This window comes from Euleptes europaea, chromosome 5 (assembly GCF_029931775.1).
Source record: "Euleptes europaea isolate rEulEur1 chromosome 5, rEulEur1.hap1, whole genome shotgun sequence".
NCBI lineage: Eukaryota > Metazoa > Chordata > Lepidosauria > Squamata > Sphaerodactylidae > Euleptes > Euleptes europaea.
This window is the reverse complement of record NC_079316.1, coordinates 65,592,873-65,664,961: the sequence shown is the minus strand read 5'-3', so window position 1 is coordinate 65,664,961 and position 72,089 is coordinate 65,592,873. Positions and strand designations below refer to the sequence as shown.

Sequence of the window (72,089 nt, the reverse complement as noted above, 5' to 3'; positions counted from 1 at the left end):
ATTGAGGTGTGTATCAGCAGCAGCAAAGGCAGACATTGATGTTTTTAGGGTTGCCAACCTCCAGGTGAGACATGGAGTTCTCCTGGAATGATGGCAGTTTTCCTGGAGGAATGGCATCTTCAAATGATGGATTCTACACCATTACATCCCCAATCAGCTCCTTCAACTCTAAACTCTGCCTTATTGTAAGGACCCAGCCCCCTCCTGTAGCCAAGATCCTCCTTTTATTTTGGACTTGGTTGTTTTAATAGGCACCCCCTTTTAGAGCCTAAGTGCCAGGGGATCTGAAAATTGAGGCGTCTCAGAAAGGCACCTGGGTTCAGAGTCCCAGGGACGAGGATGGGTGTTGCTAGAATTAAAGCAGAGTGCAATTAAAGCTAAGTGCCATTTCCCCAGCTTTGTGGCATATCTTTTTCAAGAACAAAAGACTTTTCAACTCTGAGGACATTACTCAACGTCCACACATTCCAGACTCAATCAAAGAAGATAGATCACAATGGGTAGAAGAAGAAGAAGAGCTGGTTTTTATATGCTGATTTTCTCTACCTTTTAAGGAGAATCAAACAGGCTTACAATCTCCTTCCCTTCCTCTCCCCATAACAGACACCATGTGAGGTAGGTGGGGCTGAGAGAGCTCTAAGAGAACTGTGACTAGTCCAAGGTCACCCAGCTGGCTTCATGTGTAGGACTGTGGAAACCAATCCAGATTAGTTCTCCAGATTAGAGTCCACCGCTCTTAACCACTACACCATGCCATGTTAGTCTTTCTGTAGCAGTAGAAAAGCACATGAGTCCAGCAGCACCTTGTTACACACACAAGTAAATGAAACTGAAACACTACAGCTATAGCATAGCTGCAAAGCGCTTCTGCAGCTACCTGCAGTTGAGGGTGGTGAGATAAAGACCCGAGGCTCAGCTCACAAGACTAACAAAATTTTGTGCAGGGTATGAGCTTTTGTGAGCCACAGCTCACTTCTTTGGATACTCACAAAAGCTGCCAGTTATTTTGTTATTCTTTAAGGTGCTACTGGACTCTTGCTCTTTTCAATCAAAGAAGGCACTTACGTCATTAAGTCATTAACCCTAATTGTGAGCCAGATCTGCATGGGCACAAAGACCTGGAGAGGCAAAAATTACTGATGAGATTATAGTGGGGGGCAACTTAATGACTTAAGTGCCTTCTTTGATTGAAATCTCCCACTATTACAACTGACCTCCAGGTGACAGAGATCAGTTCCCCTGGAGAAAATGGCCACGTTGGCAATTGGACTCTATGGCATTGAAGTCCCTCCCCTCCCTAAACCTCACCCTCCACAGGCTCCGCTCCAAAAATATCCAGGGATTTCCCAACCCGGTGCTGGCAACCCTACCATCAACAGAGCCCAGCGACCTCTTGGGAGACAACACAGGGTCCTTACCTGGCACCACAACTTCAGGCACAGGAAGAAGAACCAACATTGGAGCATCCCGGGGATGACAGAAGTCTCCACAGTCAAGGCAGAAGCCAGGGTGGGGCCAGAGAGACCTGTACAAGGGCAAGTGAGCCCAACAGAAGTCCAGGCCTATGTAGAGGGCCAGGGGAAAGAAGGGCTGGGGACTGAGGGCTGCCAGCTTACCCCAGCCAAACCCCTGGCATAGCCAATGGGGCAGGAGGGAGGGCAACTGGAGGGAGGAGCTATCCAGCAGCCCAGTAGGATGAACAGGGCTGGAGAAAATCACTGCCCTCCCTCAGGGAGAGGCCAGGAATATCCAGGAATAAAAGGACAAGGAGGAGAAGAGGGTACAGTTCTGGTATGGGGGAGAGTAAGAGAGAAATAGCACTGTTGATCCGGGGAAAAGAGAAGGAACAAGGTGGAGCAACCCCCTTCCTGTCCTCTTTCTGAGGCCTGGGGAGACCTGCCCATTAGGGTTGCCAACCTCCAGGTAGTAGCTGGAGATCTTCTGCTATTACAACTGATCTCCAGCCGATAGAGATCAGTTTCCCTGGAGAAAATGGCCGCTTTGGCAATTTGACTCTATGGTATTGAAGTCCCTCCCCTCCTCAAACCCCGCCCTCCTCAGGCTCCACCACAAAAACCTCCCGCTGGTGGCAAAGGGGGACCTGGCAACCCTAATGCCCATGTTGTTCAGCAAGACAGCCAAGGGCCAGACTAGGAAGCTGGAGAGGGGGGAGCCTCACAGCTGTCAAACATGGTACATTCACCCATAAAACCTGTTCACTGCAAGGTTCATGTCAGCCCTAGTGAAAAGTCAAATATGCCATTTCCATGGCTCAGTGTTTAATGGGTAGGGTTGTCAGGTCCCTCTTTGCCACTGGTGGGAGGTTTTTGGGGTGGAGCCTGAGGAGGGCAGGGTTTGGGGAGGGGAGGGACTTCAATGCCATACAGTCCAATTGCCAAAGTGGCCATTTTCTCCAGGTGAACTGATCTCCATCGGCCGGAGATCAGTTGTAATAGCAGGAGATCTGCTATTACCTGGAGGTTGACAACCCTATTAATGGGACGATACAATGTGGCTAAAACTCGCAGAGGCATTAGGCCTGTGCCTGCTGCCTCTTTGCCCTATGACAGAATTTTTACTTTGTTTGGTTTCCTGGGTTATAGAAAAGAGAGCTGGAGCCTTTAGATTGTTCCAAAATGTAAAGCAGGATCAGCAACTAAAGATGTTGAAGTGGCAGCATTTTCCCTGAGAAGCAGCCAATTTAGAAGTGGGATGTGTGGATTAGTGTCACCAGGAGCTGCTGAAAGAGCCATGGAGGCAGCTTGTGATGGACCTCTTTCCTTTTAGCCCAGCTTGGGAAAAACAAATTGTGCAGTGGAATTGCTTAGAGGACTCCCTTTGAAATATTTTCCATCTGACTCAACTATGTAGCTGCTCTAAATCTTTTTCATTTGTTCAAGCCACGGAACATTATTACTTGCAAAATACGATTTCTTTAAAAAACTGCAAGTTTTGATTATTGTTATTATTAAATAGCACTTATAAACAAACCATTTTGCAACCCTTATATCATTCATCCTTGTAACGGCCATGAACCAGCTTCTTAATGTTTCAGTTTGGCAGATGGGAACATGAGGTTGCAATATGGTCTGTTACCTAAAGTGAAAGTGAACAAAAAAGAGGGGGGGATTTTCAACCCCAAACACACCAGGTAACCAAAGAGGTTGAAAAAAAATAAGAGAAACCGTGTATACACATACACTGTACTCATATATGTAACTCAAGGTATTCATATATGTAACCAAATTTGATGGATTTTTACACAGTCTTTGCTATTTATAATTTGATTAAGTATTCTAGGATTTAATATAATTTTAGCTTTTGGGGGGAACCTGACCTTGATATTTCCATATGCAAAGTTTTTCTTCTTCTTTTCAAACTCTTTGGTTACCTGTTACCTAAAGCCCCTGGGTGAAAGCATAGCTTGAGTAGTTCATATATGTAGGGGCATTATAAGTACTAACTGTTCCTATTTACCAAGGACAGTCCCTATTTTCTGGTACCTGTCCCTATTAAATACTAATTTTACCTTTTGGGCATGCCTTTTTACATTTTTCTTAGTGTAAGAGGATAAAGTTGTCATGTTTCAAGGTTCAGTCTCCCTCCCTAGGGGCTTTGGAACTGAAATCTCTGATGGGAAAAAAAGGTGGGGAGGGATATATTTTCCTAGCCCATGGGCATTCACACATATACACAGGAACATTGAAGCATCATGCAGTACACAGCCTGCTATTTAGCAAAGTATCACTGCTGCAGTTTGTCTTGAAGTGTTGTTCATGTGGTCGGCAATTTTGTTTCTTCAGTACACTTTTAAGCGAAAAAAACAAAAACACCTTGGCTTTTAAATCAGTGGAGGGCAGGCTATTGCAGAAGACAGTTGTATTGCCTTCAGCAATGTGTAATAATGATGGATTGGGGCAAGGCTTCAGGCTATAATCATTGTTAAGAACTAGGGGTGTTAACAAGTACATCCTTACGTTCATCTACAAAATGTTGGAATATAAATAATATTATGGAACAGAATGCATTTTATTTCTTTTTGCATTATAATTAAACCAAACTTAACAAATCAATACCATTCTGGGTTCCAAGTCACTCTCTTAAAAATGAGCTTTGGCAAATGGCATTCCATGTGAACAGGAGCAGTTCACAGCAATGGCCTTTGAACATTGATGGCCAGGCTTGTGATGACCTGAGAAGTCTCATGCATAATGAACTGATCTGACACATGTTAGAAAGTATTTATACAGCATCATAAGAAATGTGCAGTACTTTCTCTTTCACTGTGTAATTATTAATGCATAGCTTCTTTTTAAGGATCAAGGAATTACATTCCTTCCTTTTCCTTAGATGATACAGACCAAGGTTTAATTATACACACTGATTCATGATAATCACTGTCTCTCCTAGAATGCGCTTATTCTAAATAACAAAAGAAAGAATCCATATGTATTCTTTATGAAAAGAAAGAAAGCGTTTTCTCTATTGTAGCACCAATAGTTTTGAATGTTAAAAAACACAGTGACGTTTACATTGTATTTGTTCCAGTCCGCAATGAGATCAGATATGTTTTTTCTGCACTTGTCATAAGGAATTGCAGAGAGTAACATTTTAAATCTCAGCAACTGAATTAGGAAGGCACATTCCACTTGATTCTCAAAAAAATAAATGTTTCTTCTATTATTTAGGCCACATCTGTTTATCAGAGTTGCCAGTGGAAACGCAGTACCTTTATTTTAAATATACTTTGGAGTATCCCAAATTGTATATTTCAGGTTTGCCTCTGCCCTACAGAGCCAATGTTTCCAGCTGTTTCTCCAGCTTTTTTCTAGTTGTCCATAGGAGGAGTCATGTGATACCTGGAATGCATATAAAACTATGCTAGTATTTTGGGTCCAGATGTGCCTTTTTTTATGTCATTAGCAAACAGCCCTGGGCTGGGAGTGCGAATAGTTATCAGCTATTAAATATTACATATCTCCCTCCTTCAATTGTACCATTTAAAATTGTGCTGTGAACTGCAATTAATCATTATGATTATCTATGTATACCACAGAAGTGACTACATGCGATTATTGCTCCATGTCAGACTACAGGTAGCTGCTTGAATGTTCTACACATTAAAAACAAATAAAAATAAAAAATAAAAATGAAGAGGTCCTGCTTACAGTAAACTCGGAAACCAAGGCCCTGAGATGTCAGATTTACACAAGCAGGGAAATTTGGGTGTATAAAGATTTCCAGACATTTTCAGGTAGCTGTTTTGTTAACCATGTTATAAAAAAAGTGGGGGAGGTAGTGCATACAAGGACCAGTTTATAATATGACAACTCTCATAATTTTTTCACCTAAAATTATTTATTCATCTCAGTATAGGTGAAGTATACAATAAGGCAGTAGTTCAATGAAGTGATAACACCTCTACATGAGGTGATTGGTGCTCAGCTGACCATTTGCCTGTTCAGTCATTGTGATGCAGACATTCAGCCCAAGCAAAGGCATCTCTTTGGAGCTGCTCCACCCAGGATGCCTCCCCCATCAACCTCAGAGGAGGATCCTACTCATCTACAGAACTGCCAAACAAGAATGCAGAAGCCTCTTCTTGGAGAGAACCTCTCTTTTAAGGTTGCCAGGTCCCTCTTCGCCACCGGCGGGAGGTTTATGAGGTGGAGCCTGAGGAGGGCGGGGTTTGGGGAGGGGAGGGACTTCAATGCCATAGAGTCCAATTGTCAAAGTGGCCATTTTCTCCAGGTGAACTGATCTCTATCGGCTGGAGATCAGTTGTAATAGCAGGTCTCCAGCTAGTACCTGGAAGTTGGCAACCCTGCTCTCTTTGCATACGTTAGTACACTAACCCTTAAACTGAGGATCCTACTACTGAACATAAAAGCCCCAATGGTAATCAAAATATAAACATTGCAATAAATGTAGTTTTTAATTTCTGACACTTGGTATCCAACCTTCTTCAAATACTTTTAGGTAAGTAGCTCTGGATGAGAAAACCTGTTAATTGTCCCCATCTGTCCTTATCCCCTGTGTTGCTAATATCCCAAGGGGAGCATGTTGTGTGCAGAATGGCTGCTGGCTGCTTGTATTCTATAACAGAATAGGTTGGTGTTCCACCTGAGGTTTCCCCATTACATATGCTCACCCTGTTGGGATAATCTGTATACGATGAAGGGAGTTTTAAACAATACAATTATATTCATTTGTCTTGATATATTCTGCATTTTATTTGGGAAGTGAGAATCCAGTTTAATTGTTATATACTTTTAAAAATAAACTAAGCTTTTAAACAGTCACCTAACCCATTTTGTTCTAATGTTCAGCAAACTCCAATAAAATCTTCTTTTATAGCATCTTTTGGATATGTCATTTGCCATTTATATTTGATGGCCTTAAGGGGGAAAAGTTATAAAAAAGGTATTAATGCAAGTAGATAATAAAGCTGCATTCTATAAATCTATAGCAGCTTAGAGTAATCATTAAAGCATGCAAAACTCTTTCATCTATTCAAAAATATGCAGTGCACAGAAAGCCTGCTAAGGTGCATGACAAGTCAGAGTTAAATATATATTAATAAATGAATTAGCTTCATAAATAATAGCCATAATGACATTTTAGGAGACAATAAGTCTGAGGATTGTCAGGAAATGGTTGATGTATGAGCTTCACGTCTCAGTGATTCTTCAAAATGAATAGGCTTTGTGGAGATAGTTCAGACCCACGACCAGCCTATTTCCTTGAATAATTTACTTGTTGTCAATTTGTACAGCCACATTACACATGCAAATTGTGTTGCCTATGCAAACACCACTTTGAGATGATAAAAACAAATTTACGAAGGCTATAGAGGAAGGATTTATTTCACTTTCTCGCCCAGGTCAAGCAATACATGTATCTGACGATTGTGTGTACCCAATTTTGTTGTAATTATATCAGCAAATTATTCTTTATAATCTTATTATTTTTAGCAGTCTCCTTGTGCTTGGGATAATTAGCTTTCTTCACTCAGTGTAAAAACAATTCCACTTGCCAGTGAGGCAGGGCACAGCTCCATTATCTGTTTTGGGTTTAAATTTATTCCCTATATTCTTGGACACTTTGTGTAAATTAAAAATTTCATAGTCCCTAATACTGTACACGCTGTTCATTCAGTGATGAATTAAGGTCCCTAAACCTCTACGTTTGCTATTAGATATCTCACCCACTTTATATGTTAATCTGTGCTAATGAATTCCACAACCCCTAGCCACAGCGAGATGACTAAAATTATTACCACTTACAGAGATATGCCTTTTTCATTTAAAGTTCAATTCAAATTGCTCCCATAAACAGTCTGCCACACAAAGATACTTCCTATAAAGGAGAGTTACTTACCTGTAAGTAGAGTTCTCTGAAGGTAGTATTATCTTTGGATACACATTCCAAAATCATGTGACCTCTGGCTTCAGGAAAAGTGTGGTTTGAGTATGATAGGTTTACATGCCAACCTGTGAAAATCCCAAGGAGGGTGAGTTAGACTCCACCCCCAACCCTGGAGTCTCCACCCCTTGGCCTTACTACTTAATCTGTGACGAAAGGGCACATTTTTACTATTTGCATTCATTTAGATAATTATGAAATATTGCCATATATAAACCAGTTACAGATTTAAGAAAATTTTAATAACTGTTTTATTGCACTGTTTGCGCTTTCTGATATAGGCCTGCTTTATGCAGTATGTTTCCAAATCAATTGAATCTGTCTACTTGCTCAGACTTAGCAAAGTGTAAGGTGTTCTTCTCACAGACAAAATACTATAAATCTTGTTAAGATGAAAGGACTGAAGTTGCCTGATCAGTGCAAAACCTTTTCTAGCAGTCCATTTATTAGCTCTTTGTAACAGAGTTGGGCTACTTGGCCTAATGCTAATTCGCTTCTAGTAGATTGGAGCTATTTCACAAAGTGTTCCAATTTGTTCCAGCAAGTTGAATTTTCGGACAACCTCAACTCCCAATACACATTATTTAAGAGACTTCAGTGAAGGTAATATGGATTGGAAAGTGGTGTTTTTTCATGTGAAGCAGGAATACGCACACGTCTAACCACAGCTTTTGAATCATGCTGTAATCTAGGTAGAATGCACAGACTCCTACTAGAAGACTTTGAAAATACATATTTGTACTGCACCGCAGTGAAAAAAGTAACTTTTACAAAAGTAGACTACCTTCACTGTGGTGCAGTGAAAAGAGGTAGGCAGGCAAACATTTATAGATACAATCTTGGAAACTAGAACTGAGAAGAAGCTCAAACAGTAGCAAACTCCTACAAAACATAGGGCTGGTTCATTTAAATTAATCCATTCAGTTGTACTCTTGGGCAACAAATGCATGAAGAAAGGTTAGTGTAAAACTGCTTGAATGTGAAGAGCCAGCAGCCATTTCTTTGATCAAGGCTACACTTTTCCTAGTAGCTGTGATCATGGAGAATCACAGCTACTAGAAATAGTTTTATGTGTGGTGAATACAGTAGCACAGTTAAATGTTAGAATAAATATTCAGCACAGCTTCAGCATTAATCCCAGTGACCCGGAAGGGACATCCAAAATATGTAGATAATCTTCTGTTTGGATAAATCACGGTAAATTTACATCAACTACAATTTACATGGACAGGAAGGACCATTGACTCCATTTTCAGAGGACTAGTGGATTTCTCTTCATTTCAGAATATTCCTACCAAATCCCAAATAGTAAGACTCCATACCTGTAGTCCCATCATGATGTATTTTACCATAACGTAGCCAGTGCCAGGAAGGCCTAAAGTGAACTTTCTGGTATCTTTGGAATTTTACATATTGGTGAGGATCCAAAGAAAAATTCAACTAGCTCATTGTGCCCAGAGTAGGTTTGTGTGGTCCTCCAAGCCAGATGACCAACTAGTGCTGAAGCCAAAGAAACTTTCACAAACTGGCTCACCATTCAAAGAAAAGAACGGAAACATACCAGGTGTGCACAGGCCCTTGAACATGTCTAAAGTAGTTATTGGCATGCTGGACACTGGATGTTTTACCGCATGGAAGGATAAAGGACCAATCCAGAGATAAATTATCCTTTGTGCTGAAGGTTTAAACAGATACACTGGCTCTTATTAGTATTGGGAGCCAGGGCAGCCTTTAGTTTGCTGAGCCCTAGCCCTCAGATAGGGCTGTTGATTCGGTTCCATCAGACATAAAAAACAGCCGAATTTTCCCCGATTTGGCGGTTTCCAGTTCGGATAGAGCCGAAGTCAAAAAAGGCGGGAAAATGACGAGCCAAACTCAGCGAGTTCAGGCGGATGCCGAATAAATTCGTACAAATTCGGCGCCCCCGAATCAGCCTTCTCCCACGGCCAATGGTGGCCCACGCTGGGTCTTCTTCTGGCCAATCAGAGCAGGGATTCTCCCTTTTGAATTGGCTAGGAGAAGAGTATAAAAACTTCCGTCCCGCCTTGAGTCTGTATTCATTTCCTTCCATTTTGGTGGTGCTGCTTCTGAGAGATCCTGAGCTGAGCTGCTGCTGCTTACTGGAATAGGATTGGATTTACTTCTCCTCCCTACTCCTGTTGGAAGACATCCACACAGTTTGATTTTTGGGGTTTTTCTCTATACCTTTTCTCCTGTGTGTGTCAGCTGATCCGTGACAAGGGATGAGGCCCAGGGGTGGGGGATCCCCTGCTCCAGCAGCGGCTTGGCAACCCTGGTGGGAAAATTGGTTATATTTAGGGTTGCCAACCTCCAGGTAATAGCGGGAGATCTCCCGCTATTACAACTGATCTCCAGCCGATAGAGATCAGTTCACCTGGAGAAAATGGTTGCTTGGGCAATCGGACTCTATGGCACTGACGTCCCTCCCCTCCATAAACCCCACCCTCCTCAGGTTCCGCCGCAAAAATCTCCCGCTGGTGGAGAGGAGGGACCTGGCAACCCTAGTTATATTGGTGGTTATGTTCATGATTGGAACTCCATTAAACTTAAGCTGGCTTTATATTAAGATGTGCTTGAGGCAATATTTGTTTCCTAGATGGCACTCAGATACTTCTATGTTAATGATTTCAGTATAGCATATGAAAGGAAAATTGGGAACAATCCTGTAGAACTAGAGTTGCTAACCGCCAGGTGAGGCTTGGAGTTCTCAGAGAATTACAACTGATCTCCAGACTGCATAGATCTATTCCCTTGGAGAAAATGGCAGCTTTGGAGGTAGGGGCTCTCCCTCTGGCACCATTCAGCCAGTTGTCGGGGGAACTTACCAGCAGCAAACTGAGGCTTGGGCCTCTGCTGCTGGTGACACATCAATGTCACTTCCAGCACTCACCAGAAGTGATGTCATTGTGTCCCCGACAACATGGGGATGTTCTTGTATTTGGGCAAAAACTCTATGGTAAAAATGGATTCTACTGTAGAGTTTTTGCATAAATACTAGAGCGCCCCACATTGCCATCAATACAATGACATCATTTCCAGTGAGCACCAATGATGTCAACTTGTCACCAGTGACAGAGGCCTAGGGCCTCAGTTTGCTGGCAGTAAGTTCCCCCATCCCCATCGGTTGGCAGGGGATACCTGACAACTCTATTTGGAGGGTGGACTCTATGGCATTACACTTGGCTGAGCTCCTTCCCATCCCCAGACTCCCCAGATTAACTCAAGAATGCAGAGAACATCTCACAACACATACTTGATGCCAATAACTGCTGTTTAGTCAGATGTTATCTGCTCTTTTTGCAAGGGCTGCACCACAGTTTCTGAAACAGTACTGGCATATAAGCTCATGGATCTCATAACCAGTCCTGGTACCTGTAGTTCTACTGTTTCTGTTGTTGTTGTTATACATTATTTGCCTTTCAGTACCCCTCAATAACTTAAACGCAATAAGATTCGCATTATGCTTCAATCACAAACATTAAAGAAAGCACAGTGCCCCAACAAACATAAAAGTCTTCTTAGCCATCTTTAAATGTTGAGTCAAAGGTAATTGTTTCAAAGGATTAATAAAAAATTAAAACTGAATAGTTACAGATGTAGTGAAAGGACAGTAAAATTTTAAAGGTCATTTGATTATCTTTGTATCTTTTTCTAAAATTATTAGTAGTCCTTTTCAACAGTTTTTTTTTATTAAAACACAATTGTGCTAGTAGATTTCCCATTATGTTCACAAAAATGAATACATGGTAGATACTATACTAACACAAAGACTTTAATCTGCTAATACAATAAGTTCTTGCAGTATGTTTAAACAGGAACTCAGCTTTGATTATTACAACTTATTTCCAAAACACTATCTAAAATGAAGAAACTTAATATTTTTCTTTAATGTTGTGAGTGGAAGTCACTTTAGATTCATCCCTTGCCACCTACTGTCAAGAGCATTTCGTGATGAGTGATTATTTGGTTAATTTATCTTAAATATACTTTTTAACATCAGGGTTATGGCTACAATCCTGAATTGGGGGGGAGGCAAATCGGCTTAGGAGCCAGCATGACAGTCTGCTGGCATAGGTGCCACTTTATCACAGAATAAGGTGGCACCTATGCCAGTGGGGGAGGGCAAACATGCGGGCATTTGGGAGCCGTGGAACTGTGCCAGCCCCCGCCGCCAGCACAGCCACACTTGGCAGAAAATTCCCAGAAGGAAAAGGTGTGGGGAGGAGATTCCCAGGGAATTCCAAGTGTGGGGGGAAGCTGACGTTAGTCAGCTTCCAAACCCCTTTCGTCTCAGGAACACCCCCTCAAGCATTGGCATGGCTACACCACCTTTTTTGGTGGCATAGCCTCGCTATTTTCAATAGGGGCATTTTCCCATTTAACTGTTAAAATAGACTTCTATTTTATTTTCGGTGGCCAGGAAACCTCTGTGGAGGCAGTGTGGCTGCACCGCTCCTGGCCACTGCCTAACTGCCCCCCTTCAGGAATGGGCTGCCCATTGACTTCTTTTGGCAAATAACTGCATTTGTAAATACCAAAGAACATTTCTTTCTGTATAGCTGTGAAGTTCCAAAGCACAATTCCAGTTAAACCTTTTGCAAGAGTTGTGATTCCACAAATTTAGAATGTTACCTGAAGGAGGCCTTACTGTTAGAAAAGCAGGTTGGTGTGATAGCCAAGAGTACTTTCTACCAGCTGCATCTGGATTGCCAAGCTCTCTCATTTCCTAGATTTAAGCCGACCTGGCCAACTGATCAATGCTTTTGTAACCTTATGGTTAGATTACTGTAACAAGTTGTATGTTGGGCTACCCTTGAAGCCAACCCAGAAACTGCTGCTGGTTCAGAATGTAACAGCCTGATTGTTGTTAGAGGATGTTCATTGGGAATACATCTTTCCAATTTTAAAAGAGCTTCATTAGCTGCCAGTTTATTTCTGAGTTCAATTGAAGGTTCTAGATATGACCTTTAAAGCCCTTCATGACCTAGTATTCTGGATGGCTCTGGTCAGGCCTGATTCAGATATAGGCATGCACATAAGAAATCCTGGACATCTAGTTAGCTTTCCTGTATCAGATTATTCACTTCCTTGCAAAAGGATACGCCTCAACAATGTCTCTGGTTCGTTATGGATATAGTACAAGTGATATTATTCAAGAATCTTTGCTTCCATTTTAATCCTTCATTAGAGCTTAACTATTTTGCATATTTAACACTGATTAACTCAACAGAAAATTACGCCATCCATTACTACTACACAGGTAATTAAAGGAGAGCAATTACATTAGTCCATAAAATATCTTAACTAAAGACAATCAGGTCACAAGCAAAGAGCCCCTTCTAAGAAGAAGCTCCCAATCAATTCAGCTTCCAATACTAGCAAGTTTTTAAAATCATCTCCTAGCAATAGCTAGCTGTTCCACTTGATAAGGGCACACATTCTTGGCTACCTATTTATCTTATATCTTCAAACACCATACAATGTTATCTACACTTGAATATCTTCTTGAAGTATATAAAACTGTTAGTTCATTCTTTCTACTTTTTATCCTAAGGTCTATTAGAAATAGTGATTACAAGTTTCTCATAGAGATGAATGTCTGTTGGCCCTCAACCAACACACCCCATCTTTGAACTATATATTCGCTTCTGTGAAGTTGGACATTTTGCCATTCTCAGACACTTCTGCACCTGGGACTTGACACATAATATCCACTGATATGGGTTAGTCAGTTTCTAATTCTTGCCTCTCTCTAAGGCAGTTCTATTCTGGGTTTCTAAGCTCCCTTTTTGGCATGTTTAGCTGAGAGGGAAGACCAGCTCTGTTTTTGGTGCACAAAAACATCCTTCTTGCAGTGGAGGTCCAACATTTTTGGGACCCTGAAGCTTGAACTGTTGAGGGGGGTGGGCTTTGCAACCAGCAACAATAGGGCAACATCCAACAAGGTCCAATTGCCAAAGCGGCCATTTTTTTCCAGGGGAACTGATCTCTATCGGCTGGAGATCAGTTGTAATAACAAGTTCACAAGGTTGGAAGAGACCCCAAGGGCCATCCAGTCCAACCCCCTGCCATGCAGGATCCCACAATCAAAGCACTCCCAACGGATGGCCATCCAGCATCTGCTTAAAGACCTCCAAAGACAGGGACTCCCCCCCCCACGAGGCAGCACATAATAGCAGGAGATCTCCAGCTAGTACCTGGAGGTTGGCAACCATAGGGAGGGGAGAGTCTTCAGTGGTGTATAATGCCATAGAGTCCACCTTCCAAAGTGGCCATTTTCTCCAGGTGAACTGATCTCGGTCTCCTGGACATCAGTTGTAATAGCGGGAGATCTTCAGCCACCACCTAGAGGCTGGCAACCCTGAGTGTACATCAGCTGTGGTATCAGATTGTCTGGTATCCTTTATGGAACAGATTCCTCGAGGAGGTAAAGGGAGCGCTATCCTTCCAGCTCCAGATCAGGCCCAGTATTGCTGATGCTGAAATTTAGAAACTCTAAGACTTACTACTATGGGATCTGTCTTAGATCCTCTTTGACATCCCATTTACACAATGTCAAGAACATTAGCTAAACACCCTATGATCTTTTTATGCCAATAAAGGAATGATGATGATGATGACCCTATGATCTTTCAGCAGTGCCATGATTTTGGATAGTAATACATTTTATCCAGGCCATTATTATTTCCAATGTGGTTTACAGGATTGTTACAGAGTTACTCCCACTCATTTGGGGGTGGGGATTACTTAAAATGGTCACATGAAAACCAAAAGTCTCTTTGACTGTTTTAAAGCAACACATTAACCACTAAACCATGAAGTATGAAGAACAAGCATTCTCTTCAGTGATCATTCTGTACAGGTACCAGTCTTCTGACTGAGAAGTCAGAAGTTTATTTATTCCAGGTCTTGGTGAAAACCTTGTATCCCATCCAATGATCACTCAGTGTTGTCTTTTAAGAACTTTATTTAATATCACTGTAGTTATCCTTGAACAAATTAAATAAATATACAGGAAACACTAGACTATCTAAGCGAGGTTATAAATAAAAAGCATATATGTCATCTCTTCTCCTACCTAGTCTACATTTAAAAAATGAAATGCATTTTCTAAAATTCTTACCAAACTTTTTCAGTAGTGGAACAGTCATGATTCAGCAGCATTCTGCTTAAAGGAGAGATGGGTGTCATAATCATTGTGGCTGAGATAGACGTATAAAGGAGAAGAAGCTGTGCATTATAAATTATCTGAATTACTTGACTAATTAGAGACATGTAGAAGTTATGGTATTTACCTCCCAGGTAATTCACTTGTTAACCAATAACAAGCATTTTTATGGACAGCTGGAGACTCATCAGACAAACTTGACAGAACTGGAACAAGTCCTGGGAGTCTGATGGAAGCTATTGAAGCACCAATGTGATACAGCTACCTGCATGTGAACCAAATGCTGTTCAGGGATGAATTAAGCGAGGAAGAGGAGGAGGAGTTGGTTGTTATATGCCAATTTTCTCTACCTTTTAAGGAGAATCAAACCATCTTACAATCTCCTTCCCTTCCTCTCCCCGCAACAAACGCCTTTTGGGATCATTCCTGCTTGGGATTGTTCCCAGTGTGCAGGGTGGTGGGGCCTCCTTCGCCCTTTTTCTGAGTGTTGCTGCCTCTATTCTGTGTTGAGGGGTCCTGTGCCTTTAAGGTGGTGGGGTGTGTGCTGTGGATGTAGCCTGGCAGTGCGTGGCCCAGTCCCTCACTACCTTTCTGCTGGCATGTCCCTGGGGCCAGGTCTCCATGGCTGCCGCCCAGTGGTTCCTTGTTTCCCTCCTGTCCATCATGGCACCTCTGATGTGCCCGTGACATCTTTAGGCCACAACACTCTGTTGCTGAGGATGTTGGCACAGTTGTGGCACCTGCAGCCCCACTGCCAGGGAGCCTAGTCCCCTCTGCAGGGTTCTATTTAGGGAATGGACCAGTGCTGCTGCTATTGCACTGGCAGCTGAGTATTCTTTATTTTGATTGTCCTATATTGTTTGTGTAAAACATGCCATCATAGCACGTTCTGCCATGACACAGGTGGATGGGCTGGAATTGATACTGACACAGACATATGACTTCCTTTCATAGTTCAGTAGATTAAATTTTCAAACAACAGTATTTACTGCCTATGGGTTAGTTACTGATGTTTGTTGTTGTTTTGTGTGCTGGAGAATTTCAGAGACATAACTCTTTCATTCATTGTTTGGCAGGATTCCAGGATGGAAATTTAAGTGACAAAGGAAGTTAGCTCTGTCAACTTGAAGAAATAGATCAGATGTTGAACATGTGAGAGATGTGTACTAGACTATTGTTGCTAGAGAAAAAATACAATTGATGAACTGAAAAATAAAACATGTCCCCTTTCTTTTACAGAGATAAGTGCCTTAAGGAAATGCCCATCTGAGATTGTATCGCCTATATCAATGCACTCAGCACACAATAAATTATTGCTAGTTAAGGGCAGAATAGGGTTGTGCAAAAAAACCAAAAATCAGTAAATTTCGGGTTCAGGTTTATTGGGCCCATGGAAAAAGCCGAATACCCATACCGGTAAAGGGGTATTTCGACTTTATTTCCGGGTTTACCAAAAACAATCGGGTCTATTATAGTCTATTGGGATTTTTTCGAAACTCCTGTGGGGGGCATTTTTGGAGGTAGAGTCACCAAATTTGCAACATAGCTGCAAGGGGCTCTCCTTAGATGGACAACAAAGTTTGGTGAATGTCGAGACAAGGGCTCCAATTTTATGGGCCCGCAAAGGGGTCACCCCCATCCTCCAGGCATTTGCGAGCCAAGCTGTCCATCAGTTTTCAGGTTCAGAAGTTCTGCGTTGCCGAGGACTGGCAGAAAAAGCCGATTGGTAGGCTGGCACCTCAAAGGCTGGGGGCTCCCTTCGTATCTGGGGTGCATAGCATGATATCCATGCAAATTAGATTCCAAACTGAGGAAAACGGCTCAAATATAAGAAAAATAAGGCACGGAAAACATTTCTTTTGGTGGCAAATGACTGTTCTTTCCCTTTTCGGTTCTACATATTCATGCAAGCAAGCTTTTTAAAGCATGAACCTTATCAAGAGTAAATTGAGAAGTCGTCTTATTGATGAGAACCTGGAATCGTGCCTAAAATTAAAAACAACAACATACAAACCTGACTTACCCAAACTTTCCAAGGAGATGCAAGGCCATTGTTCACATTAAGTGTTTGTCAGTCATTGTCATGATTTAATGTTATGGATACGTTACTTACAATTTAATTTTTATCAATAAATAAGATCATTATTAAGTATGATGTCAAGTTTTATTCAGTGTACCTATAGTTTAATTAAGACTTAAAACTTTAATTAAAGTTTATTAAGTTAATAAACAGTGTATCTACCTATATATTTTAAGTTTAAAAAATTTGGCTCTCAAAAGAAATCTCAATCATTGTACTGTTGATATTTGGCTCTCTTGACTAATGAGTTACCGACTCCTGGCCAAAACCTTTAAAAGCTGAATATGTATTCAGCTTTTTCGGGGATCGCCAAATCAGCTTCCAGATTCCCAGATTTTGGTATTCAGTTTACCCAAAACCCAAATATTGCCAAAATGGCTAATTTCGGGTTTATTTTCGGTTTGGGTATATTAATATGCACAACCCTAGGGCAGAATATTTTGCAAGACACAAGAGACGGTCTGTTACTACAGGGATTACCACACAAACTATATAATCCTGCATTGAGGGTAGGGGGCATTATGTTTTTCCACCAGGTTGCCAAGTTTCACTAAGACAGAGAATGAGACCAAAGTCTAAAGTTACCTATCCACACCGCTGCTCAGAGTGTGTGAAGAATGTCTTTAACACAACAGCATCCTACCCATTTAAATCCCTGTATCACAATGTCTTTCTTTAAAATGGTGCCTCCACTCCATAATTTTAGTAACAAAATGAAGACCTGTAAGGAACTGCAGAGTGGGGTGGTAAGGGATTTGGAATCCTATCCCCAATCACTTCATCCAGGATTCTGTAGATTACCAGGAAGTTGACAAGTTGATCACCCTGTTTGTTTGTTTTTTGCCTTTGTAAGTGCTGCCAGCATTCCATGTCTCCTGGATGTACTTAGTCCCCATCAGGCCATTTGGTTGGGTTTATTTCTTTTTCCTCTTTATTAATGTAATCACATTTTTCTGCATACCTGAAGAGTCCATTTAGTATGTAGAAATGTCACTGGGATATATCTGTTTTTGCTGCTTTCATAAACTGGCACAATCTGCCCAGTTTACTATTATCACAAAATCATACAAGGTTGGAAGAGACCACAAGGGCTATCCAGTCCAACCCCCTGCCATGCAGGATCCCACAAACAAAGCACTCCCGACAGATGGCTATCCAACCTCTGCTTAAAGACCTCCAAATTATCACAATTAGATATTGTGATAATTGTAAATATGTGATACCTGGGGGTGATTGGCATTGCACATTAGGGGAAGGGAAGGGAGAAAGAAGGGAAGGATTATATGGATGCAGAATTATTTATAACGTATGATAAGCCTCTGATATTTACCAAATGAGAGCTGGTGTGGCATAGTGGATAGTGTCAGACTAGGATCCTGACAGGCCCAGGTTCAAATCCCCACTTCTACCATGGAAGTGCGCAGTTCATCTTGGGATAGTCACATTGTCTAAGCCTAACCTACCTCACAGGGTTGTTGCTGTAAGAAAATGGAGGAGTTGAATGATGTTCAAAGTCACTTTGAGTCCCCTATTGGGGACAAAAGCAAAAGATAAACAAGTGGGAACCGGAATGACTTGCGGGAGGCATCTCATCCCCCCCACACCATTTCCTCTTTTCCTTTCCTGAAATCCCTCATAGCCTCTCCCTCTTTCCTGCTTCCTTCTCCCTTTCCCAACAGTCAACCTATATTTATTTGCCCCTTTGTCTTCAGGTTTCTCTCTCCCCTCCAGCAACCTCTATCAAGGAAAACTATGGCCGGTTGTGTGGTGCTGGCCACGGAGCCAGGCCCTCTTGCACAGTAGGACTTGTGGGGTAACACCTCAAGTTCCCCTCTATCTAGGGTTGCCAGATCAGAGTTGGGAAGTACCTGGAGATTTTGGGGTGGAGCCTAAGGAGGGCTGGGTATGGGGAGGGGACAGACTTCAATGGGGTATAATGCCATAGAGTCCGCCTTACAAAGCTGCCAGTTTCTCCAGGTAAACTGACCTCTGTCACCTGAAGATCAGTTGTAATTGCCAGAGATCTCCTGCTACCACCTGGAGGCTGGCAACCCTACCTCTACCCCCCTCCCACATTGTTTCCTCTTTCCCTCCCCCTAGCAATCCCCAAATCCTCTCCCCTTCTCCTGCCTCATTCTCAGCCATTCACCAACATTCCTTTTATCTGACTCCCATCTTCAGCTATATTTATTCATTTTTACCCCACCTTTCTCCACAATGGGGACCAAAGCGGCTTACATTATTCTCCTCTCTACTCATCACAACAACCCTGTGGGGTAGGTCAGGCTGAAAGTATGCGACTGGCCCCAAATCACCCATTGAGATTCCACAGCAAGATGGGGATTCGAACCTGGGTGTCACAGATCCTACACTGAAGCTCTAACTGCTATACCACACAGGCTTTTATAGGCGGGCTGCTGTTGAACAGTAGCAAGCAGCCAGGCCTAGTTGACTCATGCAAGTCTAGGGTTGCCAGGTCCTTCTTCACCACCGGCAGGAGGTTTTAGGGGTGGAGCCTGAGGAGGGTGGGGTTTGGGGAGGGGAGGGACTTCAATGCCATAGAGTCCAATTGCCAAAGCGGCCATTTTCTCCAGGTGAACTGATCTCTATTGGCTGGAAATCAGTCATAATAGCAGGAGATCTCCAGCTAGTACCTAGAGGTTGGCAACCCTATGCAAGTCAGATGGCATCAAGACACCCAGTGGTCCTTAACGATACCCATTTGTAGTACAAAACTATGAAATGGCATTACAATAGGAACCCTTTGGGATAAAAATAACTGCATTATTGTTCCCATCCTTTTATAGGAATGCAATTGTGGGGAGGGTTTTTTGCTTGTTTGTTTTTACGAAAAGGTGGTCGGGATGTTAGTGGGTCCAGATAAGAAGACAGACAGTGGAGAGGCTAAAAGCCAGCATTTTTGCATATACCTTTAATTCGTATTTATAAATAAGATTTACACAGAGTCAATCTTTTCAAAAGCGACTGCTCTTGAGAAGCACCTGGGACCGTACTTTGATAACAGAGCTGGGCTTCCAGCAGGAAAAAAAACAAAAACAAAACAGTGGTTTTTAAAAGGCTGCATCGCTGCCAGAAATTCAACAGCTGCAGCCACCCGGCCGCTTTATCTTCATGGAAAGTTTTGCATTGCACTTGCCACTCTTTAGATGCACTTTTTCCCCATCCATATTCTCAGAACTCAACAGTAAGCCGCCATGCAGAGTTTTTTGAGAATTCGGATGGGGAAAATGTGCATCTAGAGAGTGACAAATCCAATGCAAAACCTTCCATGAATAAATGGCCGAAGGCCATTTATTCATGGAAGGTTTTGCATTGGATTTGTCACTCTCTAGATGCACATTTTCCCCATCCGAATTCTCAAAAAACTCTGCATGGCGGCTTATTGTTGTCACGAGGTATTTCAAAGCCGAAGAGCCGCTTTTTGCACTTTGCTCTTGGTCCAAGGCGTTCTTATTTCCCAGCCCTGCAGTGTCAGGCAGCATCTAACCTCCCTTGCCTGGCTTGGATGCTCCCATTCAGTTGCCGCGCGCGCCTCTTCCCCCAACGGAGGGTTCTATCCTCTGCGATGGGGACCCGGAAGTTCTGCTCGAGCACCACGAAGACCGGAGCCCTCGGGAGGCGAGCCGCCCGCTCCGGTGGCGCAGCGACCCGCCCGGCCCCGCCTGGCCCCGCCTCCCGCCTCCGCTGATTGGGCGAAGGGCGGAGCGGGGGGCGGGCCTACGGAGAAGCTCCAAGATGGCGGCGATGTAAACAGGGCTGCTGGTGAGCGGGAAAGGGCCGCGTCGCGGCGGGGCCGCGGTCGTCTTTGGGCTTGCGGGGGATCGCTGGGTTCACCCCCGGGAATGGAAGGGGGCCGATGAGGCCGAGCGACAGGGGAAAGGCGGGGAGGAAAACGTCTCTGCCGTTTGTGAATGTGGGAGTCTATCTAGGCGTCCCCCCCTCCCTTCCTGCGCGTTTGCTTCTCTGTGCATTTGTATACTGCCTTCCCTCGGTCCTCCCTTCCCCGTTTTATCCTTACAACACCCGTGCTAGGTAGGCTAGGGGAAAGGGGAAAATGACTAGGCGAACGAAGGAGAGTGACTCCAGTCTAAGCCCATTCATTTCAATGGGCTTGTGTGTGTGTGTGTGTGTTAAGTGCTGTCCAGTCGCTTCCGACTCATGGCGACCCTATGAATGAAAGTCCTCCAAAATGTCCTGTCTTTGACAGCCTTGCTCAGGTCTTGCAAATTGAGGGCTGTGGCTTCCTTATTGAGTCAATCTATCTCTTGTTGGGTCTTCCTCTTTTCCTGCTGCCCTCAACTTTTCCTAGCATGATTGTCTTTTCCAGTGACTCCTGTCTTCTCATGACATGACCAAAATACAATAGCCTCAGTTTAGTCATTTGAGCTTCTAGGGTCAGTTCAGGCTTGATTTGCTCTATAACCCACTGATTTGTTTTTTTGGCAGTCCACGGTATCCGTAACACTCTCCTCCAACACCACATTTCAAAGGAATCTATTTTGGTTCTCGTAGGTTATCCGGGCTGTGTAACCGTGGTCTTGGTATTTTCTTTCCTGACGTTTCGCCAGCAGCTGTGGCAGGCATCTTCAGAGGAGTAACACTGAAGGACAGTGTCTCCTCTGAAGATGCCGGCCACAGCTGCTGGCGAAACGTCAAGAAAGAAAATACCAAGACCACGGTTACACAGCCTGGATAACCTACGAGAACCAATGAACTCTGACCGTGAAAGCCTTCGACAAAATACGGAATCTATTTTCTTCCTATCCGCTTTCTTCACTGTCCAGCTTTCACAGAAGGAGAGTTACCCCAGTCTAATCCCATTCATTTCAATGGGCTTAGCCTGAAGGAACTCTCTAAGAATGCGCTGTAAGAGATCATGCATTTGAAGGTGGGTATTCGGGGCTCTGCTCCCAATCAAGAAACAAGAGCCTTTCCTTCACTTTTCGGTCCCCAGATCCTGTTCTGGGTTATGAATTAGGCTGTAGCAAATTGTACCAGAACAAAACGGGACCAACAGATGCTTCTGGGGGTGGGTAGGTGGGGCGTGTCGCCACGCCAGATCCAGTTGTATGATGGCCAGCAGTTCTGAGTGTGGGAAGCTCAATTTGGTAGAGAACATTTTACATGGAGATAGTAAAATCTTTACTGCCATTTATGGTCTGCCACTGTAGGACAGTGGTTCTCAAGCTTCCTGATGCTGCGACCCTTTAATACAGTTCCTCATGTTGTGGTGACCCCCAACCATAAAATTATTTTCGTTGCTACTTTGTACCTGTTGCTATTTTCGTTGCTATTTTGCTACTGTTATGAATCGTAATGTAAATATCTGATATGCAGGATGTATTTTCATCACATAGGGAGACATTTTAGATGTTACGTTAGGTTTGCGCAAGGCAGCTAATTGTGCTCATGAACATTCAGCAATTCAGGGGAACCATATTCTCCGCCTGGGATCATTGGAGAAGCCAATACAGTAAATAAAAACAAAATACACCAGAAGGAAATAAACTCCCAACCTCAATTCATTCACAATCAAAATCTCCCTGCCCTTGGAAGGAGTGAGCCGTGAAGAAGGTGAGCTGTGACTCATGAAAGGCCATGTACCCTGCCAGAAATGTTGTTAGTCTTTAAGGTGCTAGATTCTTGCTCTTTACTACTGCTGCAGACAGACTAAGACCCATCCCGATCTATCTCCTTGGAAGTTTTGCAAACACACAAAGCTGCCTTCTACTGAATCAGATCCTCAGTATTGTCTACTCAGACTGGAAGCGGCTCTCCAGGGTCTTAGGTCAAGGCCTTTCACATCACCGAATTTCTGATCCTTTAACTCAGCTGTTTCCTAACTGTTCTCCATGGAGCACTTGGTGCTCCGCGAAACATCTCCTAGTGCTCCATGATGATACTGGAAAGAAAAATGCTACTGTCATTGCTAAGTGAAAATTAATGACTAATTTCTCTCCTGAAAAGTGCTCCATTATTCAAAAGGTTTGGGAACCACTGCTTTAACTGAAGATGCCGGGGATTGAACCTGGGACCTTCTGCATGCCAAGCAGATGCTCTGTCACTGAGCCATGTTTTGCTCTTCCTTCCTGAAGTACCGAGACTTTGAACAGAATGTCCTGAGGGGTTGCAACGTCCCCTTTTGTGAATGCTGCCATCGCCCCCCCACCCCCAAAGGCAGTTTTCAATGCAGAAACCGTGGCAGGGAAGAGAAGGCAGAAACCAAGCACAAAAGCTGAGCACAACCTAAGCCTCTCTCACGGAGCCCGCAACGGCTCCCCCTCAGACAAGAGACCCTGGGGAGGGGGAGGAAACGGCGGAGGGCTCCAATTTGCCCGTCTGAGCCGCCTCAGGGGGCGAAACTCATCCCCGGCGTCCCCAGCGCAGAGCAGCCTCCCGTCCCCACGCTGCTTGAGGAAGAAGCCACCGCGGCTCCCGCCAACTGCGCGGGAGGGGACGAGGGAGGGAAGGGGGGGAAAGGAACGTTGGCCTCATGTGACGCAGCGTGGCCAATGGCGAGGTGGGTTTCGGGCCTGGTGGGGCGGGAGGGGGAAAGAGTGAGAGAGCGAGTTGCTGAGGTGGCTTCCTCCCTTTCCTCGTCTGGGGAGCCTGAAAAGGGGGGTGGGAGGGGGAAGAGCCCTGCGCGGGGTCTGAGGGAGTTTTCCGATGGTCTTAGGCGACCCCTGTGAAAGGGTCGTTCGACCCCCAAAGGGGTCACGACCCACAGGTTAAGAACCGCTGGTTTAGAACCTTGTTCTCAAGTTCTTTTACAGGAAGATTTGTTCCTTGTTAAAGATGTGCAAACATTCACATAATTGGTGTTAGGGTTGCCAGCTTCCAGGAGGGGCCTAAAGTTTCCCCAGAATTACACTTGATTTTCAGGCAGCAGAGATAATTTCTTCTGGAGGAAATGACAGCTTCAGTGGGGGGTACTCTAGGCCATCACATCCTTATTGAACTTGCTGCCCTCAACTTTGTCGTCCCAGCATGGTGTAGTGGTTTGGAGCAGTGGACTCTAATTTGGAGAACCAGGTTGGATTCCCCACCCCTCCACATGAGCAGCTGATGCTAATCCGGTGAACTGTATTGGTTTCCCAACTCCTACACATGAAACCAACTTGCTGACCTTGGGCTAGTCACAATTCTGTTAGAGCTGTCTCAGCCCCACCTACCTCACAGGGTGTCTGTTGTGGGGAAAGGAAGGTGATTGTAAGCTGGTTTGATTCTTCCTTTAGTAGGGAAAGTTGGCATATAAAAACCAACTCTTCTTCTTCTTCTCCCCAGGCACCACTCCCAAATCTGCAGGAATTTCTCAAGTCATAGTTTGCAACTGTAGATGAGATGCTTATTTGCTCTGAGCATGTGTACAGGAATTGCAGAAAGACTAGCGCTGGGCCAATGAGGAGCATTGTTGGAACTCTAAGCAGGTTGGCTTGGATGCTCTGAACTGGATAACAAGTTGCCTTATTGGTTCACCTTAAAGGAAATATTTGGAATTGTAGGGTTTAAAAGCATTTAGAACAGAATTTGAGACTGATCTTCCTGTAGAGTACAGCTATAATGCTTAGTTGACTAATCTGTTTTATTAAACCACCTATTCCATTACGAACCTACCTGACCACTGTGCTCATCTTCCAAGACCCTGGTTTGGATGCCGCTGCCTTCTGAGATTAGATAGATGGCAACCTGGGAGAGGGAACACGTCATGGGACCTGTCATGGACCATAACTTTGGAACTCTCTCCACAGGGAGACTCGTCCCCCTTTCTTGCTGTCATTTGCCAGTGGGTGATGACTTATTTGTTTTGTCTGGCGCTGCCTCAGTAACCCCTCCTTGCTGCCCTGTGTTTTAATTGTTTTTATGCTTATGTATGTGTATTTTAGCTTTGTTTTTTTTAGTGTTATCATGATATGTTCTTGCTTGGATTTAGGGTTGTCAATGATGTTGTTTTGTTTGGTTTTAATGTATTTTTAAAAGGTGACTTATATTATGTATGTTTTTAATCTTTTAGCCTCCTTGGTGGCCTGAAGAGGGCAAAAAAGCAGGGTATAAATGATGTAAATAAATTGAGACTACTTTCCCAACCTGTCAATTGGAACATATTTTTCTTTTTAAAAAGTTTAACACAGATACTTCCACCCTTCCTCCATGTCATCTTAGAAAGGTCATGTGAGAGAGAAAGGGTGATGTCTCTTGTGATCAAAAAATGCTTTTTCTTTCAGCACTGCTGTTTATGTGAAGATAAGATTTGTACTAAATTCTTACAATTAAACAGTTACTCTAGTGATGGTCCTGCTGTGCACCCGCTGGACTTTGTCATGGATAGTTCAGCCAAGCGTCAGTGTAACTACCTACCTATCATCCACCAAAGAACATTAGCCATTTTAGGCACATCAGCAGCCTGAAAAAGAAAAGGAGCCTTTTACATTTTTACTTGTGCAGTTTTCCCTGCCTGAAGTCCATGAATGACCAAACCTGAAATGATTCATTCCAAATCAGTGGGATCAGGGTTTGGGAAACCTTTGTCAATGGTAAGAGACTTGAAGCAGTCCCCTATTTTTGTTAGGCTTTAAATTTCACTAGGAACCTTTCCATGCATGTTCTGATGACTTCTTTGTATCTCTGTGGTACCATTTTTATTTTATGCTCTGACTCTTTTCACAAATATGCAGTGTTTATGCATTTTTGGAGAACTGCTTAGTGATCACGTTTGTGGAAGACTGAATTAGTTGATTTCCTGACTTGAGGAGACTCATTGCAATTGTATGGAAATCCTTTCTAAAAAATTCAGCAGTTCTATCTCTGTAAAGGAAAAAGTCACCTTTGGGTACACCTGGCGTCACGGTTATGTGGTTCAGTGCTGTGCCCAGTGGGCATATCTGTTATATTTCCGGACTTATTGCGTCAATACACAACACTGCCCTGTATGTTGTCTTCTAGCTTTCTTACATGGTCAGGTCAACTGTAGCCAACTGTGGCTTCTCAATGGATGTATACAAAGTGAAAAAGTTTGCCTTAAAGTTGTTGATGAACTGCATGCAGGACACTTAAAGAGATATCGAAAAAAAATCTTTCAAAATTATTTTCTTTTAAAATATCCAATATGTTTTTAGCTATCTTAGCTATAGTTCCCTTATTTTGTACACCTTGTTGATGGCCTTCTATTCTTCTCTTTTTAAGCACAATTCCATTCTGGACCATAGCTATCAGTTACAAGCTACGCAGGTACAAAAGTACTTGAAGTTATTATAATCAGTTGAGAAATGTTTCTGAAATAGGTCAGTTGTGCGAACTGCTCGTTTGATAAATGCTAAGATGTTGGGCATTAATTCTAGCCAGCCTGTGTAAGCCACTTAGAACTTCAAATGGAAGAGTAATTATTTTTGTAATGCTGTATTTTTCTAATTCTCTTTGTACATCCGAAGGATTTGTTTTCCCATTCAGTTTCCAAACTTAGAAAATCTGAATGATGAATGGATTGTTAAGAAGTAAGATGCATGAGAAGTTATTACTCTAGTTGTATTACTGCTGCAGAATCAACAATCTTTCAAGGCATGTGGAGGCGGGGTGGGTGGGTTAAAATGTTCTCCATAATAATGAGTGTTTTGGATATCATTTTATACCTAGATATGTGGAGTGGTCTGTTGCCTCCCGGTGTGAATGAAAGTGATGTTGACACAAGTTCTGATGATGAAGAAACGTTGGAAGGTCCTGTGCCCATCTTAAAAAAGGAGAGAGAACAAAAAGATTTCGGAGGAGCTCAAACTTCTGACTTCAAGACTGGGAAACCTAAAAGTATTCCTGAAAGCAAACCTGCTTCAGCAGTGGCAGATGATATACAGGAATCCCAAACATGTCCTTCTGGAGTTTCTTCAGATATGTGGAATGTAGGTTCAATTACGACTCCATGCATGACTGAAATGAAAGAGTAGCATAGTCACCCCTTTTGCTAAAATAAGAAGTCATGTTCTTTCGAATGGATTGCTATTTTAAGTTGTGAACTGAAAAGAAATTTCTGATTTTTACTGGAACATAATTTTAACTGAATAGTGTTTTAAGGTAATAGTAAAGGAGAGACTTGTGATGAATTCTCTTACACAACTTCTCATGTCAGGTGTAAGCACACAGTCTTATCCATCAGGATCCGTTTTCAGATGTGGTGATTTAACATAGGGTAAACCAGAACTGGAGAACTTGTTTTGAGTAGCTAACCAAGATAGGCGAAAAGAAAGTCTGTAGAAAGGTTTTCAGAAGTTAACTTCTTTTTATTAACCTCCAAATAAATGCCTTTTTCTTCATAACTGTCGTCCACTATGAGGAGTTATAACTTATCCATCTATGAGTATTCTTATTTCCTTGATACATTTAACAATTGTGTTATGCCTTAGCTGCATCTGGAAACTTCTCAACTAGTTTTGCAAGCCCCAGTGGGCTTTGGGGATGTGTTTTCTAAACAGTAGCCCTCTATATCTCATGGCCAAACATTTTCCAAGCTCAACTATATTTGAAGAATAGCTTTACATATGGCATGGAGGTCTTTTGTTTTAACAAGCCCAAATTTTAGGCCTGCCTGAAGTTTGAAATTGATGCCTGAAGAACATTTCTACGTAATTAAAGGTTCAGGATGTGAGAGTTGCCACAACAAAAACAAGGATAGTTGGTCAACTCAGTCTGAAGCTCCCTGACCGCTCCCCACCCCGCTCAGCTATAAGGTTTGGTCTGTTTTGCTTGTAGAAGCTAGGCATTCTGCACCAGCGGTAATTCCTCCTGCATTTTCCCATTGTATTCAGGGTTGCAAGTGGATGGGAGAAACTTGTGCTGTCTGGGAGCTCTGGGTATTGGAGCATCCACAGTGCTCTGAATAGGGCTGCCAGGTCCCTCTTCACTACCAGTGGGAGGTTTTTGGGGAGGAGCCTGAGGAGGGTGGGGTTTGGGGAGGGGAGGGACTTCAGTGCCATAGTGTCCGATTGCCAAAGTTGGCATTTTCTCCAGGTGAACTGATCTCTATCGGCTGGAGATCAGTTGTAATAGCAGGAGATCTCCAGCTAGTACCTGGAGGTTGGCAAACCTAGCTCTGAATCAAGCTATATATGTCTAATGCTTGAAAATTTGGACCAGCAAAATGCAGCTTTCACAAAAGAGGGACATGACACACCATAAATGTTGAATGTTTCCAAGGGGAAGCTTATTTTTTACATTCATTGACTGTAATGAACAAACGAATCTCCCCCGCCCCCGAAGTTTTTCACTTTGCTTGTTTTCTCTTTCAACAGAAATTTCAGAATTTGCAGAAGAAAAACTTTGAAATGAAAACCCAAACAAATCAGAGAGAAAGGGGACGAAAGAGGAAGCGTTCCAGAAAAGGTTTGTTTTTTAAAAAATTGATACAAGTGCTGGGAAATGTAATGCTAGTGGTTGGTTGAAAATGCTAATGGTGGGTATTCAAGTTGTAAAGTGGTTTAGTGGAAGGCTTAGCTGGCACCAGTGACACAAATGCTTTGTGGTATATTGAACTTTAGGATGGTCTATGATATGGCTGTGTTTCAGAGGAATTAAACATATTTATCATTGTCAAGCTGTGCGGCTAGTTCTGGATGTCTGTTTCTCAGACAATATCTTTCTTTCACATGACAAACTGAGAAGGGTTTGAAATATCTTTTTGTAGTAAGAGAGGAGAGGCTATTCTTCAAGAAGACGTCCAGGGCCTTCAGGCTTGCCTGGTGTAACTCTTCAGATCTTGCCACCATTTTTGCATTGCCTTTAATATTCCATGCGCTTTCCTATGTTTGTCATTTATTCTTTCAGTGACCACATTACGCAGGTCATTTCTTCTAGTTTTATTGGAGAACTGAAGGTGAGAGAGAGTGACTTGTGAAAATAAGTCCGTGACTGAGCTGGGGTTTAATTTCAAGATTGGGTCTCACACACTGCTAATTGAACTTCAGGGGTTCTTATGTGTATTTTGATTGCAAGGCAATTCAAGATTTAAATAATTAATGAGTTTTGTGGTGGCATTTGAACTAATATTTCTGTTCTTGTAGATGCACAGTTGGTTTGACTCTGGAATTTTGTGCCCGAAACTTTCTTTTTAAAAGTACTTGTCTCCACCATGCACAATTTGTGTGAGGACCCTGGTTCCTGCACAGAGCTTTCCCCTTTTTTGGTTTCCCTTCCTGTATGCAGGAGGGTATAGTAGCAGCATGGCATTTCACAATGCTTCTTTCAGTGCATGTGGACAGTGATCACAGCATGTTATATTATTAGGTTTAGTATAAAAGAGTTAGATAGTATGGATTACATTGCTATAATTATTTAGAAGCAGTTAGAACAGTAAGGGCTTGACCCTATTTGTGTATCATCTATATACCTACACATAGATGATATACCTGCACAGATAGAGTCAAGCCCTTTCTGTACTTACCTTAGTTCTGTGAAGGCATATCATCTGTAGGAGCCAGTGTGGTGTAATGGTTAAGATATCGGACTTGGACCTGAGAAACCTAGGTTCAAATCCCCACTCGCACCATGGAAGCTTCCTGGGTGACCTTGGGCTAGGGTTGCCAGGTCCATCTTCACCACCGGCGGGAGTTTTTGGGGGTGGAGCCTGAGGAGGGCAGGGTTTGAGGAAGGAAGAGACTTCAATACCATAGAGTCCAATTGCCAAAGTGGCCATTTTCTCCAGGTGAACTGATCTCTATCGGCTGGAGATCAGTTGTAATAGCAGGAGATCTTCAGCTAGTACCTGGAGGTTGTGCAACCGAAACAAAAGCTAGTGCCCCAAAAGTGACTACTGGAATACTCAAGCACTTATGGCAAAACAGACAGAAATATGCTGATTAGTCAATCACTATATTGTGCATACAAACACAAAATGCAAAACAGTGTTATACACAAATCAATTCCAAAGAAGAAAGTTCAACAGCCCGTATAATTTAAGGTCCTTGCAGCTTGTAAAGGAGTCCTTGGAAAACTACTTCTGAACGTCTCTTGCCTTGAAAACTGTACAGGGTCTCCATAAGTCAGCTATGACTTGACGGCAACAAAAATAATTGTCTATGTCTAGGCCTCCCCCGGGTGTGCCTAACACCAAGCCCATTCTGGATTACGGGAAGCATATACAGCATATTTTCCCCATCACAAACTGGAGTAGTGCCTCCTTGTAAAAAAAAAAGTGGAAAAGGAAGAGGGAAGCAACGCTCCGTGGGCACTGTGCTATGATAAACCAGATCAAGCCCCTAAGTCTTTTCTTTTGTTCTTCATGGATATTTCTCACAAATGTTAATGCACGTTTCTTTTTTTCCAGTTAAACTGAAAACAGATAAGAAAGAAGAGAGGTATTTTTTTTAAAAAAATGCTATATTATTTAAAATGAAATTTAAAGTGTTTTGCCTTTTGAGTGCCTTTAGGTTGATTTGTTTGTGAGCTCAGTTAATATTTCATGTCTACACAAACATTCAGTTTGGCCATTCAAGTAATTTAATTTCATAACAAAACTACATTTTTTAAATTTTTGCTGCTAAATGTAGATATGGCCATAGATTAGTTACATCCTCATTTTAGCCTTAGATCAATAGAACAAAAGTAAATAAAACTTCATGATAATTTAGCAACCTGTAATCATTTCCAAGTATACTTGTAGAATGAGTCATCCTTTCCAGATTCAAAGATAGTGTAATGAAGAATATTTTAATTTACATTTTAATGTCACATTTGAAAAATATAAGAGTTCCATGCAGCTGTTTTGTGTTTTTCTTTGTAGTCAACAATCCACAAATGAAAGCCAGTTGAGAGAGCTCACTCAGTATTTTGGAATCAACGATAGGTTTGAATCGCTTGCAAGCAAGGAAGGCAATCCAAAGGTGATTTATTATTCAGAGTTCCTCATTTAAATGCACTGTTCTTCAAAGGACAAAAAGCAACCATAACTTAATCATACCTTTTAATGATAAGCAATTATATACTTTCACCCATTAGCAAGAATAGATTTTGCCCACTCTGTGCAAAGAACCTTGTTTCCTTTGTTTCTGAGGAATCACTTATAACAAGACCATGTGAAAAACTGTTTTGTTGTTTTGGTCTTTCTTATGTATCTGTTCAGATTCTTGATCCTATAAATCCTAGAGCTGCAACATGCTTTGAAGCTACTCTGGTCTTTTTTCTTTATCCCAGGTTGTGTATGTTGCTGGTTTCTGATTAATGTAAGTTGCTTGGAGACCTAAGGTTCAAAAGTGATTAATGTATATTAAAAATTATATCCAAAGAAAGCAGCCACAGTCTATAAACGTATACTGATGTTTTAGCAGAGATTTCAGTTTAGCTTTAAGTATTTTAGAGCCATCCTAGATTTGGATTACATTTACAAAAGTATAAAACAGACTTCATTGGTCGTTTGCATTAATGCCTTCGTATCTCAGATCCAAGGGCATTGTTGAAAATGCAACGTTAATTTTTTGGGAGCTATCGTGAGTGTGAGATTTTCTGTTACTGCCACAATACTAATAATTATTTTGCTGCTAGGCCATTTTCTTTTCTGGTCCTCTCTGACATGAGTTCCTTTGTGTTATCTGCTTATTAATATTTCTTAGCAGCCAATAACAAGTTATCTATTTCCCTTTTGCCTTAAATAACAAAGTAGATTAGGGTGACCTGTGAAAACATATAAAACACACATATATAAAGCAAAAACTTAATTCCAGTGACCAATTCTTTTTAATTAAAAGATGATTTTTTTTCTAGTAAAATCTTGACACAATATCAAGTTGTAATTATCATTCTATTTCCTTTTTTTCTTCCTTCATCTATATTACAAGTATAGTGTTCCATAAAGATGAAACTAGAGTTTCAGGGCAGAAATCTATTACATTATTATTATTGCATTCATTAGTGGTCGTTCATTTGTAAATGTTAACTCAAGACAAGTTAGGATTTGCCCGTGTTATTAGGGCTCCTTCTTATTGCTTGTTTTCAAAGATTAAAAATGTAGTCTTCTTTTTCACTTGACTGTCTGCAGGCTTGGAATCAGTAATATAGTGAAGTAGTGGAGTGGCACCATGCCAGAATTTTTTTGGAGAAAGATAAGATCTAAGAACTGAAAAGACAGAGTGGTAATTGGCATTCTTCATATTATTTGACACATACACATCACATTTTATTCAGAGGAGCTCGAGGGATGGAACAGATAAGTCAGATATTGAGATAAAATTTTACTCTGACAGGCGTAAACTAGTCCATGTAATTTTTTAAAACGACAGTATTTATCCAACACATAAGGTGGAACTAATACAACAATTTGTTCTTGAACAACCATTCTGTGAGTAGTTGATGATACTGTTCGTTAAAAATATTCTATGTGTAATTTATTATACAGGAAATTAACGCTATTTAAATGAATATTATTGTGGATATGAACTTTATTTTGGATATGATAACTATCCTTGAGCATATGTTTACAATGTTCAATTGGTATTTTACTGGGAACTTTTTTATTTGACATTTTTTTCCAGTCTGGCCTTGAAATCAGCATAGACAGAGCTGTAGCTGATGGAGATATTGCACAGGCTGATGAACTAAGTGATAGATTAGCTACTCGAGAGGTAAGTTGATCTTTATAGATCTTTATAGTATGGTTAATAAATATGCTTAGATAGTTTATCTCATTTGCCTTGTTCTTTCAGGAGATACATTTTTCAAGCATATGGTTAGAAATGGGCTATTATAGTTGAACAAGTGGGCACCCACAGCGACTTGTGGGAGACAAGTCATTTCCCCCGTCCTCACTATTTCCTCTTTCCTTTCCTGAAAGCCCTCATAGCCTCTCCCTTTTTCCAGCTTCCTTTTCTCCTTAGGGTTGCCAGCTCCAGGTTGGGAAATTCCTGGACATTTGGGGGTGGAACAGTAAGAGGCAAAGCGACCTCAGCAGGGTCTAATGCCAAAGAATCCACCCTCCAAAGCAGTTCTCCAGGAGAACTGATCCCTGTGATCTGCAGAGCAGTTGTAATTCTGTATGCTCTCCAGCCCCCACCTGGAGGTTGGAAACCCTCGTTCCCATGGAGGAAATGGCTGCTTTGGAGGGTGGAGTCTATGGCATTATAACCTTCTGAGGTCCAGGAATTTCCCACCCAACAGCCAACCTACCTTTATCTGGCCCTCTGTCTTAAGCTTTCCGTCTCCCCGACAGCCAAGGAAAACTGTGGCCCAATTGTGTCATGCCAGTCACTGGGCCAGGCCCACTTGCATGGTAGGGAACCCACAAGGATGTGTGTGTGTGTGTGTGGGGGTACATCACGTTCCCCTCCATCCCCTTCCTCACATGATTTCCTCTTTCCCTCCTCCTGCAACCCCCATATCCTCTCCCCTTTCCCTGTCTCATTCTCTCCTCCTCAGCCATTCACCAATGTACTTCTTATCTACCTCCCATCTTCAGCTATATTCATTATTTATTGCCTTCATTTTTACCCCACCTGTCTCCACAATGGGGACCAAAGCAACTTACATTATTCTCCTCTCCTTTTTATCTGCACAACAACCCTGTAAAGTAGGTTAGGCTAAAAGTATGTGACTGGTACAAAATCACCCAGTGAGCTTCCACAGCAAGATGGGAATTCGAACCTTGGTCTCCCAGACCCTACTCTAAAGCTCTAACCGCTATTCATAGGGTGTTTGCTGTTGAACAGTAGCAAGCAGCCTGACCTAGTTGAGTCATGTAAGTTGGGTAGTTTCAAGTCACGCAGAGGTTGCCAACCTCCAGGTTGGACCTGGAGATCTCCCAGAATTACAACTGAATTCCAGTCAACAGAGATCTGTCTCCATGGAGAAAATGGCTGCTCTGGAGGGTGAACTGTATGGCATTATATCCAGCTGAGGCCTCTTCCCTCCCCAAACCCTGCCCTCCTCAGATTCAACTACAAAATCTGATTTTGTCAGATCGGCAGGTACCGAAATACCCTCCCCCATGATATTATACACCTCTCTGTCTTTGATTACTTCTGACTTCAAGAGAAGATGGGAGGAGGAAAGAATTGCAAGTATAGTGTTGCCTTTAAACAACATAATATTACATTTTATGGGTAGAAATATGACAAGTGCAATAAAACCCAAATACTAGTTTTAAATTAGCATTGCCAGAAACGGAAGAAGGCACTGCAAAAAGTAATTGCTTACATGTATATTAATATTCTTCTAGCATATCTTGTAACTCATCAGTTTGACTTTTGCAAAATTCTTTTATATTTATTTATTTAAGCATATATACTCTTTCCATACTGGAGACTCAAAGCAACTTCTATACAAAATATACAGGTTAAATAAAAACAAGTGGGGGCCTGCGAAACTCACGGGAGGAATCCCATCCCCCACCCCATTGTTCCTGGCCACCTTCCTCCCTTCAGTCCTGCTCTTTGCCAGCTTGCCTGGCACTGCACCGGGCAAATGCAGCCAGGCCTCCCCTCTCCCCCCATTTACCTAAAAGTCTGGCTGTCACCACAGAGAACCAGGTCCCATCACCCCCAGAGCATCCCGACGCTTTGCATAGATGTACAAACAGGCACTTAGAATGCTCTTCCAGATGATGGGATATAAAGTCACCTTGGATAGAGGCTGGTTTTGGCAGCATAGCTCACAAAGGGTTGCAGGCTACAAATCATTGATTAAAAGCCCTCACTTCTCTGGCACTTGTACTATGTGTTCTTGCAAATAGAAAGAAAACTGCTTTAATGGTTTAGTCTGGTTAATTAGCCAGAAGATGCTGTCAACTTTATCCAGTCGTATAAGAAATTGGAAATATGTTTCAATGCACCTTTTATTTTATTTCAATTTAAAAATTTTATTTTGAAATTCCTTTAAAATGTCATTTATGCAGAACTGTATGCAGTTTGGGGTGAGGCTCTGAACTTTGATTGCTTCAGAGCTTAGACACCTAAGAACTTTGTCGGTTAACCCTTTTGTGTATTAATCTGTCCATAAAAGTGACATTTTAAAGCATTATATTTATTGATTGTATTTTCTTGAAAATATTGGAATAGAATCAGTCTCTCTTTTAAGATGATAGCTCCTTTTAAGACAATAGTCCACAATTAATCTCCCTTCTAACATAAGGCTTGAGCTATGAAAGCCTTAATGTTAATGTATTTATACAACCTAATATTCTGGATGGTAGTTAGTAACAGTATTTTTATTTTACATTTTTTTTGGTATGTGAAATGTTATGCATCCTTTTGTTCTGACTGCCATCACTTTGAATTCGGTTCTGGGGGTGGGGGGAATAAGACAGAGGCTCCAGTAAATGGAAACATTTCACAAAGGCAGCCCCTTCCAACCCTCAGAAAGCTGATTGAATTGCGGAACCCACATGAACAAACAAACATGTGGGTCAGGAGACTTTAGGGTGGAGGGAGAAGAAAAATGCCCCCTTCCTCCCCTTCCACAAGTGCAGGTCTGGTGATAGAAGGGGGAGTGGGGGCAATTTCACCTCCTTTTCCTCATCACTGCAATCCCCTGACCTTAATTGTTTGGACCCTCTTCAGTCCAGAAGGCAGTTGCCTCAGAGTCTCACCCCATGGCCGCCGCAGGGTGTGTCCCTGTTTCTGTTGGTGAGTGGACCCTTCCCCTCTCTTTGTCCCTCTCATTTGGATATAAGTTTTCAGCCACATGCTTTAATTCTCAGCTGATGGCTGTTGAAGTGTTGCTTGCTCAGCTTTGGGGCGCCTCCCCTCTTTCTGTCATGCCTCGACCACTCTGATATGCTGTTTCTCACCATTGAAGCTCCATGGTGAGAGCCAGTGTAATATGGTGGCTATTGCCTAACGTTGGGGGGACCCAGGTTCAAATCACCACTGTGCCATGGAAGCTTGCTGGGTGGCCTTGGCCCAGTCAACCACTCTTAGCCTTACCTGCCTCATGTGAGGTAAAATGGAGGAGAGGAAAACAATGTAAATTACTTTGGTTCCCCATTGGGGAGAAGGGCAGGGTATAAATGAAGCAAATAATATAAATAAATTATCCTTTCTTGACTACGGTATACTATATTGAACTCTTGGTGGGAGGTATATGGATTTCTTCTAATTTAAAAAAAAACACACACAAAAACACAGGAGTTTTCCTAAGCCCTATACGTGTGCATTTAGGGTAGAGCTTTGGTTACTCCCTCCTTCCTTCACATGAAATTCTTAATCTTCAGGAATGTAGCAGAGTGTACTTAATACAGGGTGAGATCCCTTGAAGACATCTTCCTTGCTTTTCATTTTACATCAAGTCCTTGGAGAACAGAAAACTGACCACATGCTAGCACAGAAACCTTGAAAAAGATTACATAGATACATAACTTATCTCCCATTTGTATTTTTATGTTAAATACAGTATTAAATGTATTTTAGTACATTCAGTACAAATGTATTTTAATATACTTGTGGGTTAAGTTGTGTTAGCGTAAGGGGGACTGGGTGTTCACTGGATGAGTGTGTTCTTTAGAAATCAGGTATGTAGATTTTTAATCGGTCATATTTTCTTTTTCAAGAGACAGTAACTGGAACCTGCTGATAAAGCCTTTGCTTTGAGGCATAGATTCGAGAGTTCTTAAAGCTGCTTCCTTCCTTAATAAGTGAAACTAATTTTTGATGTATAACATTTCTAAGCCTGTGAAACTGATAGAGCAGTGTCAGTATTTTGGGGGGAAATAAAACCAAAAATAAAGAGATGCCTAAGAAGACCTATGAAAACATGCTCTGAAAGGCTAGGGAATGCCAAAACAGGTCTAAAACTTAGTCTAAACGTAGAAATGAAGCACTTGTTGCAGACTGTATTTGAGTACAGATAGTCATGCTTTGGCATTGCTGAGAGGTTCTGCAGAGGGTTACCATTCTGTTGATTCTGGGTGTGCTTTTAGAAGCTGTGTGATATCTGCAGACCAGGGTATGGTTTGGGTTTGAATTGCTGTATACCAAATTCTTACTACTGTGATCTCTTCTCTATTTCTTTTGATATTATTTTGAATTGAGTAATTTCCAAGTTGTCAAGAAGGGGTGATGCGTGGACTTTGGCACCTGCAAACCCGAACCCTGAAAAATCAGGGTCTGGTATAACATGAACAAAGGTTATATGTGTAGGCAAAATCTGTGCATTGCCCCCTTCAGACAACATGGCAACTGTGCATGCTGGGAGGAGCACAGATGCTGCGCACTTCCAATATATACAATTGGCAGGCTCCCAGTACATGTGATTGTAATGCCTGGGGAATCCTTTTATGTTCAACAATTCTACTTTTATTAGTGCTTGCCGCTGATTTGCTAGAAACAGAAATAGAAGCCACATAACTGGTAATCAGAGTTCTCTGCATCTTTTGGGAGTCTAGTGGGATGGAAAACCGTTGATGGCCATAAAATTACCAGGATTCACTAGCAATGCATTGAAAAGCATCCTTAATTCAGAAAACATCACATTCATCCTAAGTTGGAAAATGCTGTTCCATGGTTCTCAATGACCATGGTAAGAATTCAATGCCACGAACCCCCCTCCACTTTCTCAAACACTCAGGTAAATGTAACCTGTCTGCAGACATCTCAAGAATAGTATCAGTAATATCTTGAGTCTGTCTCCTTGAAGAATTTCAGAGTTTCCTATTTTTTTTTAATGCTTTTATTGGAGTACTCTTCTCTCTTGCTGAAATTTCAGTGGTTATCTGTTATCTTTCTATCTAATTCTGAGCACAGCCCCAGAGTATGCATCAAAAAAAATAGTACAAACCTAGAATCCTGGAGCAGTCTCATTTAAAGCATCACATCTAAATTTGCCCTAACTGTACCCCAGCTGGCACACGGTTAGAGTCCCTACAATGGCTAGAAAGGGGAGAATAATAATAATGTATCGAATTTTTAGGCCATTCTATCCTGACAAGTCGGGCACAGAGCACCTTACAACATTAGTTATACAATTTGAAACCAATACAATATATATACAGGCTAGAACATCAATTAAAATCAAAACAGTAAATAATTGATTAGAACATCAATTAAAATCGGAAGCGCCCCCAACAGTTGCGGAACAGAAGAGAGGGGAAGGAGAGAAGGGAAGCCAGCAGGATAGAACCTGTTACTGTCCTCAACCATATGCCCGGTGGAACAACTCTGTTTTGCAGGCCCTGTGGAATGGGTTTAAGTCTTGCAGGGCCTGGATCTCACTACAGGGAGTGTTCCACTAGGCAGGGGCCAGAGCCAAAAAGGTTGTTTTTGCTTGCCTGGGGATAGCTGCTGCAAAGCTTGGGCTGTTATTGCCTTTGCAACTAGCCTCGAGCAACCTAAAATCAATCCCGAGCATTTTGTTGCTTGTCCCCCACTTTTAGGTACCTAAGAGCCAAAGGAAAAAAGCTGCCTCAGAATTCTTAATCAGTGATAAATTAACTCCCCATGGTTCTAAAAACTGGTTCTCCCCCCACAAGCCAGATTGAGAAACCCCACAGCATTCCTCATAATGTCAGCAGGAGCTCACTGGGGCTTTCAGATTCACCTCCTTGAAAGCCCCTAAAGTGGCTTACCTTACAGCATCCCCTCTCTCCGGCAAGTTGAATACTGCCGTGATGGCATCCCAGGCACCAGGGATCCTGGGAACGGGCAGTTGTCGAGGGTGCCAGATAGTTTCCATGGTACTTGTCATCTGTGTCCTGTGCTATTTCAATGTTCAAGATGTTGAGAATGAGGGAGAGCTTTCTTCCCTCCCAGCAGAATTGGATATAAGTGGTTGCCGGCAGGAGAAACGTTTAAGCCATACTGGTCATCTCGTATTGAAGACAAGCATTACAAGCCACCAGAGTTCATGATCTGAATCTGGGGATTACAAATTTCAGCAACATCACTGTTCTTCGCATTAAAGGTTCTTGAGTTGGTTTGTGACGTTTGTCAGCTACTCTTGTTACAGAGTGCTACAGCCTGTTAACCGGAGGGCAATAACAGAGACAAATCTCTGACCAACACTGTATTTCCCTGCCAAATTACACTTTAAAATGTTGCATTGCTGCAACAACGGTCACACTCCAAGTAGGAACACTGCTGTCAAAACTGCTTAAGCATTAGCTTTCGGTTCTGGCATTTTGGTGTGAAAGATGTAAAATATCATAATTTTACAGCGAAGCCATGTGCTTTGCTGTAAAAACCTTAATTTTTTTAGTATAATTAAAGAAATTAATTAGCTTTTTGTTATGATACTATTCTTGTGCAACCGGAACATTCTCTGTGCCATTATTCTGAGTGTATTCTCCCAGTTTCCATTGCCCCCTGCCCATCATGCTAACAATGTGCAGTAATTTTTCAAGGGGAATGCTGTTTTGATAGTGCACGTTTAGCATATAACAGAGTTATTAAAGTTTATGCTTTTAACTGTTTTTGGGGGGAAATATCAAGATCAACTAATACAGTCCCACTGAGATTCTTATTTCCAGTTAATAGATGGAGCACAATCTGGGAGTTTATCCATGTCAGTACCCCTCAAAATCAGTGGTGGTGTTCTTCATTCATTTTACTAGTATTTGTGCAGTAGAATCTCTTGTCCAATTATTTAATATAAACACAGACCACAAAAAAATCGTAGACATATATTGTCACATTGTGCTATTCCATGGCTCAAAGTGCTTGAAACACATTGTGATGAAAAATAATAAATTCTAAATGTTTAGGTTATAGGAAAAAAATTAGAGCCAAACCCATTTTATTTGTTACTACTTTTTCTGTCTCATCCTAGTGAAGGTGTTTCTTAGTTTCTCTTCAGATTGAGGTTGTTTTCTCTTAACCCCCTGTCGTACAATAAAGGTTATCACCTAGGATTATATTCATATGCTCTCTTAATTATGTATATCTTCTTTTTAAAAACCTTAAAAAAGATTTCAGATGTTACAAGTCTAATTAAAGAGACAAAGCACAGTTTATACTGTAGATTTTTTTCCTGCAGTTCAATTAATCAGCATGTTTTCTCTTTTAATTAAAACCATTTTAGTAAATTAAAGCCCACAGCAAAACACATATATAATTTGTTTGTAATTAGCTCTTAATTGGTGGTAGTTGAAGCTTAGCACCCTTGGTTTCTTTCTTCATGATTGCCATTTTATTAGCAGCCAGTCATTAATTAATCTTTTTTTCTAATTAGCTTATAAAACTGTTGATGGCACATTATTGTAAATGTGATTTTAAGTTCAAAGCTTGTTAATAAGCTTTCTTACTTAGAAGAACAGAGATAAAGAAATTGCTGAAAACAGTACTACAGTTCTTTTTTTTAAAACAGCCTTTCTTACAAGGCGACTGTGTAAAACATCTAACAGCTTATAGTTAATTTTTAATGCTTTTTATGAATGGAGGAAGTTTCTTGCATGTAAATATTTAAATCTAAAACAAAGCTTAAATATAAGAACAATTTTTGTATCCATTCTACATAACGGTGTCGTCTGCACATAATTTGATGCTTCAGTATCCAGCAGTGGAAACCCAGCAAAGTCTTTCACACTAGAAGTTGAACAAATCATTGACAGAAGATCATTCTCACTTCAGAATCCACTCAATATTCTTGTTTGCTTTATATATTTAATATACATCAGCAGTGGATAACTCCATAATATAAAAGGGGAAAATCATTGCTGCAGGCAGAACCTGAAATAACTAGATTCATATTTGATGAGAAACTGTAATATAGTATTAAAAGGCTGTTTGGTTTCTCTGATAGACCGCAAGATGCTTCAGGACCTGTTAGAATAGAGATGTTCCGTTAAAACCCCTTTGGGTTTAGCCTTTTATAGAACATACCTACATATGACATTTCTGAATCTAGTCTTGAATGTTCTGTCTCATTATTCATGTCCTAGAGAAGTCGGTATTTTACAATAGTTCTTTGAAATAAATCTTTATCTGTTTTTGGAATTTTATTCCGCTCACTCAGGAGCTTAAGGTGATGCCCCAAACGTTAAAGCGCAACTATTTATGAACCCAACCATGATATATTGTAATACAAAACGTTAAAACCAATACACAGCTAACAGCAGAGGTGTCTGTCATTGGCTGCTAAAGGGCAGCTTCATCGAAAAAGCTTTGCGTTGCCCCCAGAAGTAAACCGGGTCACAAACAAGCTTCCGTAGGGAGTGGATTCCATGGCCTGGAAGTGGCCACTGAGCTAGCTTCCTCTTGATCTTCCAACTTGGTGTATGAACGACTCCTCTAGGAGAGCATCCTCAGTAGATTTCAAGAGCTATGATGGGTTATACCGACACCCTCGTGTAATATTGCAATCAAATATTTCATGTAAATTCTGTTTGTTTTGAAAGCTAGTGTTGATATATTTTGCAGCTGGGATGAGAGAACACATTTCCTCTTCTCTTGCCGCTCCAACTTTATTTACTATTTCAACTTCAGCTGTTTCTTGGTGTGTGTGTGTGTGTTTTAATTTCAAAAAGGGCGTTTATGATGCTGTGCAAGAAACACTAAAAAGGGATAGCTGACAAGGAAAAAATTAAAAATTGGATAAAAAGTAAATGAATAATGTCATATTACTAAAAAGATGAGAGGCTAATTTGTGCCGACTTTTTGCTAATTTTGTTCAAGCCTCAAAATGAGGAGCTGTCACCCGTTCTGTGTAGCACTGATGACAGTGCCAATGATCCATGAAATAAGCTGCCGCTGGCTTTGTTCTGATAAGAATGAACAAATCTGCACAATGTACGGCTCCCTGAATCTCATTTTCATACTTGCATGCAGGCTAAAAGAAATAAGCTGTTTGCAGGCTTGATTAATCAGACATTTGAGGGGGTTTTGTCTCTTTGATCTCTTTCGTCTCCTAGGTAACTTGCTTGACATTAATGTTGAGCTTGAGTAAAGACAATCAGGAATTGTAGACCAAACTGATATAAAAATTAAAGACCTTAGCACTTTAAGTACTTCAGTAATGGTTCCGCTTTACTTCAGAAAACATCTGTTTTCATTTAATTAAAGAACAAAAGGGAATAGTATAAATATTTTTCATAGAAACCTGTTATTCCACAATAAAGTTGAAGTATGATAATTGGTATTTTTAAATAAGTACCTTTATACAATTCAGAAATTTGTTGTTAGAGATCCTGGATGGATATAATTTTTTTTATGAAAGATCATGGATAACAAGTTTGCAGTTATGCTGTATTAAGCTGCAAGAGCAAGATATTTGAAATGATTATCTGTAAACTTCAATAAAGTGATTTTTGCCTCTTAGAAAACTAACTTGATTAAAAAGTTTGTCTTTTAAAAATCTGTACTATGTTACAAGGATGAACCAGTATGTCTACATTACTTCCCAATATGATTTACACACTTTAAACCTATAAAATTGAAAGGAATTTTTTTTAATGTCGCAGTGCGTTTGCTTGAGGTTATGCAGACGCTTTTACAAATCTTCCAAGTGGCTGTAAAGATGAATGCCTCAAGGGTCTAGCCAGGGCCCTGCTTTTCCAACCAGCTAAAGCCCTTATCTTAAATCCAAGCAAAGTACCATTAATCTTTTTGAAAGACCTTTTATGGCTTTTAATATATCCCAAATTAGAACATTTTACACCCTTGGTTCCTGAAATGTGGTGATAAAAAGCCTTTAGAGCTTAATTTTCCTTACTGCGTGCTCTGACCAATTTGCAGTTCTTTGTGATAATGTTTAGACACCTTAATTAAAATGCAGCAAAATATTGGATGTTCTATATGGAAAATGCTGATACTTCGACTACACAAGAAATTGTTGTATATATTTTTATCCATGTTTTATTGCTTCTTACCAGCATTTCATTTTGTTATATTATCTGATGACCTGAAACATTTTTTTTAAAATGTAAAGCCATTGACCAAGACTTTAAGGGACTTATTTTGGGATGTGAGGGTGTGGGTGGGAAAGCAAAGTGCTTACACTGAACCAGGCATGGCTGCGTTTAATTGTCTACAACACATCAGTCCCTGAATCGTAACATCTTATTCTCTCTGCAGCATATCCATAGGCACATAAATACTGCAAAAGAGTGGACTATTTTTACCTGTTTTAGAGACCTATTTTTCCAAGGCTATAGGAGTCACAAGGCAGCAGTCCAGAGAACTCTGAACTCAGACAGACTCAGTGGAAGGCAAATGTTTACAAGCTAATAAATGTTTACAAACGCTAGCTAATAGTAGATAAGTCTCCCTCTGTGTAAGGACAGACTTGAATTATTTTTTAAAATGTATATATGGCCCTGACCTGGATAGCCAGGCAAGCCTGATCTGATCAGACCTCAGAAGCTAAGCAGGGTCAACCTTGGAATTGTTTGGATGGGAGACCTCCAAGGAATACCAGGGTCATGACATAGAGGTGGGCAATGGCAAACCACCTCTGAACATTGCTTGCCTTGAAAACTCTAGGGGGTCATCATAAGTCAGCTGTGACTTGCTGAATGGTATTTGTAAAGGGACAATTTCAGCCCATTCCTGAGCCTTCGGCGGCTGGGGACGGTGTGGTCAAGGCACTGCCGTGGTGCCTCCAAAGCCGTTCCCCGCCCGCCAAAAGGCATTAAAAAGCCTTTTAAAATTTTTTTTGCCCCATTGAAAACAGTGAGGCTGTGCCAGCAAAAAAGCTGGCGCAGCAACACTGTTGTTGTCAACTGCATACCCGGGGCAAAAGGGGTCAGGAAGCTGCCTACTGGAATGCCCCCCCAGCACACTGGCATGGGGCTTTGTGCCAGTGGGACGCCGGCAGGAGGCCAAGCTGGCATCTCTGGGGAGGTTGACATGAGTGGCCCAATGCCGGCATCCCTGCCCCTCACAGCAGCGCAAGTGGTGCCGGCGCAAGCAGCATGGACACCAGCGTGGGCACTTGTGCTCCTCCTGAGCTCTTTCCCGCCAAGAGTTCAGGAATGGGCTGTTTGATTCCTATTTATAATAATAAAAACCATCTGCTCCCTATGGTTTAAAATTATTGCTTGTGCCCTCTTGCATAATTACCTTTTTAGTGGTTAAAGTATAGTTGATTCCTTTGACAGATTTCTGCTCCATATTCATGATTTATTCTTTTAGCCCTGCTTAGTCTGGTTTTCTTCTTCTTCTAAGAATGGCTTATAATTAGGTCAAGTTTGAATGACTATCACAGGATGTCTTACAGTTTTACCTAACAAAAATTGGAGTTTTAATGGTCATGAATGGCAGCTCCTATGCACATACTTGGTCCAAGCAGAGACTACCTATTGTGTTTTGGTGAGCTCTCTGTGTAAATTACTGTTGTATGTGTGAAGCTGTACTTGACACCAAAGAAAATGATGACGCTCAGATGATGTGAACTTTAATGTGTGCATCAAGCAAATAACCGCAGCCACTGGACTAAATCTCATGTTTGTGCTGAGCCATTTGGCCCATAGGCCACATGTACCAAAAACAATTTCTGTAGTCTACAATTCATAAGGGTGTGGTAGGACCACAATGAATTAATTTTAATTAAGATGGATAGAATGGAAATAGCTCTGTGGTATTAGATCCACTGACAGTCAGATTATTCATATTCTCCAATATGCCTTGCTCTCATCATTCCTCCTTTAGTAGGTGATGTGCTTATAGTAAAGCCTGAAGAATCTGCTAGAGATTCAAACTTCGTGATCTGGACAGTGAATACCCAAGGAGCTAGGCAGTAACCCCCCTCCCCCCAAAAAAATTATTTACCATGAGGATTTATGAGTTTATCTAACGGGTAGGTTGATGAGGAAGATAGATACTGGGTTGTCATGGTAAAAGTACCACATTTACATTTTGAACCATAGGCAGTAGTCTTCCAGCACTAATTATAAACATCATAGTTAACTATATTTGTTTCCTTTTCAGTCTTAAAATGTATGACAAGTTGGGAGACATCCAGTGGGCGAAGGGGGCACAGCAAAAGGAAAAGAGGGAACTTGCATATGTGTACCTACACGTCTATGTTTCTCTACGTTGGGAGAGGCATGAATGCCTACATCCCAGTTCTTACACTCAGTGGTCATGTGCAGGGAAGAAGGGTACTCCCTTCTGTGGACTTCCATTGATCTTTTGTGCACATGGGGTCTTTCCTCTCTGCACCTTCTCCCACATCCTTGTTTCTTTTGCCTGACCCCCTCTGCCCTTCCTCATGTCTTGCATCCTTTGCCTTTGAACTAGGGGAAAGCTCCTCCAAGGTAACCCAATTCACTATGTTATTTAGCAGATGCTCTCTTCCTATGATAACTTTGAAAATATGCACCTGCAGTTTCAAGGGATCCTATTTTATATGTGTGACACAAAACATAAGTAATGTGCTTTTATTTTAAAATGGTGTATTTGTGTTTCATTGTGCAGTTCTTCCCCAAAAATATTCATACTAATGAATATTGTTTTGCTCTGCTTTGGGACAGCAAAAATTATTACTGGTTGTGTTTGCATAGGTTTTGGTAGTCAGTAGTCTTAACAGTGCAATCCTGTGCAGAGTTATACGCTTCTACGTCCATTGAGGTCAATGGACTTAAAGTGATGTAGCTCTGCTTAGAATTCTACTGTAAATATATCAGAAACATACCAATGCCAACTGAAATAAATAGCAAAAACAGTGTCATGCCACTTCTGTGCTTCATTGGAGATTTTATAGGAGTTGTTCCTTATTGGTTGTGCTCTTATTTGGCCACCTAGAATTTGCATTTTAGATCTTGAGATTCTCTTTAAAGTGGCTTGAAGTCATAATTAATTGAAATCTCTGGAACCCCCAGCGTAGGCTAAAGAGCTTCCATATGTGAATCAGTGTTTTCCTAATCTTCTGGTCCCATCACAACTTTTTGTGCTGCAACCGTGGACCATTTCAAAAGTTATCTTAAGAGTCCTGTGTGTAACTTGAATGGACTTCCAAGGCCACCTGCATATGTGGAATCTTCTTGTGTTGGCCCCCCAGATTTTAACCATTGTGAGTAATCACTTAGAGTCATTCAAATCCCAATGACACCCATGAAAGGATGGTTTTTGAAGTTGTTTGGTGTAGGATTAAATTTTTCTGGTTTGCATCTCTAGAAAATATCTAATCCATCATGATTTGTTATATAGCATACTAGTCATGTTGTGCATGCTTGATGGAGAAAATCATAGTGATGAAACAAATTGGTTTGTAAGTTAATCTGGTGTAATTTAAATTGGTGCTGATATTCTAAATAAAATAATAAAATCATGAATGCTAAATTTAAATGTGTCATATTATTTGCTGTACATTATCTTATGTTGATTTCATACTCTGAGCCTTTTGGAGCATCTCCCGAGCTTTCCCTTTAAAAATTGCATCTCTTTAAAGAAGTAGCCTGTGCAATTAAATAATGCATCCAACTTCTAGCCAATGGATGCTTAAATGAAACAATGAAAATGTATTATTGTTGTTGCATGGTCATCTTTGCCTTGTTTCAGAGTGTCCTAAAATTAAATGTGATGTATACTTGAGTTTAAATTTTCTGTTGCTGATTTTAACCTAGCATAGGTCTGTCCTGCTGCTGATTTTATGTTGTGTGTGTTGAATAACTAAATGACAAATGGGTGTAGGTATAGGTTTGCTCACTCAGATCACCATCATTCCAGCAATTTATTGGAATATGCACAGACAAGGTCCCGTGGTGGCTTGAGGCAGAACAAATATTATCCAAGTGAAATTGTTGGTACATTTTGTTGATTTCTCTTACTGTTATTTTTCCTTAGCTTGGTGTGAAAATTGCCAAAGCTGTTGCCTGCCGAAATTTCGTAAAAATGAAACACGATGCAGAGGCTTCTCAAGAAGCCAAAAAGAAAAAGAAGCTTGCGTGGGGGTATGTCATTGGCCTTCTTTTATTTTAAACTAGTAGTAGATCTGTGTGAATTTAACTCAGAGTCTCTTGGATGTTTTCTTCCTTCAAATAGGCTTGTACTAATCCTTATTTGTTTAATTTGACCTTGGTTATTTCCTTAAGTACTGCATCTATTTAATGTAGAATCTTTACTACAACTGATACATTAATCAAATGTTTATACTTTCTTTTTTGTAATTACTGGAGTATTTAAAACCCTAGTTTTAAAACCCTAGCTATAGCTAATAAAAGAAGTTTGATTTAAAACTCCCCATAGTGTATTTCAGCAGATACTGACATGTGTTTGTATTTCTTTTCAGATTTGAAGCCAAGAAAAGATGGGAAACAAAAAGCAACATGGGATACATGTAGTTAGTTTGTGCCTTGGATGGAAGCGGGGGGAAAGCGGGGGGGGAATTTTAAAGATAAAGGAAAGGGTTTGTTAGTAGTGAGAATACATAAATTATATTTTTATTAGCCTTATTTGTGCAGCTGGATCACTGTGGAGTAATTTAGGTTTGCATTCCATACTCTATTAGGTTTCTCTGGAATATCTCAAAACTTGTGTCTTCATCACAGGAAATGTTTCCAACGTATTCCCTTTCACACATCCTCAAGATTTAAAGTCTCTTGTTTGTTACAGAACTATTAAGAATATAATATTGAAAATAACTTTGTATAAATTTATTCAAGTATTTATTAGTATCAGAAGCAATCTTTATTTAAAGTAAAATGCAATGTTTGGAATGCCTGCCTTGAAATAATGAGAAAAGATAATCATAATATTTCCTCAGAACTAAACAAATGAACACTGCCCACATAGAAGCTTCTGCAAATGCTTCTCACCAGTTTGTTTGGATTAAACTGGTACATTTTACTTATTATCTACCAAGATTAACTGTTTCAAGAACAAAGAATTAGATGGTGATTTACTGTGTTCAAGTAGTTTGAACTAAAACAATATGCCAAGAAATAGTAATTTCAAGGTTTGTGACATCCCAAGTTTCCAGCCTACCATGAAATAATTCATTCTTCTTTAGTAGCCCTGAGGGTGTTTGATGTCTTCCTCCCCCCCCCCCAGTAGAAAACTGTATTTCACAAAGATGAGAGTTTGAAATATTGCACTCATGTCAACTGTAATTAGTTACATTGGCAGTTAAATACACAGCAAAGTCCATAAATCACCCCCAAACAGGTTTCTACCTCAGAGCACCATAAATCTGCAAACCCTTTATTTTAAGTACATAGGCAATATGGGGAGATTTTTTTTGCATATTTAGGTAAGTTGAGCATTAACCTCCTTTCTTTATGAATACATATTTTATCAAACAAAATAGACCTATTATTTGTCCCACTTGGAAGAGTAATTCAGTATCCAAGCGGTCTTCGCCATAACAGCGCATATTTAGATGTAGTGGGTTGGATCTAGAATCCAAAATTTCACTTGTGCTGGAGCTCTTGCACAGATGGAAACACACACACACAAAAAAGACTGTGGAAACTGCTTGCAGTAAGTCACACTTACTATATCCTCACTTGTGTTACTGCTTAGGCAAGATCTTGTGCACCATTGGGCACTATAAAATATAAGCATGGAAGCGCTAGGTGTAAAACAAGGTCTTACACAAGCAGAAGTGTGATGTTTATATTTCCACTTGTATATCGCTAGATCCAAGCCATTGTTTACAAAATTTCTGTTTCTGTCATCATGCTGTTTATGCATAGAATGTTGCAATTTCAACTATATTTATTTATTTATTTAAAATGTTTGTGTCACCTTTCCACTTGCATCAGGTCCCCAAGGCAGCAAACATCAAAACATTAAAAACACTTGAGATTTTAAAACAGCATTTAAAATAAAGTATGCATAAAAATATTTAAACAATTCTATACAACACACAACATAGTTTGGGGAGGGCCAATAACAGCTAGTGGGGGAATGCCAAACAGAACAAAAAAGTCTTCACCCACTCGCAGAAGACAATGATAGAGGCAGATGAATCTCCCAGGAAAAGGAGTTCCAAAGCTTCAGCACTACAACGGAGAAGGCCCTTTCTCAGATTGCCACTCTATCCTCAGATGGCAAAGGCATGTGAAGCAGGGCCTCCAAAGATGACTGTAGTGGACAAGTGGGTTCATATGGGCATAGACAGACCTTCAGGTATACTCGTCCCAGGCTGTACAGGGCTTTAAGGTCAATACCAGCATTTTTAATTGGAAGGAAATTAGGAGCCAGTTTATATGGAACAAGAGTAATATAGTCCCTACGACCCACTCCAGTCAACATTCTGGGCACAGCATTCTGTACCAACTGTATTTTCTAGGGCAGCCCCACATAGAGTACACTGCATTAATCTAATCTAGATGTTACCAGGGCATGCACCACAGTGTCAAGATCTTTTTTGCTCAAGAAAAGCTGAAGCTTGTGAAAGGTACCTGTGGCCACTGCTGCCACTTGTTTATCCAACAGGAGGCCCAGGTTCTGCAGCCCCACCCCCAAACTACAAGCCTGCTCCTTTAGGGGAAGTGCAACCCTATCCTGAACAGCAGACATCCCATTTCCTGGGTCAAACTTTCAGGGTCACCATTAGTCAGCTGTAACTGGAAAGCAAAAAAAAAAAAAAAACCACACCTATCTGAATGTAGAGAAAAATTTATGTGTACCCAAGGCTGGAAGGTATATATAATGAGGGACACAGCTCATGTGCAGGCAATTGATAATTGTTGGTACAAGAACCAGAGGAAGAAAAAGGAGGGTTGGTGTTTAGATGCCGACTTTCTCTACCACTTAAGGAAGAATCAAACCAGCTTACAGTCACCTTCACTTCCACTCTCCATAACAGACACCCTATGGGGTAGGTGGGGTTGAGAGAGTTCTAAGAGAACTGTGACTAGCCCAAGGTCACCCAGCTGGCTTCATGTGTAGGAGTGGGGAAACCAACCCTTTCATTAGATTAGTGTCCACCGCTCATGTGGAAGAGGGGGGAATCAAACCTGGTTCTACAGATCAGAGACCACTGCTCCAAATCACCACTCTTAACTACTACACCACACTGGCTGTGGGTGCAGCTTTGGTTCTGCTATAATATGCCAGAAGTAACAATTGATTTTCTCTTAAGACCAAGATGAAGAGATTCTGGCCTGAGCAGATGGGGAAAGGCTCTATAGACCTTCCATATGCCAACTAGCAAAAGGTATTAAGATCTGGTTGGAGTAAACTTGGGGCAGAGGCAGCCAAAAGTACTCATAGAATCAGAGTTGGAAGGGGCCATACAGGCCATCTAGTCCAACCCCCTGCTTAATGCAGGATCAGCCTAGAGCATCCCTGACAAGTACTTGTCCAGCCTCTGCTTAATGACTGCCAGTGAGGGGGAGCTCACCACTTCCCTTGGTAGCTGATTCCACTATCAAACAACTCTCTGTAAAAAAAACTTTTTCCTAATGTCCAGCCAGTACCTTTTTGCCCACAATTTAAACCCATTATTGCAAGTCCTATCCTTGCTGCCAACAAGAACAGCTCCCTGCCCTCCTCTAAGTGACAGGCCTTCAAATACTTAGAGCAATCATGGTTGAATGTGTTTTCTGTTCCCCATTAGACAAGAGAGATCAGTTATTTTAATGAGATTTTGGAGAAGCCCTACACCAAAGTACCTTTAGCTGTCACTAGGCCCCTGTGCATATGGCATACATAGGGATAAGTCAACATGAATAGAGCACAAGCAAGCCTTGCCACCTATGGGTAACATGTTGAGTTTGAATTCATGTAGGTGCTGTGCTCGCATTTAAGCATAGTTGGAGTATCAAGTTACAAACGGGGGCAGGACTAGAAAGCTGGCTTCCCCCTCTGCGCACATTGGCTTGTCCCAACATATGTTATATGTACAGGAAATATATTGGGGGGAAATGTCTGTTGTTGGGTTTTTTGAAAGCACATGTAAAGTCATAAAACTGAACTGGAAATAATGGCAAATGGTAATCCTTACCTAGGCACTTACCTAGACTCCAGAGAACATGTGATGTTGCCGGTATCAACACTTTAAGGGGTATGAATGCTATGGGGTTATTTCCCTCTAGAATCTCATGGCAGATGCACATGGAAGGTCATCTGAACATGCTCATTATTTAGTTTCAGAGAAGTGGTCTTTGAGAACCAGTAGTGGTTCAAGTGTTTGACTGGGAGACCTAGGTTTCATTCTCCGTTGTGACATGAAGCTCATTGAATGACCTTGGGCTAGTCATTCTCAGCTAAACTTACCTTGTTGTGTGTGGGGGGGTGAGAATGGTGTATGCTGCCCTGAGCTCCTTGGAGGAAGGGCAGGAGATGCATGTACTAACTAATAAAATGAGCACAAATATGCATTGGGCAATGGAAGCTTAAACGATGGCAGCTCAAGGAGACAACATTAAAGCACCACTGTATAAACTCAGTAAGGTTTGATCCCACTCAGATGAATGGAATAGCGCTTCCTCATGGTGTTTGAAGATCTGCAGGCTGGGGATCTAAAACACCTGTGGCTTCCTTTTGTTTGGCAATGGAATCTGCTGATCATATGTTGTGGATACTTCTGGCCAGCTCCTGTGCAGGCGTTGGAATATCCAGTGAAAGATTGTGAGTTTTGAGTTGATGAAGAAGCTTTCATAGCTATATGACTCAAGGGAAATGCCTCTCCAGAATGCTGCAGCTCAGCAATTATCAAGGGCCAGATGTATGCATATTACCTCCATTCTGCAGTCACTCTTGGTTGATATCAGTTACTGGGCTCAATGTAGTCACATACAAAGCCCTTCATGGCCCTGGTCCCTCATATCGGCAGCACCGTCTCTCACCCTATGCTCCACCATAACAGCTTTGCTTCTCTGAGCAGGGCCTTCTTAATCTAAACAGTGGACTATATTACAAGCCTGTTCCCTTTATAAAAGTGCCCCCCTGTATCATTCCATTATACTAAACCCTATTCCCTTCATAAAATACCTCACTGAATGTTACTATTTAATACAACCTGAGGAATGATAGAGCATTCCTGACTTCCTTTGGTAGGCCATACCACAAGGTGAGAGCTACAAGAGAACACATGTCAATGGGCAGCATCTTCAGAAGATCTGCAAACTTTGCTATAAAAGCAGCCAAGATTGAGTGATTTTGTAAATCTTAATTTGTTAAATTGCAATGGAGATGAAGTGGTATGGCTGGTATATATTACTGTTTTCTGATACAGGTCCTTGATTGTGTGCATTTTAATTCGTTTGACTATGTAAATATAATGATGGCTTTGGCCTTACAATAAGAATTGACTTGATCTCCTTGGCGGGTAATTGAATGTTTCACAGAAAACCTTCCCCAATGACTGGTATGAGTCATAGGCTTTCAACATTCTTGACAATTATTTCTGTAGCAGTTGTGGTTAAACAGGCAAAACAACATTTTAAATTGTCATTTTTTCTTTGCAATGCTTTCCCAGCACTTCATGCTGATTATAGGAAGTAATTTCTGAAGCCTTGACTTCAGCCATAATCAATCAATATTTTGACAACATATAACATCTCAGAGGAAGGCTTGTAGCAAAAGTTATTTACCTTATACTTTCAAACGTACTGCACTGCATATGAAAATTACAAATATTTATGGCAAGACTTGACTAAAAACTTTCCACTTGTTTGCTCACCTTATGACCTGTTATGAAAATCACTGAAATTTTATCTAAACACATTTTTATATCTTGTACTGCAGTCAAAATCCATTCTCTTTTTTGAATGCATTTTTTTTTAAATGACATTGACAGTATTGTCTGCCATGCATAGACCTGATCACATCAGGATTCAGTTAGTTCCCCTTCACATATACCATGATGTAGAAGCCATTTTCCCATGACAAAGCCCCATAGTGTTGTGATATGAGGGCAATTTGCATGGTTCCTTCCCACTTGATGGTTGCCTAGCTGGGAGAATGTCACTTTAGATACAAACACAAAATTTTAACTAATCTTCATTGATTAAACACTTTGCTTACAAATAAGTGAGTGCTGGTTTAATGTCTCCTGTTGCTTCTTAGATCATGTTTTAAAATTTCTGGAAATACTTTCTATAAACAAAAAGCAAATTAGGTAAGGAACAAAAATAAAAATTATGCATTTTGCCATTGGGATAGGTTTTTTTTTACCCCAAATCTATTTAGCATATTGAGGTAAAAAAAAAATACCCCAGGAATTCATTAAGAAAATTCTGGTACAGAAGAAGAAGAAGAGTTGGTTTTTATATGCCGACTTTCTCTACCACTTAAGGCAGAATCAAACCGGCATACAAGCACCTTCCCTTCCCCTCCCCACAACAGACACCCTGGGAGGTGGGTGAGGCTGAGAGAGCATGACTTGCCCAAGGTCACCCAGCTTGCTTCGTGTGTAGGAGTGGGGAAACAAATCCAGTTCACTAGATTAGCATCTGCAGCTCATGTGGAGGAGTGGAGAATCAAACCCGGTTCTCCAGATCAGACTCCACCGCTCCAAACCTCCGTTCTTAACCACTACACCATGCTGAACCTTCTTTAAGTGCACAGGAGACATGCAGCCCTTCCTGACAATCTGAAGAATATTTACTTCACCTCTTATATTTGAGAGACAGAAGAATAGCCCAAGGTACAAAAACATTTGGAATTATTAACTTTAGATGTTTTACTTTAGAAGTCATGAAACTTTGTTAGTTGTCTAGTATCTCAGGTTCAAATCATAGTTTTTGTTGTTTCTAAGGAACCTTAGTAAAGGAACCATACTGCTGTGAGTTACTCAATATGTAAAAGTGGACAGGTGAAAACGTTCAAAAGAAACATTCTGCCTCATGTCAAAGTGTTTTTTCAAGGTCTAGATCAGGGGTGTCGAACACATTTGTTATGAGGGCCAAATATGACATAAATGTCGCTTGGTCGGGCCAGGCCATTCCTCGCCAGCGCAGATCCAGACTGAGTGGTGGTGGCTGCCTCGGCTGGCTTGTGGGCCTGATAAGAGCTCTCAAGGGGCCGGATCCAGCTATATGTGGGCCATATATTTGACACTCCTGGCCTAGATGTTTTAGTACTGTGAAACAATTATTTGTGCTGTCACAAACAAAAATAGTTTTGTGGGATGTTTTCTATCCTAAGATACATTAAAATTTGGCTTGTGGTAGAAATATACCCCAAATGTAATATGTGTATGTTTCCCCCCAGGATTGTTAGAGGGTTAAACTTTACAATGGTGTATCCAGTTCAATGCGCTGACCTGGACGGCCCAGGCTAGCCCAATCTTGTCAGATTTCGGAAGCTAAGCAGGCTTGGCCCTGGTCAGTATTTGGATGGGAGACCAAGGAAATCAAACGTCGCTACACAGAAGCAGGCAATGGCAAACCACCTCTGAATATCTATTGCCTTGATAACCCTACGGAGTTGTCAACGTCTGTTGCAAATTGCTGGCACTTTCTACCACCACTATTCAGGTTAATGAATCAAACTCATCTTCAGTTTCATAGGGGAGTCATTTTAACAGTTTGGTATAGAGAGAAGTGGTCTCAAATGTCTAATGAAACTCACAAGCAGTCATACTTGTCTGTTTCTGCTCTTTGATATCTTAGGCAACTGATCTTACTCATGACAGGTATTGTTAGAAGGCACATGATAGATCAACCTTGCTGAACTGGTAGGTGTTGGCCTGGTCAGGGCCTGGATGCAAGACCCCCTGGGAGTCCGAGGTGTGCAGCCTAAATTCCTATGATAAACAAAAGGCAGAACATAAACGCAATAAATAAGTAATCTGAGAAGTAGTATGCAATTCATACAGATAAAAATGTTACATAGTGGGGAAGGGGCAGAATCACCACAGTATCTGTTATTTGAATGAACCAGTTTTAAGGAAGTTGTTATGGTAGCTTTAGAAAGAAGTGTATTGGGGTGTTTTTTTGTACTTACTCTAAGAAAGTATAATTGCAGTGGAATGTTTTGCTGCAGGACATCAGTTGCCGCCAAACACATACCTTTCAGCAGTTATGCTGTTAAATGGGAGGGTTTCCCAAACTTCCTGGAATCCATTGGTTCTTGTAGGTTATCTGGGCTGTGTGACCGTGGTCTTGGTATTTTCTTTCCTGACGTTTTGCCAACAGCTGTGGCAGGCATCTTCAGAGGAGTAACACTGAAGGACAGTGTCTCTCAGTGTCAAAGTGTGTTGGAAGAGTAATATATATAGTCAGAAGGGGGTTGGGTTTGAGCTGAGTCATTTTCCTGCAAAAGTATCAAAGGTAACGGGCTGATCATTGTCCTGTAAGTATCAAGGTAATGTGCTAATTAGGATGTGGTATGTTAATGTGGAACCATTGTATCCTGAAGTGATCTGTTAACATGTGGAATCCAAAGCTAATCTGCAGGCTATTGTGGACTGTAGCCTTTGTTAGTCTGGACTGTAAAAAACTCCAGACTAACAAAGACTACAGTCCACAATAGCCTGCAGATTAGCTTTGGATTCCACATGTTAACAGATCACTTCAGGATACAATGGTTCCACATTAACATACCACATCCTAATTAGCACATTACCTTGATACTTACAGGAGAATGATCAGCACATTATCTTTGATACTTTTGCAGGACAATGACTCAGCTCAAACCCAACCCCCTTCTGACTATATATATTACTCTTCCAACACACTTTGACACTGAGAGACACTGTCCTTCAGTGTTACTCCTCTGAAGATGCCTGCCGCAGCTGTTGGGGAAACGTCAGGAAAGAAATACCAAGACCACGGTCACACAACCCGGATAACCTACAAGAACCAATGAACTCTGACCGTGAAAGCCTTCAACAATATTTCCTGGAATCCGTTTCATGGAAACAAGCGATCTTTAAATATACTGTTTTGCCAAGTAGTTTGTTATCTTTTTATATTATAAGATTCGTTACCTTCAAAAAAAAAGACATGGTTTAAATTAAAGTAGTATAGAAGTTAAGTGATAAATGGTGTTAGTGTCAATGTATCGGATTCCTGATAGTGATACAAGCACTGTGTGATGCAATGGGGGGCATTTCTGTATTATTTACATACCATATAATACTATAATCATCCATAATACTCCTTGTATTCCATGTACTTGTGCTTTTTTAAAAACAAATTTCTACACATTTTGATCAACCAAATTCTATACCTTTTTGATTAATTTCTTTGCAGTGACTTCAAATGGTCAGTCGTTAATGAGACCAATGACCTCATGCTGTTTAACATGTTGCTTTGTCATTTGATTGATTGCCCTAGTCGGCTTTATACAGTAAGAAAGAAGCCATTAAAAACATGCCACTCTCTATGTGTTTTTTAAAACTCAGACTGGGTACTTAGAAATATGCCGCTCATTATTTACACTGAGTGATAAAGTTACCTTTTGACACCCAGGCCAATTAGTTTGATGGCATTTGAAAGCCACTGCAAGCAAATGTATGTAAATTAGGATTGGCATAATTATGCATCTGCACTTGCACCAGTTTGAAACCTCATTGTGTCTTTCTGTAGTGGGGTTTAGCAGAACATTCAGTGTATGCAAAATCTTGTTGCATTCAAATGACAGGATTGGGTTCAGTCTATTGCTGATTTCTGAAATTGTTCCAAAGGTTCTTTCTTTATCCCAATTAATTAGTTAGATGCAAAATTCACCAGGTATATTTCTTTGTGTAAGCCAGTTCATGACATTCCATCCCACTATCCCAGTATTGGATTCTAGTGACACCAAGACCAGAAACCAGAATTGGGGCTGAGTAAGAGCATCTTTGATTCTAAGTGGCTGGGATCGCGGGTATGTGTGTGTGTGAATGAAGCAGGTTTAGCATTCATCGTAATAGTATCTCAAATATATACATATTCATTTTGTCCTGTGTAAGTGGGTGGTTACTGTTGGTTCCCATTAAACTTCTTCTGCACTTTGAGACAACTCTGCTGAGTGAGCAATATTATATTCTAGTGAGCAGCTTCATGGGACTCATGTCCCTTGATGGTCTCACTAGAATACAATATTGGGATAGTGGGCTAGACTGTAATGAACTGACTTTCACAAAGAACCATCAAAGACAAGCAGCAGGGTTGCCATGAGGGACTGAGAGGAAGCAATGTCACTCCTTCTGAAGGCATCATTAAAGCAGTTGTACAAAAATGTTCAAAACCATGTCCCTGTGCAAAATAGAGTTTTTGGGAGCACCCCACAGAGTCCAGAAAATGTCATCCATTTGTGATTACTAAGCAGTGGAAGGGTTTGGAAAAGCAGGCATATCCCTTGTATGGAACAGGTAAAGCAGAGGAAAGCATCTCTGCTTAGAGACTGGATGGTGTGATGGTGAGTGGAAGGAAAGAAAAGGGTGGAAATTTCCATTCCTTACACATTGGTGTAGACAGTCCTTTAAAGAGCCAGCGTGAGAACCAGCATGGTGTAGTAGTTAAGAGCAGTGGTTTGGAGCGGTGGAGTCTGATCTGGAGAACCGGGTTTGATTCCCCACTCCTCCACATGAGCGGCGGAGGCTAATCTGGTGAAAGGGTTGGTTTCCCCACTCCTACACACGAAGCAGGCTGGGTGAGCTTGGACTAGTCACAGCTCTCTTAGAGCTCTCTCAGCCCCACCTACCTCACAGGGTGTCTGTTGTGGGGAGAGGAAGGGAAGGTGATTGTGAGCTGGTTTGATTCTCCCTTAACTGGCAGAGTAAGTCGGCATATAAAAACTAACTCTTCTTCTTTGTAATTTTCCATAGTGATGGTTTTGAGATATCCTTTTACAACTGTAGAAATTTCAAAAATACTTGTTCATATTTGATTACCAGATATTTTAGAAGTCATCTATTATGGCATTAGGATGGCAAAAAAGGTGATGCACAAATATCACCATTGATTTATTTTGCCTGCAATCCAGTCTCTGGTGATGACACAGAACTCATTAAGTGAGCCCCATTCTTCATGCAGTTCTTTACATCATATACCAAATGGTGTGTTAGAGTTCATATCCTGTGTCAGACAGAGTCATCATGTAGTCTTCAAATATTCTTAAGGTTTCTGTAAGCATCTAAATAACTACTTTGGAAATCTAAATATCCTGTTCCACTTTTATTCGGTGGGAGGGTCACTTCATAATTTACCATTTAGCATTTTAATTCCACATGGTGCTGTTCCAGAAAGTGCAGCAGATATATGATGTGCAGCATGATACCATGTGATGTCTTCATAATTATGTCACACAAGGGTAAATATAAGATAAATGAGTGAGAAACAAATGTGTTATATGTGGCCAGTTTTGCCTTTATGCTAGGAATCTTCCTTATTTGATAACTGAACTGCATATGGTCAGAATGCAGAATGGTGGCTTTTATTTGGCAGTGTGACTTTTTTCTAAGTTATTGGAGAAACTAATAATAAGAAATATACATTCAAACAGCTGAACTCTTGGCAAATGGGAGTGGTCTTGCTTTTCTTATCTAGTGGTATATTTGGAGTCTAGAAGCCATTTCCTTCCATGCCTGAAATGTCCTTCAGTGTTACTCCTCTGAAGATGACTGCCACATCTGCTGGCGAAACGTCAGGAAAGAAAATACCAAGACCACGGTCACACAGCCCGGATAACCTACAAGACCTGATGAATTTGGTGGATGTTGGTGAGCATTTGGTGGATGTTGGTGAGCCTTGGTTTAGCTTCTTTTCTTGAGCCATCGCTGTGTGTTTAAAAGCTATTCACTCCAACGCAAGAAGTTACTGCACATGTTTTCCCAAGCTAAGAAACCTGCTTTAAGTGTCTGGGCTTTGTGTGCAGAGGCCCAGCCAAAGGTTTACTGATTGCATCCATAGTCTGTTATGGGTGAGAAGACAGCTGAAGTCACCACCTGTATTTATTTATGGGACATTCATCCTGTTGGATCAGAATGACTGCATCTCCCAGGCATCTCAAATGGATGCCTGGTCCCCCAAACAGGTCCCACTTACTCATGGCCAATTAATTATCCAATCTGTTGTGGCTATGGGATTTGGTTTTTCTTTTTGCATTGAGCAATCGGGCCGGCTGTCTTTCAGATCTCTCCATCCCCTATAAATTAAGATCCTATGATTTTAAAGTTCCATAGTGTATGGATTCTGGCATAACACACATCTGTGCTAAGTCTGGCTCATATCAGAACCTTTCATCCATCACCCCCATGAGAAGTACAATCACTTAAAATTCAAGTAAAATGCAACAAAGTAATTAATCCTGTATGAATGTTCAAACATTCTGTGACTGTTTTCCCCCCTCTTCCCCCAAGTCTCTGGACTTCCTCTGTGTGCAATCCAAGAATCTCAGTAAAGTCTTTTTTGTGTGTGTCTGAAGAAATTGAATTTTCAAATAACTGTGATTGTGCCATGATACTTTTACCTGAATCCTTTTAGATAACAAGTAACACATTGTATCTGGCTCATTTATCTTTGATCGGAGAGCACAGGACCACAGAAATGTCACTCAAGGAACACACTTTGTAGGCAGTTTATGGTAGTAAGATCAAAAGAGAGTTCTAAAGAGAAAAATAATTGTTCATCTGGAAAGCAAGAGAGTTGTTTTACCTGGAAGATCTACTGTGTCACCAAAATATTCAATTAGGGAAATAAAGCTTAAAAAATTGTTTTGTAATAACAAATTCAAGATAATTCAAGAGAATTCTGCTGTGCTTCAAAATTGTTCAGTGTTGTGTCAAATTTAGATGTAAGTCCCTCAGTGGCTAAATGTGTGAATATTAAGTGCCATCATGTCACTTCTAACTTGTGGCAACCATATTAATTAATGACCTCCAAAGCGTCTTATTGTTGACAGACTTGCTCAGGTCTTGCAAACAGGGTTGTGGCTTCCATGACTGAGTCAATCCATCTCATACGGGGTCTTCCTCTTTTCCTGCTGCCTTCAACATTTGCTAGCATTATTGTCTTCCAGTGAATCTTGTCTTCTCATAATGTGACCAAAGAATCATAGCCTCAGTCTAATCATTTTCACTTCTTGGGAGAATTCAGACCTCATTTGATCTAGAATCCACTTATTTATCTTTTTGGCAGTTCACAGTATCCGTAAAACTCTCCTCCAACACCACATTTAAAATGAAACAGCTTTCTTCATTATCCAACTTTCACACCCCTACATAGTAATGGGGAATATTATCTTGATCTTTGTCTCCAGCGACACATCCTTACACTTAGGAATCTTTTCCAACTCCTTCATGGCTGCCCTTCCCAGTCTCAATCTCCTTCTGATTTCTCCTTCTGATTTCTTGGTTGCTGTCTCACTTTTGGTTGGTGATGGAGCTGAGGAATAGAAAATCTTTTAACAATTCCAATTCCTTCATCATCAACAAAGTTGTGTAATTCCCCAGTAATCATTACTTTTATCTTCTTGATGTTCAGCTATAATCCTGTTTTGGCACTTTCTGCTTTATTCTTAATCAGTAGTCGTTTAGTTTTGTAGTTAGTTGCTAAATTGGATACTGTAAATCTGTTTTGAGGCTCTCAACCAGAGTTTAGTGCTGAGTACCCCTTGCAACTTCTGACTATTTATGCTGATCTCTGACCTTCTGGTAATATTCTCTCGACAACATCTGTCTTAGTCTTCATACTGCTTTCTTATCCCTGCACACACACACCCAATTTATGGATCTGAGCAAATTGTTCAGCATACTAAGTGGGGCTTAGGCAGTATTACCTAACTAATAAAATTGCTAGATGAATGTGGAAAGAGATGTTATTTGTTTTAAGATGTTTGAAAATAGGGGAGAAGGAAACTGTATAGCTGTCCCTACACTGAAGTTGTGAAACACAATGTGCTCTATTGCCTACAATGGCAGAGGCCTACCATGCTGAACAAAAGAAAATGAATAGGAAGGCCCCCTTCCCCACATATATTTGGAAGTGGTACCACTGTAGTCATTTTTTTTAATAAAAGAGCTTTATAAATACATCACCATTTTTATTCATGCACCTACAAGACTGTTGCCTACAGCTTTGTTTTTTCCATTAATCAGAATATGCTGATTAAGTGGTTAAGAGCTGTGGTTTGGAGCGGTGGACTCTAATCTGGAGAACCAGGTTGGATTCCCCACTCCACATGAGCAGCAGATACTAATCTGGTGAACAGGATTGGTTTCCCCACTTCTGCACATGAAGGCAGCTGGATTCTAGTCACAGCTCTCTTAGAGCTCTCTCAGCCCCACCTACCTCACAGGGTATATGTTGTGGGGAGGGGAAGGGAAGGTGATAGTAAACTGGTTTGATCCTTAAGTGATAGAGAAAGTTGGCATATAAAAACCAACGCTGCTGCTGCTTCTTCTTTCCATTTTTTGATCTTTGTATAGTAAAGTCAGCATCTGTGTCTCAAATAGGGCTATGCAAAAAAAAAATCCATTAAAATTTGGGTTCGGGTTTATTGGCCCCAATTTTTGGGGGGAAACCTGAAATAAACTGAATTCCCATACCGGTAAATATGGGAATTTGGTTTATTTTCAAGTTTCCCAAAACAAATCGGCCCTGGGGGACATTTTTTTTAGGTAGAGCCCCCAAACTTGCAGGGTAGCTTGCAGGGACTCTCCTTGCAAGAACCCCCAAATTTGGTGAAGATTGGGTCAGGGGGACTGAAGTTATGTGGTCTGGAAGAGGTTGTCCCTTCCCACCTCCATAGACATGCATTGGAAGGTAAGAGTCCATTAGATTCTCTGTTCCTTTGCGAGTCGACTAATGCTTGTCAATGGAGAGGGGAGGGGTGACCTCTCCAGAGCCCATAACTCTGGACTCCCTGACCCAATCTTCACCAAACTTTGGGGTTTGTGCAAGGAGAGTCCCTGAAAGCTACCCTGAAAATACGGGACCTCTACCCCCAAATATGCCCCCACAGGAGCTTCTCAAAAAATCTCCATTGGTTTATATTATGAGAATTCTTCCATTAGCTGACTTTCGCTACAAAGATGCAATCCATTTTCATTTTAAATTGCACCCTTTTGGTCAGCCCCTTCTGGACTAGGGTTGCCAGCTCTGGGTTGAGAAATGCCTGGAGATTTTTGGAGCAGAGCCTGATGAGGGTGGGATTTGGGGAGGGGACGGGCTTGAATGCCACAGAGTCCAATTGCCAAAGTGGCCATTTTCTCCAGGTGAACTGATCTCTGTTGGCTGGAGATCAGATGTAATAGCAGGAGATCTCCAGTTAGTACCTGGAGGTTGGCAACCCTATTCTGGACACACATCCTTTAGGTCATCCTTTTGTTTGGGTTGGGTCTTATGTGGTTCTTGGACTTTGAGAGTTTACCAGGATTCTGTGTTTCAGTCTGGTCAGGTATTGGGATCAGAGGACCAACAAGCCAGTCTTAAGTAGTTTAGGTTAGCTATTTAGATTTCATCCTTGCTTCGCACTGCTCTTATATTTGTACACTTTTTGTACATGTCTTTTAATTAACTAAATTAAGTATGCCTCTGTGGTATTATTTGGCTTTTGGGGCTTCACTAGGGTTGCCCACCTCCAGGTGGTTAAAGATCAAAACTTGTGCTGGCAATGAGAACAACTCAATACAACCGGCAGCATGGAGACTAAATCAAATCTATTGGTCTATGAACCTAATTAAAAAAAATCATGTAATGTAGATAAATTCCAAAGAAATTATTATTATTTACTACTAAGAAATAATAATGAGTAGCATTAACAGCTTGCCAAATTACATCTGGATCCCTCAGTGAGTATAGCAAGCCTCGCAGGGCTCAAAACAGCAGAATATAAACCAAAGTAAACTTACTCCAAAGTAGACTTATTCAATATTATAATATATATGATAAGCCTCGCAGGGCTCAAATGAGAATGCAGTCTGATTGATATGAACGTGAACAAAACACTTGGTGCAAGTCCTAGAAGGCAAGATATCCATGGACACGCTCATGTGGAAAGTCAAACTGCTGTAGAAGGGAGCATCGTTCGTGATGAATAAGTCAAGAACGCGTGGTTGATCCTGAGGCACGTTTCGTCAAGTTCCTTCATCAGCTTGCCATTAATAATCTGTGCCTAATGGCAGTGCTTTGCAAAGTAATAAGCATATATTCAGCATTTAGCCATTATCACTGTTGAAATCATACAAATAAATGTTATCAATAAATTTTAAACATACTGTGTTAGCAATTCACGTTCCAGAATTAACAATTCTCATGCAACCAACTTACCCAAACTGCAATGAGAAACTTCTGTGACTGACCTACATGGGTAGCCTCCCCTTCGTGGTGGTACAGTGCCTCTCAACCTAACATGTTAAATAACTGCAGCTGCTTGATGGAGCTTCCCCAGGTGGTTCTGGTTGTTAAAGATGTATCCTAACATATATGGAGCATATTCAACCCTTTGTTTGGTATGGCAGATCAAAAAAACAAGGTAAAGTCTATATTTAGCCCGTTTGGTGCTAGCATTTTAAATAAATATATGAAGCACACCTCTTGTAAAAGGATGGTTCTAACATCCTGTGTATGAAAAGGACATGGCTGGAATTACCAAAGGGAAAAAGAATAAATCTTTGTCTGAATGACCTTTTGTGATATAATATGCTACGATCGGGGCCTCTTTGATCTGTGCCCGAATCCTGGCTCTGTGTTCCATGATCCTTAATTTGAGAGGTCTAAATACTGCCAATGTACATATACGAACAAGGTTATACCAGGGCGTACACCACCTCATGTGAACCACAATTGGAAAATTGCCTCAAAGTGTACTTGAAGTTGGAACTGCTAGAGCTCACCTGCTTAACAGGAAGACTAAATGAACAGGCTACACAAGACCCGCACTTAAAATGGGCATGGATGGATCTCTTAGAATTTCTTAGAGATTTGATCTTCCTGAGACCCAAAAGCGGAGCTCAGAGCAGCCAGGGATATGATCTATCACGTGCCAATGCTGCTGAATGATTAGTTTTATATCATGTGAAAGATGAGTGTATTGCAAGGATGCTACGATCCTATTGTGTGAGGCTGACCTCGATGGGATGTTTAGGAGCAACTTGCGATCCTTCTCTTGAGCTCTAGCAGCTGCCTCTGTTAAGATGCTGTTAGGATACCCTCTGCTTCTTAAAGTGCCTTTTAAATCTTTTGCCTCTAAAAGAAAATCCTGTTGGTTTGTGGTGTTTCTTTGAGTCGCAATAGTTGGCTGTAAGGCAGATTCCTACGTAAATGAAACGGGTGGTGGGAAGTAAAATGCAGTCCTCCCCCTCGATCCGTAGGCTTCTTGTATGTTTTAACTGCCACAGTGTTGTGTCTAGTTCTATACACAACATCTAGGAAAGGGATGACTAATGTTAGATATAACAGCCCTAAGGATTGTAATAAGCAGTCTTATTTTAACAGGTGATTTGATTTCCTCTGCTAGGTCTCCCTTACTTTATCTTCAGTTACCTTCTTCTACTGAGTGAGAAGTCTTACTCTGATGGAAGGAGTCTTCCAGCAAAGGAAATCTCCTTACTTAGTAGAAGTCACAGGATTCAGTCCTTTGTAATTAAGTTTCCTTCCAGAAATCTGGCATCTGGGCATCCTTCAAAAAGTTCTACTTATGTGAAATATAATTACTCCATTAAGCTCCCTTTGTACCCATTAGTATTCTGTTTTAGAATGCAGCCTTTTGATATGAGGCAGCATGCATTTTATCACTGGGTTATTTTTTTTAAAGGACAGGTTAAGGCCCTTGATTATTTTAAAGTTAAAAGCCACATAAATTATTGAATGAGCCCTGATTTACTTTTTGCCTAAGAATATATCTTCACCCTAAGCCTAACTGTTGATTTCATGTGAGCTTGGGTAAGTTGACTGAGAAAGTGTGCTTGATGTGTTACTACTACTATTCTAAGAAAAAATTGCAAAATCCCAGAAGTCTTTCAATATCAGAAAAGGCCATTATTTACAGAATAGCCCTATCTACATATTAGCAGTACAAGCTGGTTTCTACATTTCTTATTAATGCATATTAGCATCATAAGAAACCTATCTGATAATACTTATACACAGAGACTTAAGGAGCTTAGCAATGTTCACACCTCCATGAAAAAAAATAATACAGTTAAGTTCTCCCTTTAAATAAACTTTCTAAGCGAGTCTATTAGCAGTTATCTAATCTGCCACAAGGGGAAATATGTAGACTATTCTGGAGTGTCTTCTAAATCTCGGGCTGCTGAGCATTAGGCAAGAAATTGTCAGTAAGAGAGCTGCTCTTATTGGTTGTCCCTCCTTCATTTTACCACATGGGCATATTTATGTTGGATACAAGGGAAATTATGTTCAGCCTCAAGAGCAATGGAAACAACACACCAAAACATTTTGACATGTTTTCAAAATATAGATCCATTGAAATAGCCATTGAAGTAGAAATTCAACTGGTATATGGAAGGAACCTTCTACCTAGGGTTGCCAACTTCCAGGTAATAGCTGGAGATTTCCTGCTATTACAACTGATCTCCAGCCGATAGAGATCAGTTCACCTGGAGAAAATGGCTGCTTTGGCTATTGGACTCTGGCATTGAAGTCCCTCCCCTCCCCAAACCCCACCTTCCTCAGGTTCCACCCCAAAAACCTCCTGCCTGTGATGAAGAGGGACCTGGCAACCCTACTTCTACCCATACATTTTGGTGATTTCCTATGTGTGTGTGTTAAGTGCCGTCAAGTCGCTTCCGACTCATGGCGACCCTATGAATGAAAGGCCTCCAAAATGTCCTATCTTTGACAGCCTTGCTCAGATCTTGCAAATTGAAGGCTGTGGCTTCCTTTATTGAGTCAATCCATCTCTTGTTGGGTCTTCCTCTTTTCCTGCTGCCCTCAACTTTTCCTAGCATGACTGTCTTTTCCAGTGACTCTTGTCATCTCATGACGTGACCAAAATACGAAAGCCTGAGTTTAGTCATTTTAGCTTCTGGGTCAGTTCAGGCTTGATTTGATCTATAACCCACTGATTTGTTTTTTGGCAGTCCACGGAATCCGTAACACTCTCCTCCAACACCACATTTCAAAGGAATCTGTTTTCTTCCTATCAGCTTTCTTCACTGCCCAGCTTTCACACCCATACATAGTAATAGGGAATACGATGGCATGAATTAATCTAGTCTTGGTGGCCAGTAACACATCCTTATACTTCAAAATATTTTCTAGCTTCTTCATGGCTGCCCTTCCCAGTCTCAATCTCCTTCTAATTTCTTGGCTGCAGTCTCCCTTTTGGTTGATGGTGGAGCCAAGGAATAGAAAGTCTTGATTGCTTAGATTGTATTTTGGTGCTATGAATGTTTTGGTGTTTTTCGTAAACTTTATCTTGATTTTCGATATTAACAATTCATGATCTGTACCGCAGTCGGCTCCTGGTCTTGTTTTGGCCGAGAGATTTCCTATGCCCATGCATATATCTTAAAAATGTAATTATCCACCCAACATTTGTCCAGGATGTTTAGATGTATGAGAATATACTGAATCAAACTAGTCCAGGTTTTTCTGAAGGCTGATCCATTTAACATTCATTTCTGGTTGACCAGAGCTATCCTCGCTTCTTCCTTGAAGGCATTTGTTTGAATGAGCCTAATGAATGAACAACAGAATGCAACAATAGTAAATTCTATGCTTGCTGGATCAATTTATTCCACTGAATGTATTCACACATAAGGTCGTTCATGATTGCTTGGATCACACATTGATTGCCCCTTTAAGTACATATTTAGGAAAAGATTGGACTTCTCACATGCATAAGATATTCAAGACAAAAAAATTAAGAATTAATAGAATCAGATATAGTTAAGTCAACACTGTTTACAACTATGAAATATATAGGAAAAACACTAAAATGCAACATTCTGGACTTTAGAGTATACAGGAGAATTTTATTGATAATAAACATATGATAACATACATATTACGGGCATTATATGAAGAGTTTATAAAACTACCAAAGTCCTTCTATTTTCAAGTCAAGCATAACATTTCAGTCTGCTCTGAAAATATCTTAGCAGTCAAGGCAATATACATTTTTAATAATTAACCATTTTTATTAATTCTAGACTACCTTAATTTGATTAATTGGACTAATTCCAAAGAACTGGTAACTAGACTATATGCTTGGTTATCTTGGAAGCTTTTTTAAAGGAGAGGGGGGAAAGAGATTTCTTATACTGTTCTACAAAATGAATGGAATGGGGAAATGTACTGGCAAATTTATTGATTTCATTTTTAAGAAACTAATTTAATTGCGAACAAACAATTTTAACTATACCTACATAGTGCTTAAAAATGCATTTATGAATGGTAACAAGATCTCTGGAGGTGTCTTACTGGAGGTGTCTTACTCAAATTGCTGATTTCCCTTATGCATGTCAGATTTGATCTGGTGTTAAAATATATTGGAGGCTAATTCATATTTACTATTTTAATAGTGTGATACTAAGCAGAGTGACACCCTTCAAAGCCCATTGACTTCAGTGTGCTTATGAGGGTGTAACTCTACTTAGGATGGCACTGTATGATTCTAAAGGAGTACAATAGTGTGATTTGGAGGATGCAGTACAATGCACAGGTTTGGAGTTAATTTTACACCTACAACTGAAATTTATTTCTCTCAATTTGTGAGTGTGTATATATATATATATATATATATATGTATGTGTGTGTGTGTGTGTAAGATGCTTTCTGAAAATCTCTGAATGGTATAAAAGTGTATAAATTAGTCCTCTTGGGACCAAACTTTTTTAAAATTTACTTTATTTATACCCCACTTTTCTCCCCAATGGGGCCTCAATGAGGCTTTCATCATTCTCCTCTCTTCCATTTTATCCTCACCACAACCCTGTGAGGTAACTTAGACTGAGTGTGTGTGACTGGCCCAGAGTCATCCAATGAACTTCCATGGCTGACTAGGAACTCAAACCTGGACTATTACATTACAACACATTACAACACATTGGCTCTCAAGAAACCAATTAAGGATTATGCCAGCACAGATTCATTGAAAACTTGCTATTATTTATGACATTTGGAATAACAAGTTTCAAGACAATGGGTTAGATCCAAAGGCCTGTGAGATCGTCCTGCCTCTTCCTTCTCATTGCAGTCTATTCTCAAAATGCTCCTCGGAATGCTGCTGCTGGAGTCAGGAGATTCTCACAAACAGTGTGATGTGGGGATCTGCAGTGGGAGGCATCCATTCATTTTATTTATTTGTTAGATTTTTAACTCGCCCTTTCCCAACCAAGGTCGGTCTCAGGGCGACTTACATCCAAAACGTAGTTTCCAATATTACAGTTAAGACACAACATCACAACAATAAATAAATCTCATTAAAATCTATAATACAACTTGACAGTTCAACAAACTAAACCCAAGAAATCCAATGATGTCTTTAATATTGGTACTGGTGTTGCGATAGCCAAGTAGAAAGGCGGAAATTGATCACAGTAGAAAATGCAGGAAATGGGCAGGTGGCGCAGAGAGCACAGAGAGGTTGGCCATGATGGAACGGTCACTGCTGTCAACTATAGGCCTGCTGGAACATCTCTGTCTTATAGACCCTCTGGAACTGAGACAAGTCGCACAGGGCCTATTCGACAGAGACGCTGGAGCCAGAGCTGAAAAAACTCTGGTCCTGGTTAAGGACAGCCGGATATCTTTCAGGCTGGGGATCTCCATCAGGTTGTTATTTGATGAATGCAATACTGTTTGAGGGATGTATCGGAAGAACCTCCAATAACTTAAAGAGCTTTTGGAAAATTTACCAGTTACAGGCAAAGGCATAATAGAAATTTGGTTTTTCTACAGTTTGCCTTCATTAGGAAAAGCTCGGTTAGATCTGATCAGGAACATAGCTGGCAACTAAAGTTGAGAATGAACCATATAATGGTTCCGTATTTAAGGATGGAGTCGCTAAACTTGAACTAATTTTTACATATGTGGAATTGACTGACGTTTTCTTACACTAAAAAATATGGTTGATTTAAAAGTTATATCTGGTTTCCTCCAATTTAAATGTCTAAATGTTATGCATGTGGCAGTTTTCATAATAGCAACTTTAATCTGAAGGACCAGTTACCAAATTATCATTAACAAAACAAAAGGTTTTGCTAAATTTAAGTGTTTTTTAGAAGTGGAGTTGCCATAACAACTTGATGCCAAAGTCTTTGGTGGTAACTTTGTACTGAAACCCATTGAAACAAAATAACCCTCCTCTTGTGTTAATTCATAGCCAACCTAGTAGATGCTACTGGATGTAGAAAATTAAAACTTTTTAAACAGGGAAACTATTTTTGCTGAAGTAAAAGAAACCTCTTAAATTTAAGTGTTTTTCTTCTCTCTGTCTCTCTCTCCTTCTTAAAAAAAGCATAATTTGTCAGACATTAAAATAACAAAAGGTCTTTGAAAAAGGATTATGGCTTCTGATGTTTCTCCACTAGAATGGATTTACATTATGTCCCACTGATGTTGTAATCTTGAATTCTGAGGTAATGTTTTAGCTCTTTCTTTTCACATAAATAAAGATTTCAGTGATAGCACTTCATTTCTTGTGTGGAACATTCCTTTAATTTTCAAACCCCTCATTTTCTCTTGCTTGAACCAATTCATCATACGAATTGGATGCAGTTCTTTATTAGAAAAGGGAAAGTGTTAGCAGCAATGCATTTTGAAATCTAGGCTGTTTCTGAATATTTCTGTATTATGTGAAGGATCTTTTTTTTTTTTTTTTTTTTTTTGTAGGAGGGAAAAGCCTTGGCCAAATTATTAGTTTGAATTTTTTCTTTTGCAGCTTCACACGCCACTTTTCATAATGATGTCTGCTTGGATTTCCCTCCCATAGTGGCAGAAGAGAAAAACAAAAGCCTTTTGCTGCAAATTCGCAAGAATCAAATAGTGACTGCAGAACTTAAAGCCCTATGTTTACATGTTAAGTGGTTTGCTAATCAGATCAACTTCATTTCCCTTTGAAACCCAGTGGCATGGATTTTGACATATCTCTCTGGGCAGCATCGATTTAATTAGGGCTAAACCCCTTTTTAGATTCTCAGCCACTGCCTTCCCTTCTCATAACTGAAGAAATGAAACAGTATTTTGTTTCAAATATCAGGGCGGGAGGGGAGGCAAAAGGACCAACTGTATGCAAATGAAGAGCCTGTTTATCAACAAGGAGGCAGAGAATTATCTCCACCTTTTTCAGTTCACGAGAGGAGCTCTTTTCTTCTTTGACTTGCCAGACTGGTTTGCTTTCTTCTTCCGAAACTTCTCTCTTCTGCCTTTGAACGTAAGTAAGTAAATAAATAAACAAATAAACGAACACCATGTTTTTTCTTTTCATTCCTTTCCTTCTTGAGGGAAAGGTAGTGAATTTTCTGCTTCAGCAGAGCCAGCAGGGTAGAAATATACCTTGCAATTACCTTAAACAAGCAGGCCATATAGGAAATTTCCCAAGGAAAGTGGTCTCAGAGTTTGATGAAAGGTGCTGCCTTTCCATGCTACAAAAAGTCTCTCCTCACAGCATTCCTTTCTCACTCAAATTACCAATATATGGATGCCACTAATTCTCGGCTGTTTGTTTTGCAGCCTACTCATGTCAGGAAGTCCTGTCAAAATTATTTGGTTCAGTTTTGTTTCCTCGAGGCTTTTAGAATTTTATTTTTACCTGAAGAAAATAAGTACCGGTAATTTAGCCTCATCAAGTCTAAGATAGTTCTCTTGACCTTGTTTTACTGCCTTCTTCAAGCCAGAAGATGATGAATTAATGTTTGGTGTAGAAAGTCAGGTGCATTTCTTTAGCAGCTGGAACAAAGAGCCAGTCATAGTACGGCAATCAGAGCCAAATGCACCAAATATGAACTGGTGGTTCATTTGATAATTTCAGATTCAAAAGAGAGATTTTGCTTGATTGCATTTTCACACCAGTGGTCACGTATGTCAACACACATCTGAGATGTTTATAGTGGTAGAATTCCAAATGTTCAAAGCATTTAAATAATAAAATCAGCATAATGGTCGGATCCAATTCCCACATCAATGTTAGTATACGATCTTGTGCAATTTGTCTGTCCTCCTATACTGTAAACATAGTGGGTGTTGATTAGTTCATGTATACATGTACCCCATTTGATTCCACTGCCTTTAAGACTAGAAGAGCCCAGGCTAGCCTGATCTCGTCAGATCCCAACAGCTAAGCAGGGTCAGCCCTGGCTAGTATTTGGAAGGGAGACCATCAAAGGAATACCAACGTCATGACGTGGAGGCAGGCAACGGCAAATCACCTCTGAAAGTCTTTTGCCTTGAAAACTCTGTGGGGTCGCCATAAATCAGCTGTGACTTGATGGCAAAAACCTAAAAGACTAGAAGCTGGATGTGTGAACTGACTTGGCTGAAACTAACTGCATTTGAGGAGATGCGTTTTTTGTGTGTAATCCATGAATGCCTATTCACATGTGGAAGCAATTGCATCAAGTTGAGAGGCAGCATGGTGTACTGGTTAGAGTGTCAGACTAGGATATGGGACACCCAGGTGTGAATCCCTACTCTGCCATGGAAACTCACTGGGTGACCTTGGGCTAGCCACATACTTTAAGCCTAACCTACCTTTCAGGGTTGTTGTGAAGATAAAATGGAGGAAGTGAGAATGTTGTTAAGCTACTTTGAGTCCCCATTGGGAGAAGTGCAGGCTATAAATAAAATAAATAAATAAGTTGAAGTCATCAAAGTACCCTTGCTGACTCAGTTAAGAGCCTTGGAGTAATACTGGACCCATCATTATTGCTGGAGAAACAAGTTAATGCAGTTGCAAAAAAGACTTTCTTCCAACTCAACCTAGCTCAAAGAATGGCCCCACACCTTGATGCTGCTAATCTGGCCACATGGCCATAGCATGGTGACATTGATACTAGACTCTTGTAATGCACGGTAGTTTGGTCTTCCCTAGGGTTGCCAACCTCCAGGTACTAGCTAGAGATCTCCTTCTATTACAACTGATCTCCAGCCAATAGAGATCAGTTCACCTGGAAAAAATGGCCGCTTTGGCAACTGGACTCTATGGCATTGAAGTCCCACCCCTTCACAAACCCCACCCTCCTCAGGCTCCACCCCCCCAAACCTCCCGCCAGTGGCAAAGAGGGACCTGGCAACCTTAGTCTTCCCACAACATTCAGAAACCCCAGTTGGTAAAGATGACACCACTCAGCGATTATCAGGAGCTAGATGGAGGATGCACACCACTCCCATTGTACAGTCACTCCACTGGCTGCCCATCTGCAAATGGGCAAAATCAACAACTGCTCATACATTGGCCTTTTCTGTTGTGGCCCCCACCTTATGGCCTTCACCTTATGTTCTGGCCCTCACTTTATGTCTGAGGAAATCAGGAAGGCTCCCACTCTCCTGGCTTTCTGCAAACTATGCAAAACTGAACTATTCAAGAGGGCTTTTCTATACAGGCAGTAGAGTTGACACTGTGACTGTACTAAATTCATAAAGTTAATGTTACTGGGAACTGTGGTCTATGCTACTGGAAATACTAGGATTCTACTATGGAATTTTGAAATAATTTGAATGTGTCATGTTAACCCTTATGCTTTGCTTTAGTGCTG

The 72,089-nt window shown here is 40.9% G+C and overlaps 1 protein-coding gene across 1 annotated transcript; it reads left to right on the top strand.

The window, feature by feature from the left end:
- The first annotated feature begins 20,460 nt into the window (after nt 1-20,460).
- FAM204A (family with sequence similarity 204 member A) lies at nt 20,461-46,910 on the top strand. The gene is made up of 8 exons (XM_056850186.1): nt 20,461-20,477; nt 26,343-26,602; nt 27,989-28,079; nt 30,019-30,049; nt 30,475-30,574; nt 32,219-32,308; nt 46,391-46,497; nt 46,836-46,910. Exons 2-8 carry the CDS (start codon nt 26,345-26,347, stop codon nt 46,885-46,887), a joined length of 729 nt encoding a protein of 242 aa, XP_056706164.1. The 5' UTR covers nt 20,461-20,477; nt 26,343-26,344; the 3' UTR covers nt 46,888-46,910.
- The last annotated feature ends 25,179 nt before the right edge of the window (nt 46,911-72,089 follow it).

What these genes read in the sequence shown, in the direction of transcription:
- FAM204A (XM_056850186.1), top strand. Translation starts at nt 26,345, where the DNA reads ATGTGGAGTGGTCTGTTGCCTCCCGGTGTGAATGAAAGTGATGTTGAC. An exon ending in TTTCTTCAGATATGTGGAAT is followed by an intron (nt 26,603 to 27,988) that starts GTAGGTTCAATT and finishes CTCTTTCAACAG; the next exon opens with AAATTTCAGAATTTGCAGAA. An exon ending in GAGGAAGCGTTCCAGAAAAG is followed by an intron (nt 28,080 to 30,018) that starts GTTTGTTTTTTA and finishes CTTTTTTTCCAG; the next exon opens with TTAAACTGAAAACAGATAAG.